Source organism: Chiloscyllium plagiosum, unplaced genomic scaffold, assembly GCF_037043375.1.
Source record: "Chiloscyllium plagiosum isolate Xiang-an unplaced genomic scaffold, Cpla_swu_hap1 HiC_scaffold_33, whole genome shotgun sequence".
In the NCBI taxonomy this organism is placed as follows: domain Eukaryota; kingdom Metazoa; phylum Chordata; class Chondrichthyes; order Orectolobiformes; family Hemiscylliidae; genus Chiloscyllium; species Chiloscyllium plagiosum.
In genome coordinates this window covers 49,302,995-49,375,083 of record NW_028270171.1, presented here as the reverse complement: position 1 = coordinate 49,375,083, position 72,089 = coordinate 49,302,995, and positions in this window count along the sequence as shown.

Below are 72,089 nucleotides of genomic sequence, written 5' to 3'. Positions count from 1 at the left end.
TCCTCCAATCAATATGCAGACCGTTCTGTGATGACACATGCCTATTAATCATGATTTGGCTGCCATGCCGTTAATGAATTGTGTGTTTTTTTTAAATAATAAAGCAAACTGCTGTTCACTGTTACGCGATTCCATCCCAACATTGGCTGAACAGCAAAATTCAAGCTCGTGATCCTCTACCTGCAAAATGTACACTCAGTGTGTTCAGCTTAAATAGGGATGCAATCCGCTCTGCAAGCCTTGAATCTGAGCCTCACACTGGGATTTGTAGTCTAGGTTTCGAAGAAATACCATTTCAAACTGGGGGAGAATTTCGGGGAGAACTGGAATTCCACGGCAACATCACGTGGTCAGTCAGCCACAAAAGCATCTGGTGAAGAGCATCGTGAAAGCTACAGCGCTGTAATCAGTGGCTGTAGAGTTGAAGTGTTATATGTAAAGTACTATTTCATTGCAATATATGTTTTAAAGATTAACTTAGACTGTGCTAGTGTGTGTTAGAACACCTTACATTTTTGTTTTTTACTGATATTTCAGGGTTCGCCCCTTAACCCCTTCTTCCCCTTATCGTTCCAAATCTTGGAGCAGTTTGATAATGGTGCAACATAAATAACGGGGGCTATGGGGTTAAGGGGCGATCCCTGAAATAACCAGATATAAGACACAATTCTACAACTGAAATGCCTTGCTCTTTTCAATCAGTTGGGGGAACCTCCATATGTGGTTGAACACATGATCAGCTGAGAGTGACGCCATTCCCACAGTTTCTCTGGCTCTATCATTTCTGTTCGATGATGCAACATTGCAGTGGGAATCTTCATACATTTCCACCTTTTCTCTCAAACGAGAAATACTCTAACTCTGAGGAACCGATCCTACAGCTGTGACTGTCCCATCTCCCTCGCTTCTCCCCTTATTCCGTCCCCTTCTTCTCAGAACAAAGATTGACCTTCTCGTGCCCTCACTTTCTGCTGCATTGAAATCCACATTCCTAAAATCATCCTCCACCACTTCCACCACCTCCAGCAGGACAGCACCATCAAACACATCTTTCCCTGCCGTCTACTGTCAGCATTGCACAGGGACCATTCCCTCTGTAACAGCCTCCATCATCCCCGAACACTTCCCCACTCCTCCCATGGCAACTTCCCTTGCAATTGCAGACACTGCAACACTTGCCCATTCACCTCTTCCATCTCACTGTCCAAGGCCCCAATCACACCTTCCAGGTGAAACAGGATTTCACTTATACTTTTTCCAAACAGTCTCTTATCATTCCTGCTCGAATGCAGTCTCCTTTACACTGGGGGGAACCAAATAGAGATTACTTTGAGGAACACTCCCACTGTCTGTGGGAATGACCCTGACACTCTCACTGCTTCCCATTTCAATAACCTACCTTGCTCTCATGCTACCATTTCAGTACTGGGCTGCTGCAATGTTCCAATGAAGCACAACCCAAGCTCAATTTACAGAACCCTCACTTTACACTTTTGCATGTTACAGCCTGCAGGGGTTAATATATAATTCCATAACTTCAGAGCCTGATCTTATTATGGCAGTTCTCCATTTTTCATACATTCTCCCTCTTGGCCTCCCTTTTACCTTGTGTGGTTATGGCTTCTTTATCTTGCACTCAATGGAGAGAACCCATTTCCCCCATTCACATCTTAATTTAAAGCCATGTCACGTCATCTTCTCGTTCACCACTCCTCAAAGCTCGTTTATAAATTGCAATGCTCTCATTTTCCCATCACCCACTCCTGAACTCCGTCAAGGGATTTAAAAGCTCAGTTTGCAATCCATTTCAGTTCTGCAGAAGTGTCACACTGGACATAAAACGCTAACTCTGTTTCTTTGTCTCTGGAGATGCTGCCACACCTGCTGAATTTCTCAGAAATGAATGGGCACAGAACAAATTTTCAATTAAACGAATGACTCTGGGTACTGGAAATAAAAATACAGATATTGCTGGATAAATTAGGAGCATTCTGGAAGGGTCACTGCACCCAAAACATTAACTCTGCTTTCGCTCCACAAGATGCTGCCAGACCTGCTTAGTTTCTTCAGCAATTTCTATATTTGAACAAGTTCAACAGGCGTGTGTCAAAGCGGCTCAAACGTCTCGTCGAATACGGAGCAAAAAAACACAAGGTGCACACATTCTTTGGTTCTGAAAATGCATAAGGGTGGCACCACTGAGACGACAGACCTCTTAATCATAGTCAGGGAGAGAAACAGAAGGGAACACATTCACTTCAAAGTCAGATGATGGCATTACAGGAATGGATACGATTCAGATAAATACGTTAAAGGCTTGAGTAATGTAACAAATTGGAGGCGTGACGCCAAGGAGAACCCTGAGCAGAATGAGAATATGAAAATGAAAGTGTTACCACATCAGAAATCAGGTTAGGTCACTAAGTACAGGGTTGTTGGGTGAATGGGTCTTGGTGTGAACAGGGGGATAGTAGGTGAATTGAATTGCACATATTGGAGCTCAAACTGGGCATTCATGTGGTACTGCAGAATCACAGCAGCAAGAGAACTGTATTCAATCACAATAAGTAACTTTTTCCCCAGGACAACGCTGAGTCTACCATTACCATCAAGCCAATCTATGGTTCAGTGACGAGTGTGGATGAACACGCCAGGGTCGAATCATTTGTACCGAATCCTGATGGCAACCCATTAAAGGCACCGCACTCGACTGGTTACATTCCAAACAGCAGAACTAACATCTGATACAGAGGGCGAAATGATCCCGAGACTAGCCGATCATATCTAAGCTCCGCAGTCTTGCCACATCCCAACATAAATGTCGATGGACAATTAAACAACTCACTGGAGGAGAGGACTCCACAAATATCCCCATCCCACTTAACAGAATAGCCCTTACATTAGTGTAAAAGACAAGGATCTTCACCGTCCTCAGCCAGAAGTGCTGAGTTGATGATCCACCTCACTCGCGCCATGATGCTCACAGTACCACAGATGCCAGTCTTCAACCGATTTGATTCGCTGTACGTGACATGCAGAAACAACAGAACATATTAGATACAACAAAGGCAATGGGCCCTGACACCATTGGACTGAATACTTGTGCTGCACAACAAGCCGTGTCCCTGGGAAAGGTGTTTCGTTCCAGCTCCAACTCTGACATCTCCCTGGCAATGTGGAAAATTACTCAACTATGTTTTGTCCCTAAGAGAGGATTAATTACAATCTGACCAATTACCACACCATCAGTCCCATCACAAAAGCCAAATTGGTGGGAGTTCTTTTTGACAGAGCTGGCAACTAGCACAGAAATAACCCGCTCAGTGTGGTTTCCGGTTGGTCCCCATGTGGAGATGGTGCTATTGTGAAAATGTCACTGGATTACTAATCCAGACAAGGCCAATGCTCTGGCAGTTGGTGGAGGTTTAAAACAATTAATAAAATATCGAGATCTAAAATCTGGTGTCTGTAATAGTGACCTTGAAGCAAAACTCGATTGGAAACATCAATTTCCTTCCCCAATGTGCATTCAGGAAGTGAATCTCCAGTGTTTTCCTGGTCTGGCCTAAAAGTGACTCCAGACGTACAGAAGTGTTATAAATTATTCAATGGTCTCTGAATCGGCCAAGCAAGACACTCAATTATATGAAACTGCTCCAAGGTCTTAAAGGATAAAACCGGACAGAACACCCGGCCCCAGCCTCAGTATCAGAACGAGAAATACAGTCCTGTTGCATCTTGGAGAGAACTTGAATTCTGCTTCGGCATCATGCGGTCAGTCAGCTCGCGCGCTTTCTGGTGAAGAGCTTGGTGAAAGGCAGACTGCTGTAGTCAGTGACTGTAGTGTTAATTTGTTACATTTACTGTACTAATTCATTACAATACATGGTTTAAAGATTTGTGCAGACTGTGTTATCATTTGTGTTAGGCTGACTATTACTGATTTTTGATTTTTGATTTTTACTGATATTATCGAAGGTTCGCCGCTTACCCTCTTTTTCGAATTGGTCCCCTTATTTATATTGCACTGTTTTCTATAATACAGTATTCCACAGGAATGCAGCTGCCGCATAATTGGAGAAATACCTGTAATGATCGCTGATCCTCTATCTCCATACCGTACTCCTGCTCTATTCCCATTCCTTTAGTGTCTAGAAATCCTTATTTATATTCAACGCCTCGGCTTCCACAGTCTAATGTGGTCGAAAATTCCCCAGGTTCACTGGTCTTTGAGTTCAAACATTTATTCTCATCTCAATGCACTTTGGCCCTAATGATGTGGGCCCTTGTTTTAGCCATCCTAGCCAGGGGAATTATCATCCTTGCTTTCATACTGTCTCGTCCTGTCGGAGATGCACATAGTTCAGCGATTTTGCTAAACCCTATGGAACACAGACCCAGTCAACTCAACTCTGCTCCCACAACAAGCCTGTCATCCCAGAGATCAGTCTGGGCACTCTTCGGTGCACTCCATCAGTGTCAGTTTTGCCCTTTATGAGGTAAAGAGACCAAAACGGCACACAATATTGCATAATATTCGAGATTTGGTCTCACCAAGGCCTTGCACGGCTGTAGTAAGACACACTTACTCCTGGACTCAAATCCCTTTGAAATGAAGGTCAACACACCATATGTTTTCAACAATACTGTGTATTCCCCCAGACCGCTGAGCCTGCTCTACCCTTAGTGGCAACATTACAGCAGGCTGGTAATGTGTTGCTGCTGCTGTACAGGAAGTTAGTGAATCACATCTGGAGTAATGTGCTTAGCTTTCATCTCCTCATTGAGGAAACGACATTGGAATTAACTCAGAGATTATTACCTCAAATGATTTCTGCAACAAAGGTTTCTACACTATAGAATCCCTATAGTGTAGAAAAAGGCCATTTGACTCATCGACTCCACACTGATACGGTGAAAACCATCCCATACAAACTCCAATCCCCCCAGCACAATCTCCATGACTAATCCAGTTAACCTGCATAATTTGGGACTGCGGGAGGAAACTGGAGTACCAGATGGGACTATATGCAGGGACAGGGAGAATGTGCAAACTCCACACAGATAGTGACCGAGACTGAAATTTGACCCAGATATCTGGTGCTGGGAGACAGCAATGCTAACCACTGAACTACCTCTGTGGGCAATACAGCCTGCCTGCACAATTCAACCCCCGAAACGTGGCATAACAGCAGGGAGATTACATACATCTCCAAACCTGTCATTGAGCAACAGGAGAAGAACATTGAGATCTTGAGCGGTTTGGTCAGGAATAGTCTCAGGACATGGAAGCCATCGAGCTTATAATGTAGGAACACCAGGCGGACATTCAGTCCATCAAGTGTGTAAAGCAGGAACAGAATGATTCCAATCAGCCACCCATGGCTCTTACACAACAATTAGAGTAGATCTTTTACAGCCTTGTGCCTGTCACACAGGAATTGTGAAAGGGAACGTAGAGGTTATAGAAAGGGAATAACTTCGAATAACCAAATTCACCCGGGAATGGAAAGTTATGAGTAAACGATTGGGACTGAAGGCAAATTGTTTATTTCTGTTGTTAAGAAATTAACAGGAGACTTTGAAAGTAAAAGCACAATCCACCACAATCGACATGATTTTTATTAAGGGTAAATTATGTTTGAATAATTTGTCTAACATTTTTTTTTTTAAAAATGCGATAAACAAGGTTAACAAAGGGGATCCGAATGATGTATTATATGTGGACTTTCAGAAGGCAAAGCATAAAGGACCTGACAAAAAGTTAATATCAAAAACAAGAGCACATGGGGTTAGGAAAATTTATTTGCTTGGAGAAAATATTGCGAACCAATAAAAAACGATTCCATGGAAGTGTTGGCTTTGGACTGGGTTGGACAAGGTCAAACATCACACGGCACCAGGTTATAGTACAACGGGTTTATTTAGAAACACAAGCTTCCATAGCGCTGCTCCTTCATCAGGTGTTAGAGAGAGAAGACCTTAGACACAGAATTTATGAGGAAAGATCAAAGGGTTGTACAACTCATGTGCATGAATTGAACACATTGAAGATGGCTCCTAAATCATTAATCGGTTAGAATCGAGATGAAGGTTTTGATTGATTAATGTGCAATCCCGAGAATTTATTTCAAGTCACTGCCTGGAGACACCTTCAGGTATTATCGATGTAAAGGAGGTGACCCGTCCGGTCAGGCAATATATTTTACGGTGAGGTCTTGTTTGGAGTCTATCTATGTCTTCACCTGGAGTCAGTCTGGGTTTATGTCCAAAGTAGGAGTTTATAAAATACCGCATTGACTGACTGTATACAAATTGTATATTTTTTGACAAAATATAATGTATCTGCAAATACAAATCGGCAAATGCAAATTGAGCCCAGAGATTTATGTGTGTGCGTGTGTTTGTGTTTACGCCGATGTGTGTCGTTGAGAGTGAGGTGGAGTGTCTGCGTGAGAGGGAGAGAGACAGGGTGTGCCTGCGTGTGAGAGAGGGGAGTGTGTGCGTGTGCATGTGAGAGAGGGGGAGTGTGTTTGTGTGGGGGGAGGAGAGGGAGAGAGTGCATGGGTGTACTTAAGGGGGAGAGTGAAAAGATGCATGTAACCTTGTTAAAACACAGACAGATTTGGCAGATCCACTTCCCATCACACATTCACATCATGGTTTCAGAGCATCCCCTCTCTGTAGCCTTTGCTCCATTTGTTGTGCATGTTACAGACCCAGATGCTGTCACTACACTCCCGTTGCTCATTCCAGAGTTGGGTCACCAAATCCTCAGGTCTCCCTGAATGTCTGAGGCAGCTCATAGCACAACCTCCAGCGAACCATCTGCAGCACCTCCAATAAATCTTCAGTAACAGGAGTCAGTCAGAAGCCCACAGCTACAAGTTAGACGCCTGTTCCTTTACAATAATACCCGAGGGGCTTCCTCATGTTACTGACCACACGATCACCTGAGAGGGACAAACAGGCATTCAGTGGACAGGCACAGACCAACTTTCAAAGGCATGTCTCAAAGCTGCTGGACTCCACTGCACAACATGGAACAACAGCCAGCCACATACCATTTCATTGTTTCTGAGCTTCACAATACCAACACTCCATACATTCGGGAGCCACACAACAACACCAGGGAAAGGTATAGAAAATCAAACAATGAATTAACTGATAACATGTTATGAAAATATGGATAAGGAGACAGGGAATTGAGAGTAATTGGAGAAGTGAGAAAATGGTGGGTCCAATCACAAGAATGGAAGCATTCATTATAGCCAGCTTATTGCAAAATTATTGCCAGATCAGTTGAAATGGTTAGTTACATCAAATTTTGAATCTGCCTCACAGACCCATCGCAGACACCCATAAATTGGGACAAGGTACCAACCAGAATGGAGAGTTGTGCCGACCATGCAAGTGGACTGCTCTATAAACTCGAATACCTGCCCGGCTTGGGGAGCCTTGCAAATCTTTGCAAGTATATTGCTACTATACCTGAACTGCATAAAAGTCTTGCACAGGAAGATTTGCAACCCATGCAGTGAGTGACAAATGTATGGTTCTGTGTCTCCACTACACCAGGATAAGGCGAGAGATTGTGTGTGTGTGCGCGTGTATGTGTGTGTGTGTGTGTTGTGTGTGTGTGTGTGTGTGTGTCTGTGTGTGTGTGTATTGGCGACAGTAGATATGACAATTGTTGTTTGAGAGAGAACAGACATGGAGGAAATCAGATTAAATGTGAACTGACAGGAATTTGTGTAATTAACAGAAGGAGACGGAGAACAGTGTCATAGACAGTGGTGAGGACGTGCTTGTGAATATTAAAGGAAAGGCATTGCCAGACCCGAAAACAATATAAATCAATCCGTCCAGGAGCGATGGGATTTTGGTCTGCGTTTAGATACAAGCCATGGAGTATCAGACTCAAATTTGCTTTGGCAGGTTTGAAGCTAGTAGAGTCAGCAGCAGATTATTGGCTTCATTAAGACTATATTTCATCGCTCAAAGTTAAAATAGCAGATGGGATGAACCAGTGAAGTATTTTCTGCAGGTGTTGACAGTTAAAATTAGAAATGGTCCGGATATGGCGTCTGTAATCAGCTCGTGGCAAAAAGGATCACCATAGTTATGACTCATCTGTTTCAGCCTCAGTTATTGACCAGGGGTGAGATGGAGTCAGAGGAAGGAAATGGAATTTGTATCCAGATTGGAGATTATAGTGACCTTCAAGCTTTCAACATTTAAATAGCAAGGGCAGTGATACAATGAAACCTGGTTCATAGCTGATACTGAGAAGTTCGCCCCACAAGGCGCAGTGTCAGAACGAAAGAAGGGAAAGAATGAAACAAGTTCACTGTTGTTGTTCGTGGTGGTTTGGAGAGTGAATGTTTACAGAGCAGACTAATTGAAAAGAACAGTAAGACAGTCGCACATGGTTAATGCAAATAATAAATGGAAAGTGAAACTTAACAGGGACACCAACAATAGCCAGGATAGGATAATAAAAAATATTGAATAATGTAAAGTGCATATCTGATCGGCAGTGATAATGGCCACCAATAATATGTACACAGAATTGAAACATAACCTGATAAACTCCTGTTCATTGTTGGAACATTCCAGTTTATTGTTTTCAGATTCTGATCTCTCCTCTCCTTCTCTCTGGAGCTGCTGATTCCTGTTAGTGCTGTCCGTGTTGCTCCCACTCATACCATGGGATAACATATTGAACAGAGTCCATTTATTATTAAAAGATGGAAACCCTCCACTGGAATAATTATAATCCACGGAGACTGACATTACTCACAAACACTAAACAAACAGATTCAGTAAACCAATTCCATACAGCATGCTACATATCACAATGATAGGCAAAATCAACTCAGTTTGAAAGGAATAGATAAGGTTTGCTGAGTGATCGATTATAAATCTTTCAATCTTTTTAATCTTTCTTCCCTGTATGTGGGAGTATTGCCGGAACACTGCTGGATTGTATATGCTTTGCCCTGTTTCTTTAGGGGACAGTGATAAAATAACACACCGGCTGCAAAAGATGTCTGGTGGGGAAGATTCTAGATACCATTCTGTAATGCCGCTCCGAGCTTGAAATGCCCTGTTATCAAGTCCTTGCATAACCATGAGATATCATTCAGAGTATTGAAACTGCTGCTCAGAAACTGGCAAAAATAGGAGGCAGTCATGCAACTGCTCGATACTGGGACACAGGAACGGGAGGCAATCATTCCACTGCTCGAATCTGGGGCACACGAACAGGAGGCAGTCACTCAGCTGTTCGATACTGGGACAAAGGAAAGGAGGCCGTCACTCAACTGCTCGAGAATGGGACACAGGAACAGGAGGCAGTCATTCAACTGTACGATACTGGGACACAGGAAGAGATGGATGTCAATCAACTGGTCGATACTGGGACACAGGAACAGGAGGGAGTCACTCAACTGGTCGATACTGGGACACAGGAACAGGAGTCAGTCACTCAACTGCTAGGACACTGGGAAACAGGAACAGGAGGCACTATTTCAACTGCACGAGACTGGGACACAGGTACAGGAGGAAGTCATTCAACTGCTCAACATCTAGATACAGGAATAGGAGGCAGTCATTCTCGAGATTGGGACACAGGGACAGGACGGAGTAATTCAATTTCTCAAGACATGGATATAGGAACAGGAGGGAGTCACTCAACTGAACGATACTGTAACAAAGGAACAGGAGGCAGTCACTCAACTGCACGATAGTGGGACACAGGAATAGGAGGCATTCACTCAACTACACGTTACTGGGACACAGGAACTGAAGGCAGTCACTCACCTGCATGGTACTGGGACACAGGAACAGGAGGCAGACATTCAATTGTTCGAGACTGGGACACAGGAACAGGAGGGAGTCACTCAACTTCTTGATACTGGGACACAGGAACAGGAGGCAGTCACTCAACTGCTCGAGATTGGGGCACAGGAACAGGAGGCAGTCACTCAACTGCTCGAGACTGAAACACAGGAACAGGAGGCAGTTATTCAACTGCTCGTGACTGAGACACAGGAAAAAGGAGGGAGTCATTCAACTGTTCGATACTGAGACACAGGAACAGGAGGCAGTATTTCAACTGCTCGATACTGGGACACAGGAACGGGTGGCAATCATTCAAATGCTCGATACTGGGACACAGGAAAAGGAGGCAGTCACCCAACTGCTCGATACTGGGGCACAGAAACAGGAGGTTGTCATTGAACTGCTCGACACTGGGACACAGGAACAGGAGGCAGTCACTCAACTGCTCGAGAATGGGACACAGGGACAGGAGGCAGTCATTCAACTGTACGATACTGTGACACAGTAACAGGAGGCAGAAATTCAACTGCTCGAGACTGGGACACAGGAACAGGATGCAGACACCCAACGGCTCGAGACTGCGACACAGGAACAGGAGGCAGTCACTCAACTGCTCCATACTGGGACACAGAAACAGGAGGAAGTCACTCAATAGCTCGAAATTGGACACAGGAACAGGAGGCAGTCACTCAACTGATCGTGACTGTGACACAGAAAAAAGGAGGGAGTCATTCAACTGCTCGATACTGAGACTCAGGAACAGGAGGCAGTCACTCAACTGCACGATAGTGGGACACAGGAATAGGAGGCAGTCACTCAACTACACGATACTGGGACACAGGAACAGGAGGAGTCACTCAACTGGTCGATACTGGGACACAGGAACAGGAGGCAGTCACTCAACTGCTGCAAGACTGGGAAACAGGAACAGGAGGCACTATTTCAACTGCACGAGACTGGGACACAGGTACAGGAGGCAGCCATTCAACTTCTCGAGATTGGGACACAGGGACAGGACGGAGTAATTCAACTGCTCAAGACAGGGACACAGGTACAGGAGGGAGTCACTCAACTGAACGATACTGGGACACAGGAACAGGAGCCAGTCACTCAACTGCACAGCACTGGGACACAGGAACAGGAGACAGCCATTCAACTGCTCGAGATTGGGACACAGGAACAAGAGGCAGTCACTCAACTGCTCCAGACTGGGACACAGGAACATGAGGGAGTCATGCAACTGCTCGATACTGAGACACAGGAACAGGGTGCAGTCATTCAATGCTCAATACGGGGACACAGCAAAGGAGGCAGTCACTCAACTGCTCGAGACAGGGACACAGGAACAGGAGGCAGTCATTCAATTGCTCGAGATTGGGACACAGGAACAGGAAGCAGTCACTCAGCTGCTCGTGACTGGGACACGGGTAGAGGAGGGATTCATTCAACTACTCGATACTGGGACACGGAAACAGGAGGCAGACACTCAGCTGCTCGTGACTGGGACACAGGTAGAGGAGGGATTCATTCATCTACTCGATACTGGGACACAGAAACAGGAGGCAGTATTTCAACTGCTCGATACCGGGACACAGGAACGGGTGACAATCATTCAACTGCTCGATACTGGGACACAGGAAAAGGAGGCAGTCACTCAACTGCTCGGTACTGGGGCACAGAAACAGGAGGCAGTCATTCAACTGCTCGAAACTGGGGCACAGGAACACGAGGCAGTCATTCAACTGCACGATACTGGGACACAGGAACAGGAGGCAGTCACTCAACAATCGATACTGTGACACAGTAACTGGAGGCAGAGATTCAACTGCTCGAGACTGGGACACAGCAACAGAAGGCAGTCACTCAACTGCTCCAGACTGGGGCAGCGAAACAGGAGGAAGTCACTCAACTGGTCGTTACTGGGACACAGAAACAGGAGGCAGTCACTGAACTCCTCGGTACTGAGACTCAGGAACAGGAGGCAGTCACTCAACTGCCCGAGATTGGGACACATGTAGAGAAGGGATTCATTCAACTACTCGATACTGGGACACAGGAACAGGAGGCAGTATTTCAACTGCACAATACTGGGACACACAAAAATGAGGGAGTCACTCAACTGCTCGAGAATGGGACACAGGAACAGGAGGCAGTCACTCAACTGCTCCAGACTGGGAAACAGAAACAGGACGAAGTCACTCAAATGGTCGATACTGGGACACAGAAACAGGAGGGAGACACTCAACCGCTCGATACTGGGACACAGGAACAGAAGGCAGTCACTCAACTGCTCGAGACTGGGACACAGAAACAGGAGGGAGACACTCAACTGCCGAGAATGGGACACAGGAACAGGAGGCAGCCACTCTACTGTCCGATACTGTGACACCGTAACAGGAGGCAGAAATTCAACTGCTCGAGACTGGGACACAGCAACAGGAGGCAGTCACTCAACTGCTCCAGACTGGGACACAGAAACAGGAGGGAGGCACTCAACTGCTCGAAACTGGGACACAGGAACTGAGGCAGTCATTCAACTGCTCGAAACTGGGACACAGGAACAGGAGGCAGTCACTCAACTGCTCCAGACTGGGACACAGAAACAGGAGGGAGGCACTCAACTGCTCGATACTGGGACACAGGAACAGGAGGCAGTCATTCAACTGCTCGAAACTGGGACACAGGAACAGGAGGCAGTCATTCAACTGCTCGAAACTGGGACACAGGAACTGAGGCCGTCAATCAACTGCTCGAGATTGGGTCACAGGAACAGGAGGCAGTCACTCTACTGTACGATACTGTGACACCGTAACAGGAGGCAGAAATTCAACTGCTCGATACTGGGACACAGGAACAGGAGGCAGTCATTCAACTGCTCGAGATTGGGATACAGGAACAGGAGGGTGTCACTCAGCTGCTCGAGACTGGGATACAGGGAGAGGAGGGATTCATTTAACTGCTCGATACTTGGTCACAAGAACAGGAGGCAGTCATTCAACTGTTCGAGACTGGGGCACAGGAACAGGAGGGTGTCACTCAGCTGCTCGATACTGGGACACAGGAACAGGAGGGAGTCACTCAACTGTTCGAGACTCGGGCACAGGAACAGGAGGGTGTCACTCGGCTGCTCGATACTGGGACACAGGAACAGGAGGGAGTCACTCAACTGTTCGAGACTCGAGCACAGGAACAGGAGGGTGTCACTCGGCTGCTCGATACTGGGGCACAGGAACAGGAGGCAGCCATTCAACTGCTCGAGACTGGGACACAAGAACAGGAAGCAGTCACTCAACTGCTCGAGAATGGGACACAGGAACAGGAGGCAGTCATTCCACTGTACGATACTGTGACACAGTAACAGGAGGCAGAAATTCAACTGCTCGAGAGTGGGACACAGCAACAGGAGGAAGTCACTCAAATGGTCGATACTGGGACACAGAAACAAGAGGGATTCACTCAACTTCTCCAGACTGGGATACAGGAACAGGAGGCAGTCACTCAACTGCTCGAGACAGGCACGGGGGAATTCAAGGGGCGAGTGAGACCCCAGGGTCCTGTTACGCAGGAACACAAGGAGATGACTCACTCCCTATCAGTATGGGTCACTGGGAGTGAAGCTGAATTGTCTTGTTCCTGACAGAAATATCTGAATACGTTGCATGAGCATGCCATGCAATCCTGCTCCAAGATTCTCTAAGACCACGGCTGATCTGATTGTGAATTCTTCATTCCGCTCTCTGTAGACCCTGCTCCATTCATTGTTCTTGTTGCAGACCCAGATGCTCTAACTGCAGCCCCCATAACCCTTCCAGAGTAGGTCACCAAAGCCTCTGGTCTTGAATGCCCCACAGCAGTTTAAAGCACAACCTCCAGGAAACCGTCCTCAACATTTCCACGAATGTACCAAAACTAGAATTAATTCAAATGATTTTCAAATGCATGTAGGAAGCCTGGTCTGAATCAGTAACAGTTGAGGGGTTTCCTCATGTAACTGAGCACACGATCAGCAGTGAGTGGTAAACACAGGCGTTCAATGGATAGGCACAGAGCAAGTTACAAAGTTCTGCCTGAAAACTCCTCAAACCCCACTATCCAACATGGAGCACAGGACAGGATACTGGGAAGTTAAATAAAATGCAAGCTATGCATTTTTCGAACATTGTTTCTCAGCTTCTTAATGTTGGAAGATGATGCTCTCGGGTAAGCAACATTCAAGATAAGAGGAAGATATGGGACAGTTATTCACATTAAAACTGAACAATTAAAGCTGGATGTCAGGGTTTAAATACCAACAGTTTAAATAGCAACAAATGGGAGGGATTTGGGAAATAGACAGAGAGAGTGAGACTCAGATGCAGTGTTACGGGAGGATGTGTTCACAGGTTTCAGAATGCTGAAGTGATGACACTTCGATAGCATCTCACAACATAAACTGGTATTTCCGGGAATGAATAATTAATGGGATATTGGAGTGTGGTCAGACAGAGTCATGGAGTCTTGGAGATATGCAGCACGGAAACAGACCTTTCAGTCCAACTCGTCCAAATTAAACAAGTCCTATTTGCCAACATTTGGCCCATATCAATGTAAGCCCTGCCTCTTCATGTACCCATTCAAATGTCTTTTAAATGTTGTAAGTGTAACAGCCTCCACCACCTGCACCGGCAGCTCATTCCACGCATGCACCACCCTCTATTGGAAAAAGTTGCTCCTTAGGTCATTTTTAAATCTTACTCCTGTCACCGGAAATCCATGCCCTCTAGTTTTGGGGAAAAGACCTTGACGATTCATCCTATACATGCCCCTCATGCTCCAGAAAAAATCACCCCAACCTACTCACCCTCTCCCTATAGCTCAAATCCTGGCAACATCCTTGTAAATCTTTTCTGACTCCCTTCAAGATTCACAATATCTTTCCGATAGGAGGGAAACGAGAATTGAATGCAGTACTGCAAAAGTGGCCAAACTAGGTGCTCTACAGCAGCAACGTGACCTCCCAATTCATGCAGTCAAAGCACTGGCCAGTAAAGGCAAGCATCCAAATGCCTTCTTCACTATCCTACCTACCTGCGATTCGACTTTCAATGAACTATGAACCTGGATTCTAAGGTCTCATTGATAAGGAACACCCCGCAGGTCCTTATCTTTAAGTGTATACGTCCTTTCCTGATTTGCATTTCCAAAATGCAGCACCTCACATTTATCTAACTTAAACACCATTTGCCACGCCTCAACCTATCAGCCCACCTGATCAGGATCCCATTTTACTCTGAGGTAAACCTTCTTTGCTGTCCACTCAACCATCAATTTTGGTGTCATCTGCAAACTTACCAACTATCGCTGCTATGTTCGCATCCAAATGAGTAGTGGACCCAGCACTGATCTTTGTAGAACACCATTGGTCACAGACCTCCTGTTGGAAAAGCAACCCTTCACCACCACCCTCTGTCTCCTACCACCGATCCAATTTTGTATCCACATTGCTAGTTCTCCCTGTATTCCATGTGAACTAAACTTGTTAACGAGTCTGCCATGTGGAAGGTTGTCAAATGTCTGACTGAAGTCCATATCGACAAGGTGCACCTCTCAGCCTCAATGAATCTTCTTAGTCACTTCTTCAGAAAAACTCAGTCAATTTAGTGAGACACCATTCCCCATGTTTCAAGCCATGTTGCCTGTCCCTTATCAGTCCTTGCCATTCAGAATACATGCAAACCTTGTGCCTCATAATCCTCACCAACAATTTGACCTACACTGACGTCAGCCTCACCGGCTTTTCCTTACCATCCTTCTCAAATGGTTTGAGTAATTGCACCAAGTTAGCAGATCTTCTATCTTGCGGTACCTCACCTGCGACAATTGATAATACAAATATCCAGCAATCACTTCCCTAGCTCCACAGAGTTCTAGGGTACACCTGATCAGGTCCTGTGGATTTTCCCACCTTTACAGGCTTTACGAAGTCCACATCTCCTCCTCTGTAATGCAGACACTTTACATGTTACCACTGATTATTTCCAAAGTTCTCTGGCTTCCATATCCTTCTGCACATTCAAAATGCTTGTTAAGTGTCGCCTCCATCTCCTGTGGTTTCGCACATCGGCAGCTTTGCTGATCTTTATGTGGCCCAAAACTCTCCCGAGTTACTCTTTTCTCCTTAATGTGTGGGTAGAGTACAGTTGGATTCTCCTTGACCCTATTTGCCAAAACTATCTCATGTTCCCATCTTGGTCTCCTTATTTCCCGCTTGAGTATACTCCTACTGGCTTTAGACTCACTGGACATTGACTTTAAATATGGAATTAAATGGCTAATGATGATGATGAATACATTTTCGATTTTTGGAAAACAAACATCTCGTTCGCTGATGTCCTTGAAGGAATTAAATTGCCATCCTCACCTGTCCTTGGTTACATGTGACTCCAGACCGAAAATAATGTGTTTGACTCTTAACTGCCCTCTGGGCAATTAGTGACTGGCAATAAATGCAGGCCCAACCAGTGATACCCTCATCCCGTGAATGAATACTGAAAAAAAACCTCGAATCCTCCTATCTCTACCTGACATATATTTCCCTCTTGTCCGTGATAAGACCCTCAATTTCTCCAGTCTTCCAGCATTCCTTACACCTACCAGCCTTATCCTAAATCAAAACAGTGATATACTGTGTCATGTCTCTTGACATCTCATTTATGAAGGCTTCCCAATGCTCAGCCTGACCCTGACCTGCGAACAACTGTCCCAATCCAGTTTGGAAGTTCTTGCTAATCTCATCAAAATTAGCATTCCTCCAATTTAGAACATTATCTTTTAGACCCAGTTCATTCTTTTCCATCTCTATTTTAAAACTTACAGAATTATGTTTTTTTTTGTCCCAAAGTGCTTCCCCATTGATACCTCAGTCATCTGCCCTGCCTTATTTCCCAAGCGTAGGTTATGATTAGTTCGTTCTATCTGATGGAGAGTATTGGACAAGCAACTGCAGCTTTGTAACTGTGAGTGGGGTCAGCAGTGAATTAGACTCATTGGATTGAATCTAACAGTAATTCATCTCCTAGCCATTTTCACTGGGTGTGACAGAAGGATCGACTCAAAAAAGCCGAGCTAGTTTCCTGGTGCTATCTTATCGAAGTTTTCTCATTAACCCCCACCCCATAGTGTCCCTCTCATTCAATGCCAGCCCGATTCTCCCACCCATCATGGCTGAAGGTACTCACCATCGCCCAAATACGCCTGGATATTCCGTCATCCCTGACACTGGTGCCATCTTTAAAAGGCCAATGGGCACAAGTTTGAGCTTTCTCAGTTCGGAGCTGCCCTGCACAGTTTACCCCGAGTATGGCAGATAAGGGACAATTACACCATGATTTGTCGACAGGGGCACGGAGGTCCTGGTGACTGAGCTAGTACAGAGAAGGACCATTCTCTTCCCAGAGGGGGCCACACCTCCAGATCTACCGAGCATGGTCTGAGTACATCACCGAGCTCAGTGCAATATCTGCGGTCTGAAGAAGTGCCAAGCAATACAGGACAAGCATCAATAACCTTCGCCACTCTGTCAGGATAATGGTCACGGTATTCCCTCTGCTCCCTCACACTTACTGTATATCTGTTGCAGCAGCGACCCAGAACAAGGCATATGCTTCACCACTCTCACTGCTGCATGCAGCACCTTCCCCGCGTCTCTCTCTGTCTCACCCCCTCTCTCTCCCCCCATTATTTAAACCCGCCACTAATAAAACTGCATGGATACAATACTGTGGACTGACTCCCTCCAGACACCTCACCATATCTCCACGCACCTACGCCAGCACTAACAACAGGGCCAGCCACTCCAACCCTCAATCCGTCCCTCCCTCCCCTTCTCCCATTCCAGGAGAAACAGCCTGGAATATGACAGAAAGGCCAAGCCGGGTGATGGAGTGCCCAATATCCATTCCCTCAACCCCCTCACCCCCGCCATGTGGGGAGGACCCTGGTAGGAGCCGGAGAGGACCGGGATGCCTCGTGTGGAGGTTCTGAAACATCCACGTCCCACCAACCGAGTAAGGAGCAATGTTCACTGAAGGGCAATTCTCACATTAAACCCACTGGCAGCTCCGTTTCCTCTGGCACAGCTTAGAAGCCGTGGCCCTGACGCCATCTCCCTTTTGTATTGAGCTGGTACAAATAGAATCCCCACGGTTTCGGTGGGCATGAGGGTGGGCTCACAACACATCATCTCCACCACCTCCCAGGAAGCGAGCACGGAGACTCCCTCCTCCTGTAAACAGCTCAGATACTGACTAATTTGTGAGATTTACTGCTACACTTGTTCTGACATCTTCGATAATCTGTACTCATACATCCAGCACCCTCTGCTCTTGCACATCCTTTATAACGGTACAGCCTGTTTACTGTTGCCTTTCAATGTCCTTCACAGAGCATCACCTCACACTGTTCTGCTTTGATCGGCATTTCCCACACACGTAAAAATTACACCAAAATATACCTTTCCTGTTGGAGTTCCAAACCGTCCTCAACAAACTTTACAATTCTTCCAGGTTTGATATCTGCAAACATTTTAAATAGTCCTAGTCACACTCCACAAAGAAATACTGACACACACGACAGAACGACTGAAATATTGACAAGGTTACCAATTGAGCGAGAGAAATACTGACACACTCTCAGTGCCTGTATTAGTATCAATGTATAGCGAGTGCCTCTATGTGTCTGTATTCGTGTGTGTATCTGTGTGGGGCGAGTCTGGCAGTCTCTGTGGTGTTTAAAGTGATGTAATGACCCCCGACATGAGTTCTGAGTAAGGGTTACTCGATCCAAAACGTCAACGTTCATTTCTGTCCAAAGATACGACCAGAGCTGCTGGGCTTTCTGTTGTTGTCAATCTCTGTTGTACCCAATCCCCATCCCTCACCCCCCACGCCACAGTAATAGTGGTGGTAAAGTGTGTAAACCATCAGGGATTCAGTTAGGGAGGGAGAGAGGGAGGGCAGCAGCTCACAGCTCACAGCACAATCCAATCTAAATTTTGATGCACACACACGCACGCACACACGCACACACTCGGTTGGTGTGGAGAGGATTGTCATTGGACTGAAGCCCTCAGAGTGGAATATGTTCATGTGCAGAATTGTCTGCGCTCCTTCTCGAATATGGAAATGGTTTGTCACTGGGTAGTATTTCCAACACACAGTTAAAGCATATTTCCATTGGATTATATAATGAGATCCAAACAACTCCAGGTGAGCCACATTGCAAGGCGATTAGATTAGTTTTCATCCTCTTCCTGTAACTTGCAATCTTTAATGTCTCACTCTTACAAGTAACCTTACATGTGAGAAAGGATTGAAAAGACCTAAACCAGACCAGCTGAGTGTGGCATTGTATCACTTCATACAAAAGAAGGGAAGGGAGAGGAAGGGAGAATGGTTTTGACCCCGTTTCAGCGATTCACACCAAAAGCAACAAGAGTTCCCATTGCACTGAGATGCAGAGACAGAGATCCACACACGAATGCAGGAACACACGTAACAAGCACAGAGAGATAGACATGCACACAATGGTACACAGCGACATATATAGACACACAGGAATAGACAAACACGAACAGAATCATGCAGATACACACTTGGACATGTAAATGCACATAGACTCATCGAGTTATACAGAGTATTTGCAAACAGACCTAGCGGCCCGTACAGTCCATGCTGACAATTGTTCCCAAATAAACAAGCCCCATCTGCCTGCGCTTGGCCCAGATTTTTCCAAACGTTCACTTATTCTTGTACTTAATAAAATGCATTTTAAATGCTGAAACTTTACCCACAATCCATCACTTCCTCAGGAAGTTCACTTCCTAATCGAACCACATGCTGTGTAAAAACATCAATGCACGACCCTTATCAGGTGGACTCAATAACTAAGTAGGAAGCGAAGGAAGTGATTGCTGGGCCCCTGGCTGAGATGTTTTTATCATCAAAAGCCACAGGTGAGATGCTGGAAGTCATGAGTTTGAGAAAAGTTGTGCTATTAAACAAAATGGAAAGGAAGAGCTAGGGAACTATAGATTGGTGAGCCTGATATCAGTGATAGGCACGTTGGTAAAAACAATGACTGCAGATGCTGAACCAGATTCTGGATTAGTGGTGCTGGAAGAGCACAGCAGTTCAGGCAGCATCCAAGGAGCTTCGAAATCGACGTTTCAGGCAAAAGCCCTTCTGTTGAAGGGAATCATGAGGTACAGGATTTACATGTATTTGGAAAGACAAGGACTGATTAGCATCAGGGAAATGTGAGGACTGCAGATGCTGGAGATGAGAGTCTAGATTAGAGTGGTGCTGGAAAAGCACAGCAGGTCAGGCAGCATCTGAGGAGACGTAAAATCGACGTTTTGGGCAAAAGCGCTTTATCAGGTTGTCAAATGCGGTTGTGTCTAGATAATTATGTCTCACTAACTTGATTATTTTTTTGTTGAGAAGTAACGGAGAGGATTGATGAGGGCTGAATGCTGGATGTGATCTCTATGGACTTCAGTTAGGCATTCGACAAGGTTCCACATGGGAGACTGGTTGGATCACATGGAATACAGGTGGAATTAGCCAGTTGGATACAGAACTGGCTTAAAAGTAGAGGACAGAGGATTGTGGTGGAGGGTTGTTTTACAGACTGGAAGCCTGTGACCATTGGAGTGCCACAAGGATCGGTGCTGGCTCTGCTACTTTTCATCATGAATATAAATGGTTTGGATCTGAACATAGGAGGTATAGTTCGTAAGTTTGCAGATGACAGCAAAATTTGAGGTATAATGGCCAACAAATATGGTTACCTCAGACTACGACGGGATTTGATCAGATGGGCCAATGGACCGACGAGTGGCAGACAGAGTTTAATTTAGAAAAATGTGAGATGCTGCAATGGGAAAGGCAAAGCATGGTAGTTCTTCTACACTTAATGGTAAAGTCCTGGGCTGTGTTGCTGAACAATGTGACCTCAGAGTAAAGGTTTATAGTTCCTTTAAAGTGGACTTGCAGTAGATAGAATAGTGACGAAAGTATTTGGTATGTTATTGGTCAGTGCATTGTATATATGAGTTTGGAGACTGGATTACGTCCGTACAGGACATTGGTTCCACCACTTTTAGAATGCTGCATGCAATTCTGATCTCCCTGCTGTAGGAAGGATGTTGTGAAACCTGAAAGGGTTCAGAAAGGGTTTACAACGATGTTGCCAGGTTTGGAAGGTTTGAACTACAGGGAGAGGCTGAATAGGCTGAGGATGTTTTCCCTGGAGCATCGGAGGATGAGGGTTGATGTTAGACGTTATTAAAAACGTGGGTGCAATGGTTAGAGTTAATAGCCAATGTCCTTTCCCTAGGGTAATGCTGTCGAACACTCGACAACAAAGGTTTAAGGTGAGGTGGGTAAGACATAAAAGGGATCCAATGGGCGACATCTTCATGTAGAGGATGGTTGTGTGTAATTAGCTGCCAGAGGAAGGTGTGGAGGCTGGCACAATTACAACATTTCAAAGGCATCTGGATGGGCAGATGAATGGGAAGGGTACAGATGGAAATGGGCCAAATGCTGGCAAATGGGAAGAGATTAATTTTGACTATCTGGTCTGCATGGACGGGTTGGACCAAAGGGTCTGATTCCATGCTATACAGCTCTATGAGGCTATGTCTCTTTAGAAACGTGCTCCTCTTATCTTAAATCAATCCCGCATACACCTCATGATATTATAAACTTATATAAGGTTACCTCTCAGCCTTCTACGCTACAGTAGATAATATCTGAGACTATCGAGCCTATCCTTTTAACACAAACACTCCATTCCCAGCAACATCCTGATAAATCTCTTCTGAACTCTCCCGAACTTGATAATATCCAAAACAGCAGTGCAATGATCTATAAGCTCAGACTAGATAACTGTCCAGCACGGAGATCTTTGCCGAACGCAGCAGTGCATTGATCTATAAACTTGGCCTAGATATCTGTCCAGCACGCGGAGCTGTTCAGACCACAGCAGTGCATTGATGTATAAACACGGACTAGATATCTGTCCAGCTCGGGGTGCTGTGCAGACCACAGCAGTGCATTGATCAATAAACCCGGACTAGATATCTGTCCAGCACGTGGAACGCTGCAGACCTCAGCAGCGCATTGTTGTATCAAAACGGACTGGATATCTGTCCAGCTCGGAACGCTATGCAGACCACAGCAGTGCATTGATCTATAAACACGGACTCAATATCTGTACAGATTGGGGAGCTCTGCCGACAGTAGTAGTGCATTGATATATAAACTCGACCAAGAACTCTGTCCTGCACGGACAGCAGTGCAGACCACAGCAGAGAATTGATCTGTAAACCCAGAACAGGTGACAGTCCTGCACGGGCAGCTGTGCAGACTGCGCCCGTGCATTGATGTATAAACTCAGACTAGATATCTGTCCAGCACGGGAAGCTGTGCAGAACGCAGCAGTGCATTGATCTATAAACACCGGCTAGATATCTGCCCAGCACGGGGATCAGTGCAGACCACACCCATGCATTGATCCATTACCCCAGACTAGATATCTGTAAAACATGGGGAACTGTGCAGGCCACATCAATGCATTGATCGAAAAAACTGGACTAGATATCTGTCCAGCTCTGGGGTCAGTGCAGACCCCTACCGTGCATTGATCTATAACCCCGGACAAGACATCTGTCCAGCACGGGGAGCTGTGCAGACCACAGCAGTGCATTGATCGAGAAACCCGGATTGTATATCTCTTCTGCACGGGGTGCTGTGCAGACCACCTCAGGGCATTGATCTATAATCCCGGACGAGATATCTGTCCAGCACTGGGAGCTGTGCAGACCACAGAAGTGCATTAATCTATAACCCCGAACTAGATATCTGTCCAGCAAGGGGAGCTGTGCAGACCACAGAAGTGCATTAATCTATAACTCCGGACTAGATATCTGTCCAGCACCGGGAGCTGTGCAGACCACAGCAGTGCATTGATCGATATCCACGGACGAGATATCTGTCCAGCAAGGGGAGCTGTGCAGACCACAGCAGTGCATTGATCTTTAACCCTGGACTTGTTATCTATCCAGCACGGGGAGCTGGGCGGACCACACCCGTGCATTGATTTATCTGCCCGGTCTAGATATCTGGCCAGCACGTGGAGCTGTGCAGACCACACCCGTGTATTAATCTATAACCCACGGACTAGATATGTGTCCAGCACGGGGAGCTGTGCAGACCACAGCATTGCACTGATCTGTAACCCCGGACTAGTTATCTATCCAGCACGGGGAGTTGTGCAGACCACACCCATGCATTGATCTATCAACCCGGACTGGACATCTGTCCAGCACAGGGAGCTGAGCAGACCCTACCCGTGCATTGATCTATAAAACCGGACTGAATATCTGTCCAGGGCAGGGAACTGTGCAGACCACACCCTTGCAGTGATCTATAACTCCGGACAAGACATCTGTCCAGCACGGGACGCTGTGTAGACCACACTCCTGCATTGATCTATTAACACGGATTACATATCTGTCCAGACCAGGAACTGTGCAGAACACAGAATTGCATTTATCTATAAACCCAGACTACATATCTGTCCAGCACAGATGGCTGTGCAGACCACAGTAGTGCATTGATCTATATCCCCGTCTACATATCAGTCCAGCACGGGGAGCTGTGCAGATCACAGCACGGCATTGTTCTGTAACCCCGACGAGATAACTGTCCTGCTTCGGGAGCTGTGCAGACCACTTCCGTGCATTCATCTGTAAACCCCGTTTCGACATCTGTCCAGCACGGGGAGCTGTGCAGCCCACAGCAGCGCATTGATCTATAAAGCCGGAGTAGATATCTGCCCTTCACGGGCAGCTGTGCAGACCACAGCAGTGGATTGATGTACAAAGCTGGTCTAGATATCTATCCAACACGGGGAGCTATGCAGACCACACCTTTGTATTGATCTATAAACCCGGTCGAGATATCTGTCCAGCGCAGGGAGCTTTGCAGACCACAGCCGTGCATTGACCTATAACCCCGGAGTAGAAATCTGTCCAGCATGGGTGCTGTGCAGACCACAGAAGTGCATTGATCTGTAACCCCAGACCTGATATCTGTCCAGCACGGGGATTTGTGCAGAACACAGCAGTGCATTGATCTAAAACCCCGGACTAGATATCTGTCCAGCACTGGGATCTGCGCAGACCACAGCAGTGCATTGATCTATAAACTCGGACAAGATATCTGTCCAGCACGGGAAGCTGTGCAGACCACACCCCTGCATTGATCTATAAAACTGGATTACATATTTGTGCAGCACGTGGAGCGGTGCATGCCACAGCAGAGCATTGATCTATACTCCCAGACTAGATATCTGTCCAGCACGGGGAGCTGTGCAGACCACAGCAGTGCATTGGACTATAACCCTAGACGAGATATCTGTCCAGCACGGGGACCTGTGCAGACGACACCCGTGCATTCATCTCTAAACCCGGACTAGATATCTGTTCAGCACGGGGTGCTGTGCAGACCACCGCAGGGCATTGATCTATAATCCCAGACGAGATATCTGTCCAGCACGGGGAGCTGTGCAGACAACAGAAGTGCATTAATCTATAACCCCGGACAAGATATTTGTCCAGCACGGGGAGCTGTACAGACCACAGCATTGCACTGATCTGTAACCCCGGACTAGTTATCTATCCAGCGCGGGGTGCTGTGCAGACCACACCCATGCAATGATCTATCAAACTGGACGAGACATCTGTGCAGCACAGGGAGCTGAGCAGACCCCACCCGTGCATTGATCTATAAAACCGGACTGAATATCTGTCCAGGCCAGGGAGCTGTGCAGACCGCACCCTTGCAGTGATCTATAACTCCGGACAAGACATCTGTCCAGCACGGGACGCTGTGCAGACCACAGCCCTGCATTGATCTATTAACCCGGATTACATATCTGTCCAGCACAGGAACTGTGCTGAACACAGAATTGCACTGATCTATAAACCCAGACTGCATATCTGTCCAGCACAGGGAGCTGTGCAGACCACAGCAGTGCATTGAACTATAACCACGGACTAGAAATCTGTTCAGCACGAGTAGTTGTGTGGACGACACCAGTGCATTGTTCTATAAACCCGGACGAGTTATCTGTCCAGCTCGAGGATCTGTGCAGACCACCGCAGAGCATTGATCTATAAATTCGGACTAGATATCTGTCCAGCACGGGGAGCTGTGCAGACCACAGCAGTGCATTGAACTATAACCCTGGACTAGATATCTGTCCAGCAAGGGGAGCTGTGCAGACGACACCCGTGCATTCATCTATAAACCGGGACTAGATATCTGTTCAGCACGGGATGCTGTGCAGACCACCGCAGGGCATTCATCTCTAAACCCGGACGAGATATCTGTCCAGCACGGGGAGCTGTGCATAACACAGCAGTGCATTGATCTGTAACCCCGGACTAGATATCTGTCCAGCACGGGGAGCTGTGCAGACCAGACCCGTGCATTGATCTACAACCCCGGACTCGATATCTGTCCAGCACGGGGAGCTGTGAAGACCACAGCATTGCACTGATCTGTAACCCCGGACGAGTTATCTATCCAGCACGGGGAGCTGTGCAGAACACACCCATGCATTGATCTATCAACCCGGACGAGACATCTGTTCAGCACACGAAGCTGAGCAGACCCCACCCGTGCATTGATCTATAAAACCGGACTGAATATCTGTCCAGGGCAGGGAACTGTGCAGACCACACCCTTGCAGTGATCTATAACTCCGGGCAAGACATCTGTCCAGCACAGGACGCTGTGCAGTCCACACTCCTGCATTGATCTATTAACCCGGATTACGTATCTGTCCAGCACAGGAACTGTGCAGAACACAGAATTGCACTGATCTATAAACCCAGACTACATATCTGTCCAGCACAGGGAGCTGTGCATACCACAGCAGTGCATTTATCTATAACCCCGTACTAGAAATCTGTTCAGCACGAGTAGTTGTGCGGACGACACCCGTGCATTTTTCGATAAACCCGGACGAGATATCTGTCCAGCACGGGGAGCTGTGCAGACCACACACGTGCATTGATCCATTACCCCAGAAGAGATATCTGTAAAGCATGGGGACCTGTGCAGGCCACATCAGTGCATTGATCTATAAAACTGGACTAGATATCTGTCCAGCTCGGGGGTCAGTGCAGACCCCACCCGTGCATTCATCTATAACCCCGGACAAGGTATTTGTCCAGTACGGGGAGCTGTGCAGAGCACAGCAGTGCATTGATCTATATCCCTGGACTAGATATCTGTCCAGCTCGGGGAGCTGTGCAGATCATAGCAGTGTATCGATCGATAATCACGGACTAGATATCTGTCCAGCACGGGTAGTTGTGCAGACCACACCCGTGCATTGATCTATAAACCCGGACTAGATATCTGTGCAGAACAGGGAGGTGTGCAGACCCCACCCGTGCATTGATCTATAAAACCGGACAGAATATCTGTCCAAGACAGGCAGCTGTGCAGCCCACACCATTGCAATGATCAATAAACACGGACTCGACCTCTGTCCAGCACGGGGAGCTGTGCAGACCACACCCGTGCATTGACCTATAAACCCGGACGAGATATCTGTCCAGCACAGGGAGTTGTGCAGACCCCACCCGTGCATTGATCTATAAAACCGGACTGAATATCTATCCAGCACGGAGATCTGTGCAGACCACAGCAGTGCATTGATCTATAATCTCGGACGAGATATCTTTCCAGCACGGGGAGCGGTGCATACCACAGCAGTGCATTGATCTATACTCCCGGAGTAGACACCTGTCCAGCATCGGGAGCCGTGCAGACCAGTTCCGTTCTTTCATCTGTAAACCCGAACTAGATATCTGACCAGTACGGGGTGCTCTGCAGCCCACAGCAGTGCATTTATCTATAACGCTGGACTAGATATCTGTCCAGCACGGTGAGTTGTGCAGACAACAGCAGTGCATTGATCTATAACCCCGGACTAGATATCTGTCCAGCAGAGGGAGTTGTGCAGACCACAGCAGTGCATTGATCTGTTATCCCAGACTAGATATCTGTAAAGCATGGGGAGCTGTGTTTGCCACATCAGTGCATTGACCTATAAAACTGGACTAGATATCTGTCCAGCTCGGGGGTCAGTGCAGACCCCACCCGTGCATTGATCGAAAACCCCGGACAAGATATCTGTCCAGCACGGGGAGTTGTTCACAGCAAAGCAGTGCATTGAATTATAACCCTGGACGAGATAACTGTACAGCACGGGGAGCTGTGCAGACGACAGCCGTGCATTGATCTATAAACACCGACTCGATGTCTGTTCAGCACGGGGTGCTGTGCAGACCACCGCAGGGCATTGATCTAAAATCCCGGACGACATATCTGTCCAGCACGGGGAGCTGAGCAGAACACAGCAGTGCATTGATCTGTAACCCCGGACTTGTTATCTATACAGCACGGGGCGTTGTGCTGACCACACCCGTGCATTGATCTATCAATCCGGACTAGATATCTGTCCTACCCATGGAGCTGTGCAGACCAGACCCGTGCATTAATCTATAACCCCCGACTAGATATCTGTCCAGCACGGGGTGCTATGCAGTCCACAGAATTGCACTGATCTGTAACCCCGGACTAGTTTTGTCTCCAGCACGGGGTGCGTGCAGACCACACCCATGCATTGATCTATCAACCCGGACTAGACATCTGTCCAGCACAGGGAGCCCAGCAGACCCCACCCGTGCATTGATCTATAAAACCGGACTGAATATCTGTCCAGCCCGGGGATCTGTGCAGACCACACCTTTGCAGTGATCTATAACTCCGGCACAGACATCAGTCCAGCACGGGGAGCTGTGCAGACCACAGCAGCGCATTGATCTATAAACCCGGACGAGATATCTGGCCTCCACGGGCAGCTGTGCAAACCACAGCAGTGCATTGATGTACAAACCCGGTCTAGATATCTATCCAGCACGTGGAGCAGTGCAGACCACACCTTTGTATTGATCTATAAACCCGGGTGAGATATCTGTCCCGCGCAGGGAGCTTTGCAGACCACAGGCGTGCATTGACCTATAACCACGGACTAGAAATCTGTCCAGCACGGCGAGCTGTGCAGACCACAGCAGTGCATTGATCTATAAACACGGAATAGATATTTGTCCAGCACAGGAAGCTGTGCAGACCACAGCAGTGCATTGATCTATATCCGTGGACTCGATATCTGTCCAGCTCCGGGAGCTGTGCAGACCACAGCAGTGCATTGATCTATAATCCCGGACTAGATATCTGTCCAGCACGTGTAGTTGTGCAGACCACACCCGTGCATTGACCTTAAAACCCGGACTAGATATCCGTGCAGCACAGGGAGCTGTGCAGACCCCACCCTTGCATTGCCCTATAAAACCGGACAGAATATCTGTCCAAGACAGGCAGCTGTGCAGCCCACACACTTGCAGTAATCTATAAACACGGACGAGACCTCTGCCCAGCACGGGGAGCTGTGCAGACCACACCCGTGCATTTATCTATAAAACCGGACTGATTATCTGTCCAGCATGGGGAGCGGTGCATGCCACAGCAGTGCATTGATCTATACTCCCGGACTAGACATCTGTCCAGCATAGGGAGCCGTGCAGACCTGACCCGTTCATTCATCTGTAAATCCGAACGAGATATCTGACCAGTACGGGGAGCTCTGCAGCCCACAGCAGTGCATTTATCTATAACCCCGGAATAGATATCTGCCCAGCACGGGGAGCTGTGCAGACTACACCCGTGCATTGATCTATCAACCCGGACTAGATATCTGTCCGGCACGGAGAGCTGTGCAGAACACAGCAGTGCATTGATCTATAATCCCAAACTTGATATCTGCCCAGCACGGGGAGCTGTGTCGATCACAGCAGTGCATTGATATGTAACCCCGGACTTGTTATCTAATCAGCACGGCGAACTGTGCAGACCACACCCGTGCATTGATCTATAAACTCGAACTAGATATCTGTCCAGCACGGGGAGCTGTGCAAAATACAGCAGTGCATTGATCGATAAACACGGACTAGATATCTATCCTGCACGGGGAGCTGTGCAGACCACAGCAGTGCATTGATTCATAACCCCGGACTCGACATCTGTCCAGCACGGGGAGCTGTGTAGACCACACCCCTGCAGTGATCTATAAACCCAGATTACATATCTGTTCAGCACGGCGACCTGTGCAGACCACAGCAGTGCATTGATCTATAAACCCGGAATAGATATTTGTCGAGCAGAGGGAGCTGTGCAGAGCACAGCAGTGCATTGATCTATATCCCTGGACGAAATATCTGTCCAGCTCGGGGAGCTGTGCAGACCACTGCAGTGTATTGATCTATAATCACGGACTAGATATCTGTCCAGCACGGGCAGTTGTACAGACCACACCCGTGCATTGACCTATAAACCCGGACTAGATATCTGTGCAGAACAGGGAGCTGTGCAGACCCCACCCGTGCATTGATCTATAAAACCGGACAGAATATCTGTCCAAGACAGGCAGCTGTGCAGCCCACACCATTGCAATGATCAATAAACACGGACTAGACCTCTGTCCAGCACGGGGAGTTGTGCAGACCACACCCGTGCATTGATCTATAAAACTGGACTGAATATCTGTCCAGCACGCTGATCTGTGCAGACCACAGCAGTGCATTGATCTATAAAATCGGATGAGATGTCTGTCCAGCAGGGGGAGCGGTGCATACCACAACAGTGCATTGATCTATACTCCCGGACTAGACACCTGTCCAGCAAAGGGAGCCGTGCAGACCAGACCAGTTCATTCATCTGTAAACCCGAACTAGATATCTGACCAGTACGCGGAGCTCTGCAGCCCACAGCAGTGCATTTATCTATAACGCTGGACTAGATATCTGTCCAGCACGGTGAGTTGTGCAGACCACAGCAGTGCATTGATCTATAACCCCGGACTAGATATCTGTCCAGCATGGGTGCTGTGCAGACCACAGAAGTGCATTGATCTGTAACCCCAGACCTGATATCTGTCCAGCACGGGGATTTGTGCAGAACACAGCAGTGCATTGATCTAAAACCCCGGACTAGATATCTGTCCAGCACTGGGATCTGCGCAGACCACAGCAGTGCATTGATCTATAAACTCGGACAAGATATGTGTCCAGCACGGGAAGCTGTGCAGACCACACCCCTGCATTGATCTATAAAACTGGATTACATATTTGTGCAGCACGTGGAGCGGTGCATGCCAGAGCAGAGCATTGATCTATACTCCCAGACTAGATATCTGTCCGGCACGGGGAGCTGTGCATACCACAGCAATGCATTGGACTATAACCCTAGACGAGATATCTGTCCAGCACGGGGAGCTGTGCAGACGACACCCGTGCATTCATCTCTAAACCACGGACTAGATATCTGTTCAGCACGGGGTGCTATGCAGACCACCGCAGGGCATTGATCTATAATCCCAGACGGGATATCTGTCCAGCACGGGGAGCTGTGCAGACCACAGAAGTGCATTAATCTATAACCCCGGACAAGATATTTGTCCAGCACGGGGAGCTGTGCAGACCACAGCATTGCACTGATCTGTAACCCCGGACTAGTTATCTATCCAGCGCGGGGTGCTGTGCAGACCACACCCATGCATTGATCTATCAAACCGGACGAGACATCTGTGCAGCACAGGGAGCTGAGCAGACCCCACCCGTGCATTGATCTGTAAAACCGGACTGAATATCTGTCCAGGCCAGGGAGCTGTGCAGACCGCACCCTTGCAGTGATCTATAACTCCGGACAAGACATCTGTCCAGCACCGGACGCTGTGCAGACCACAGCCCTGCATTGATCTATTAACCCGGATTACATATCTGTCCAGCACAGGAACTGTGCTGAACACAGAATTGCACTGATCTATAAACCCAGACTGCATATCTGTCCAGCACAGGGAGCTGTGCAGACCACAGCAGTGCATTGATCTATAACCACGGACTAGAAATCTGTTCAGCACGAGTAGTTGTGTGGACGACACCAGTGCATTGTTCTATAAACCCGGACGAGTTATCTGTCCAGCTCGAGGATCTGTGCAGACCACCGCAGAGCATTGATCTATAAATTCGGACTAGATATCTGTCCAGCACGGGGAGCTGTGCAGACGACACCCGTGCATTCATCTATAAACCGGGACTAGATATCTGTCCAGCACGGGGAGCTGTGCAGACCACAGCAGTGCATTGAACTATAACCCTGGACTAGATATCTGTCCAGCAAGGGGAGCTGTGCAGACGACACCCGTGCATTCATCTATAAACCGGGACTAGATATCTGTCCAGCACGGGGAGCTGTGCATAACACAGCAGTGCATTGATCTGTAACCCCGGACTAGATATCTGTCCAGCGCGGGGAGCTGTGCAGACCAGACCCGTGCATTGATCTACAACTCCGGACTCGATATCTGTCCAGCACGGGGAGCTATGAAGACAACAGCATTGCACTGATCTGTAACCCCGGACGAGTTATCTATCCAGCACGGGGAGCTGTGCAGAACACACCCATGCATTGATCTATCAACCCGGACGAGACATCTGTTCAGCACACGAAGCTGAGCAGACCCCACCCGTGCATTGATCTATAAAACCGGACTGAATATCTGTCCAGGGCAGGGAACTGTGCAGACCACACCCTTGCAGTGATCTATAACTCCGGGCAAGACATCTGTCCAGCACAGGACGCTGTGCAGTCCACACTCCTGCATTGATCTATTAACCCGGATTACGTATCTGTCCAGCACAGGAACTGTGCAGAACACAGAATTGCACTGATCTATAAACCCAGACTACATATCTGTCCAGCACAGGGAGCTGTGCATACCACAGCAGTGCATTTATCTATAACCCCGTACTAGAAATCTGTTCAGCACGAGTAGTTGTGCGGACGACACCCGTGCATTTTTCGATAAACCCGGACGAGATATCTGTCCAGCACGGGGACCTGTGCAGGCCACATCAGTGCATTGATCTATAAAACTGGACTAGATATCTGTCCAGCTCGGGGGTCAGTGCAGACCCCACCCGTGCATTCATCTATAACCCCGGACAAGGTATTTGTCCAGTACGGGGAGCTGTGCAGAGCACAGCAGTGCATTGATCTATATCCCTGGGCTAGATATCTGTCCAGCTCGGGGAGCTGTGCAGATCACAGCAGTGTATCGATCGATAATCACGGACTAGATATCTGTCCAGCACGGGTAGTTGTGCAGACCACACCCGTGCATTGATCTATAAACCCGGACTAGATATCTGTGCAGAACAGGGAGCTGTGCAGACCACACCCGTGCATTGACCTATAAAACTGGACTGAATATCTGTCCAGCACGCTGATCTGTGCAGACCACAGCAGTGCATTGATCTATAAAATCGGATGAGATGTCTGTCCAGCAGGGGGAGCGGTGCATACCACAACAGTGCATTGATCTATACTCCCGGACTAGACACCTGTCCAGCAAAGGGAGCCGTGCAGACCAGACCAGTTCATTCATCTGTAAACCCGAACTAGATATCTGACCAGTACGCGGAGCTCTGCAGCCCACAGCAGTGCATTTATCTATAACGCTGGACTAGATATCTGTCCAGCACGGTGAGTTGTGCAGACCACAGCAGTGCATTGATCTATAACCCCGGACTAGATATCTGTCCAGCATGGGTGCTGTGCAGACCACAGAAGTGCATTGATCTGTAACCCCAGACCTGATATCTGTCCAGCACGGGGATTTGTGCAGAACACAGCAGTGCATTGATCTAAAACCCCGGACTAGATATCTGTCCAGCACTGGGATCTGCGCAGACCACAGCAGTGCATTGATCTATAAACTCGGACAAGATATCTGTCCAGCACGGGAAGCTGTGCAGACCACACCCCTGCATTGATCTATAAAACTGGATTACATATTTGTGCAGCACGTGGAGCGGTGCATGCCACAGCAGAGCATTGATCTATACTCCCAGACTAGATATCTGTCCAGCACGGGGAGCTGTGCAGACCACAGCAGTGCATTGGACTATAACCCTAGACGAGATATCTGTTCAGCACGGGGTGCTGTGCAGACCACCGCAGGGCATTGATCTATAATCCCAGACGAGATATCTGTCCAGCACGGGGAGCTGTGCAGACGACACCCGTGCATTCATCTCTAAACCACGGACTAGATATCTGTTCAGCACGGGGTGCTGTGCAGACCACCGCAGGGCATTGATCTATAATCCCAGACGAGATATCTGTCCAGCACGGGGAGCTGTGCAGACCACAGAAGTGCATTAATCTATAACCCCGGACAAGATATTTGTCCAGCACGGGGAGCTGTGCAGACCACAGCATTGCACTGATCTGTAACCCCGGACTAGTTATCTATCCAGCGCGGGGTGCTGTGCAGACCACACCCATGCATTGATCTATCAAACCGGACGAGACATCTGTGCAGCACAGGGAGCTGAGCAGACCCCACCCGTGCATTGATCTGTAAAACCGGACTGAATATCTGTCCAGACCAGGGAGCTGTGCAGACCGCACCATTGCAGTGATCTATAACTCCGGACAAGACATCTGTCCAGCACGGGACGCTGTGCAGACCACAGCCCTGCATTGATCTATTAACCCGGATTACATATCTGTCCAGCACAGGAACTGTGCTGAACACAGAATTGCACTGATCTATAAACCCAGACTGCATATCTGTCCAGCACAGGGAGCTGTGCAGACCACAGCAGTGCATTGATCTATAACCACGGACTAGAAATCTGTTCAGCACGAGTAGTTGTGTGGACGACACCAGTGCATTGTTCTATAAACCCGGACGAGTTATCTGTCCAGCTCGAGGATCTGTGCAGACCACCGCAGAGCATTGATCTATAAATTCGGACTAGATATCTGTCCAGCACGGGGAGCTGTGCAGACCACAGCAGTGCATTGAACTATAACCCTGGACTAGATATCTGTCCAGCAAGGGGAGCTGTGCAGACGACACCCGTGCATTCATCTATAAACCGGGACTAGATATCTGTTCAGCACGGGGTGATGTGCAGACCACCGCAGGGCATTCATCTCTAAACCCGGACGAGATATCTGTCCAGCACGGGGAGCTGTGCATAACACAGCAGTGCATTGATCTGTAACCCCGGACTAGATATCTGTCCAGCACGGGGAGCTGTGCAGACCAGACCCGTGCATTGATCTACAACCCCGGACTCGATATCTGTCCAGCACGGGGAGCTATGAAGACAACAGCATTGCACTGATCTGTAACCCCGGACGAGTTATCTATCCAGCACGGGGAGCTGTGCAGAACACACCTATGCATTGATCTATCAACCCGGACGAGACATCTGTTCAGCACACGAAGCTGAGCAGACCCCACCCGTGCATTGATCTATAAAACCGGACTGAATATCTGTCCAGGGCAGGGAACTGTGCAGACCACACCCTTGCAGTGATCTATAACTCCGGGCAAGACATCTGTCCAGCACAGGACGCTGTGCAGTCCACACTCCTGCATTGATCTATTAACCCGGATTACGTATCTGTCCAGCACAGGAACTGTGCAGAACACAGAATTGCACTGATCTATAAACCCAGACTACATATCTGTCCAGCACAGGGAGCTGTGCATACCACAGCAGTGCATTTATCTATAACCCCGTACTAGAAATCTGTTCAGCACGAGTAGTTGTGCGGACGACACCCGTGCATTTTTCGATAAACCCGGACGAGATATCTGTCCAGCACGGGGAGCTGTGCAGACCACACACGTGCATTGATCCATTACCCCAGAAGAGATATCTGTAAAGCATGGGGACCTGTGCAGGCCACATCAGTGCATTGATCTATAAAACTGGACTAGATATCTGTCCAGCTCGGGGGTCAGTGCAGACCCCACCCGTGCATTCATCTATAACCCCGGACAAGGTATTTGTCCAGTACGGGGAGCTGTGCAGAGCACAGCAGTGCATTGATCTATATCCCTGGACTAGATATCTGTCCAGCTCGGGGTGCTGTGCAGATCACAGCAGTGTATCGATCGATAATCACGGACTAGATATCTGTCCAGCACAGGTAGTTGTGCAGACCACACCATTGCAATTTTCTATAAAGACGGACTAGATATCTGTGCAGAACAGGGAGCTGTGCAGACCACACCCGTGCATTGACCTATAAAACTGGACTGAATATCTGTCCAGCACGCTGATCTGTGCAGACCACAGCAGTGCATTGATCTATAAAATCGGATGAGATGTCTGTCCAGCAGGGGGAGCGGTGCATACCACAACAGTGCATTGATCTATACTCCCGGACTAGACACCTGTCCAGCAAAGGGAGCCGTGCAGACCAGACCAGTTCATTCATCTGTAAACCCGAACTAGATATCTGACCAGTACGCGGAGCTCTGCAGCCCACAGCAGTGCATTTATCTATAACGCTGGACTAGATATCTGTCCAGCACGGTGAGTTGTGCAGACCACAGCAGTGCATTGATCTATAACCCCGGACTAGATATCTGTCCAGCATGGGTGCTGTGCAGACCACAGAAGTGCATTGATCTGTAACCCCAGACCTGATATCTGTCCAGCACGGGGATTTGTGCAGAACACAGCAGTGCATTGATCTAAAACCCCGGACTAGATATCTGTCCAGCACTGGGATCTGCGCAGACCACAGCAGTGCATTGATCTATAAACTCGGACAAGATATCTGTCCAGCACGGGAAGCTGTGCAGACCACACCCCTGCATTGATCTATAAAACTGGATTACATATTTGTGCAGCACGTGGAGCGGTGCATGCCACAGCAGAGCATTGATCTATACTCCCAGACTAGATATCTGTCCAGCACGGGGAACGGTGCAGACCACAGCAGTGCATTGGACTATAACCCTAGACGAGATATCTGTCCAGCACGGGGAGCTGTGCAGACGACACCCGTGAATTCATCTCTAAACCACGGACTAGATATCTGTTCAGCACGGGGTGCTGTGCAGACCACCGCAGGGCATTGATCTATAATCCCAGACGAGATATCTGTCCAGCACGGGGAGCTGTGCAGACGACACCCGTGCATTCATCTCTAAACCACGGACTAGATATCTGTTCAGCACGGGGTGCTGTGCAGACCACCGCAGGGCATTGATCTATAATCCCAGACGAGATATCTGTCCAGCACGGGGAGCTGTGCAGACCACAGAAGTGCATTAATCTATAACCCCGGACAAGATATTTGTCCAGCACGGGGAGCTGTGCAGACCACAGCATTGCACTGATCTGTAACCCCGGACTAGTTATCTATCCAGCGCGGGGTGCTGTGCAGACCACACCCATGCATTGATCTATCAAACCGGACGAGACATCTGTGCAGCACAGGGAGCTGAGCAGACCCCACCCGTGCATTGATCTATAAAACCGGACTGAATATCTGTCCAGACCAGGGAGCTGTGCAGACCGCACCATTGCAGTGATCTATAACTCCGGACAAGACATCTGTCCAGCACGGGACGCTGTGCAGACCACAGCCCTGCATTGATCTATTAACCCGGATTACATATCTGTCCAGCACAGGAACTGTGCTGAACACAGAATTGCACTGATCTATAAACCCAGACTGCATATCTGTCCAGCACAGGGAGCTGTGCAGACCACAGCAGTGCATTGATCTATAACCACGGACTAGAAATCTGTTCAGCACGAGTAGTTGTGTGGACGACACCAGTGCATTGTTCTATAAACCCGGACGAGTTATCTGTCCAGCTCGAGGATCTGTGCAGACCACCGCAGAGCATTGATCTATAAATTCGGACTAGATATCTGTCCAGCACGGGGAGCTGTGCAGACCACAGCAGTGCATTGAACTATAACCCTGGACTAGATATCTGTCCAGCAAGGGGAGCTGTGCAGACGACACCCGTGCATTCATCTATAAACCGGGACTAGATATCTGTTCAGCACGGGGTGATGTGCAGACCACCGCAGGGCATTCATCTCTAAACCCGGACGAGATATCTGTCCAGCACGGGGAGCTGTGCATAACACAGCAGTGCATTGATCTGTAACCCCGGACTAGATATCTGTCCAGCACGGGGAGCTGTGCAGACCAGACCCGTGCATTGATCTACAACCCCGGACTCGATATCTGTCCAGCACGGGGAGCTATGAAGACAACAGCATTGCACTGATCTGTAACCCCGGACGAGTTATCTATCCAGCACGGGGAGCTGTGCAGAACACACCCATGCATTGATCTATCAACCCGGACGAGACATCTGTTCAGCACACGAAGCTGAGCAGACCCCACCCGTGCATTGATCTATAAAACCGGACTGAATATCTGTCCAGGGCAGGGAACTGTGCAGACCACACCCTTGCAGTGATCTATAACTCCGGGCAAGACATCTGTCCAGCACAGGACGCTGTGCAGTCCACACTCCTGCATTGATCTATTAACCCGGATTACGTATCTGTCCAGCACAGGAACTGTGCAGAACACAGAATTGCACTGATCTATAAACCCAGACTACATATCTGTCCAGCACAGGGAGCTGTGCATACCACAGCAGTGCATTTATCTATAACCCCGTACTAGAAATCTGTTCAGCACGAGTAGTTGTGCGGACGACACCCGTGCATTTTTCGATAAACCCGGACGAGATATCTGTCCAGCACGGGGAGCTGTGCAGACCACACACGTGCATTGATCCATTACCCCAGAAGAGATATCTGTAAAGCATGGGGACCTGTGCAGGCCACATCAGTGCATTGATCTATAAAACTGGACTAGATATCTGTCCAGCTCGGGGGTCAGTGCAGACCCCACCCGTGCATTCATCTATAACCCCGGACAAGGTATTTGTCCAGTACGGGGAGCTGTGCAGAGCACAGCAGTGCATTGATCTATATCCCTGGACTAGATATCTGTCCAGCTCGGGGAGCTGTGCAGATCACAGCAGTGTATCGATCGATAATCACGGACTAGATATCTGTCCAGCACGGTTAGTTGTGCAGACCACACCCGTGCATTGATCTATAAACCCGGACTAGATATCTGTGCAGAACAGGGAGCTGTGCAGACCCCACCCGTGCATTGACCTATAAAACTGGACTGAATATCTGTCCAGCACGCTGATCTGTGCAGACCACAGCAGTGCATTGATCTATAAAATCGGATGAGATGTCTGTCCAGCAGGGGGAGCGGTGCATACCACAACAGTGCATTGATCTATACTCCCGGACTAGACACCTGTCCAGCAAAGGGAGCCGTGCAGACCAGACCAGTTCATTCATCTGTAAACCCGAACTAGATATCTGACCAGTTCGCGGAGCTCTGCAGCCCACAGCAGTGCATTTATCTATAACGCTGGACTAGATATCTGTCCAGCACGGTGAGTTGTGCAGACCACAGCAGTGCATTGATCTATAACCCCGGACTAGATATCTGTCCAGCATGGGTGCTGTGCAGACCACAGAAGTGCATTGATCTGTAACCCCAGACCTGATATCTGTCCAGCACGGGGATTTGTGCAGAACACAGCAGTGCATTGATCTAAAACCCCGGACTAGATATCTGTCCAGCACTGGGATCTGCGCAGACCACAGCAGTGCATTGATCTATAAACTCGGACAAGATATCTGTCCAGCACGGGAAGCTGTGCAGACCACACCCCTGCATTGATCTATAAAACTGGATTACATATTTGTGCAGCACGTGGAGCGGTGCATTCCACAGCAGAGCATTGATCTATACTCCCAGACTAGATATCTGTCCAGCACGGGGAGCTGTGCAGACCACAGCAGTGCATTGGACTATAACCCTAGACGAGATATCTGTCCAGCACGGGGACCTGTGCAGACGACACCCGTGCATTCATCTCTAAACCACGGACTAGATATCTGTTCAGCACGGGGTGCTGTGCAGACCACCGCAGGGCATTGATCTATAATCCCAGACGAGATATCTGTCCAGCACGGGGAGCTGTGCAGACCACAGAAGTGCATTAATCTATAACCCCGGACAAGATATTTGTCCAGCACGGGGAGCTGTGCAGACCACAGCATTGCACTGATCTGTAACCCCGGACTAGTTATCTATCCAGCGCGGGGTGCTGTGCAGACCACACCCATGCATTGATCTATCAAACCGGACGAGACATCTGTGCAGCACAGGGAGCTGAGCAGACCCCACCCGTGCATTGATCTATAAAACCGGACTGAATATCTGTCCAGACCAGGGAGCTGTGCAGACCGCACCATTGCAGTGATCTATAACTCCGGACAAGACATCTGTCCAGCACGGGACGCTGTGCAGACCACAGCCCTGCATTGATCTATTAACCCGGATTACATATCTGTCCAGCACAGGAACTGTGCTGAACACAGAATTGCACTGATCTATAAACCCAGACTGCATATCTGTCCAGCACAGGGAGCTGTGCAGACCACAGCAGTGCATTGATCTATAACCACGGACTAGAAATCTGTTCAGCACGAGTAGTTGTATGGACGACACCAGTGCATTGTTCTATAAACCCGGACGAGTTATCTGTCCAGCTCGAGGATCTGTGCAGACCACCGCAGAGCATTGATCTATAAATTCGGACTAGATATCTGTCCAGCACGGGGAGCTGTGCAGACCACAGCAGTGCATTGAACTATAACCCTGGACTAGATATCTGTCCAGCAAGGGGAGCTGTGCAGACGACACCCGTGCATTCATCTATAAACCGGGACTAGATATCTGTTCAGCACGGGGTGATGTGCAGACCACCGCAGGGCATTCATCTCTAAACCCGGACGAGATATCTGTCCAGCACGGGGAGCTGTGCATAACACAGCAGTGCATTGATCTGTAACCCCGGACTAGATATCTGTCCAGCACGGGGAGCTGTGCAGACCAGACCCGTGCATTGATCTACAACCCCGGACTCGATATCTGTCCAGCACGGGGAGCTATGAAGACAACAGCATTGCACTGATCTGTAACCCCGGACGAGTTATCTATCCAGCACGGGGAGCTGTGCAGAACACACCCATGCATTGATCTATCAACCCGGACGAGACATCTGTTCAGCACACGAAGCTGAGCAGACCCCACCCGTGCATTGATCTATAAAACCGGACTGAATATCTGTCCAGGGCAGGGAACTGTGCAGACCACACCCTTGCAGTGATCTATAACTCCGGGCAAGACATCTGTCCAGCACAGGACGCTGTGCAGTCCACACTCCTGCATTGATCTATTAACCCGGATTACGTATCTGTCCAGCACAGGAACTGTGCAGAACACAGAATTGCACTGATCTATAAACCCAGACTACATATCTGTCCAGCACAGGGAGCTGTGCATACCACAGCAGTGCATTTATCTATAACCCCGTACTAGAAATCTGTTCAGCACGAGTAGTTGTGCGGACGACACCCGTGCATTTTTCGATAAACCCGGACGAGATATCTGTCCAGCACGGGGAGCTGTGCAGACCACACACGTGCATTGATCCATTACCCCAGAAGAGATATCTGTAAAGCATGGGGACCTGTGCAGGCCACATCAGTGCATTGATCTATAAAACTGGACTAGATATCTGTCCAGCTCGGGGGTCAGTGCAGACCCCACCCGTGCATTCATCTATAACCCCGGACAAGGTATTTGTCCAGTACGGGGAGCTGTGCAGAGCACAGCAGTGCATTGATCTATATCCCTGGACTAGATATCTGTCCAGCTCGGGGAGCTGTGCAGATCACAGCAGTGTATCGATCGATAATCACGGACTAGATATCTGTCCAGCACGGTTAGTTGTGCAGACCACACCCGTGCATTGATCTATAAACCCGGACTAGATATCTGTGCAGAACAGGGAGCTGTGCAGACCCCACCCGTGCATTGACCTATAAAACTGGACTGAATATCTGTCCAGCACGCTGATCTGTGCAGACCACAGCAGTGCATTGATCTATAAAATCGGATGAGATGTCTGTCCAGCAGGGGGAGCGGTGCATACCACAACAGTGCATTGATCTATACTCCCGGACTAGACACCTGTCCAGCAAAGGGAGCCGTGCAGACCAGACCAGTTCATTCATCTGTAAACCCGAACTAGATATCTGACCAGTTCGCGGAGCTCTGCAGCCCACAGCAGTGCATTTATCTATAACGCTGGACTAGATATCTGTCCAGCACGGTGAGTTGTGCAGACCACAGCAGTGCATTGATCTATAACCCCGGACTAGATATCTGTCCAGCATGGGTGCTGTGCAGACCACAGAAGTGCATTGATCTGTAACCCCAGACCTGATATCTGTCCAGCACGGGGATTTGTGCAGAACACAGCAGTGCATTGATCTAAAACCCCGGACTAGATATCTGTCCAGCACTGGGATCTGCGCAGACCACAGCAGTGCATTGATCTATAAACTCGGACAAGATATCTGTCCAGCACGGGAAGCTGTGCAGACCACACCCCTGCATTGATCTATAAAACTGGATTACATATTTGTGCAGCACGTGGAGCGGTGCATTCCACAGCAGAGCATTGATCTATACTCCCAGACTAGATATCTGTCCAGCACGGGGAGCTGTGCAGACCACAGCAGTGCATTGGACTATAACCCTAGACGAGATATCTGTCCAGCACGGGGTGCTGTGCAGACGACACCCGTGAATTCATTTCTAAACCACGGACTAGATATCTGTTCAGCACGGGGTGCTGTGCAGACCACCGCAGGGCATTGATCTATAATCCCAGACGAGATATCTGTCCAGCACGGGGAGCTGTGCAGACCACAGAAGTGCATTAATCTATAACCCCGGACAAGATATTTGTCCAGCACGGGGAGCTGTGCAGACCACAGCATTGCACTGATCTGTAACCCCGGACTAGTTATCTATCCAGCGCGGGGTGCTGTGCAGACCACACCCATGCATTGATCTATCAAACCGGACGAGACATCTGTGCAGCACAGGGAGCTGAGCAGACCCCACCCGTGCATTGATCTGTAAAACCGGACTGAATATCTGTCCAGGCCAGGGAGCTGTGCAGACCGCACCCTTGCAGTGATCTATAACTCCGGACAAGACATCTGTCCAGCACGGGACGCTGTGCAGACCACAGCCCTGCATTGATCTATTAACCCGGATTACATATCTGTCCAGCACAGGAACTGTGCTGAACACAGAATTGCACTGATCTATAAACCCAGACTGCATATCTGTCCAGCACAGGGAGCTGTGCAGACCACAGCAGTGCATTGATCTATAACCACGGACTAGAAATCTGTTCAGCACGAGTAGTTGTGTGGACGACACCAGTGCATTGTTCTATAAACCCGGACGAGTTATCTGTCCAGCTCGAGGATCTGTGCAGACCACCGCAGAGCATTGATCTATAAATTCGGACTAGATATCTGTCCAGCACGGGGAGCTGTGCAGACCACAGCAGTGCATTGAACTATAACCCTGGACTAGATATCTGTCCAGCAAGGGGAGCTGTGCAGACGACACCCGTGCATTCATCTATAAACCGGGACTAGATATCTGTTCAGCACGGGGTGATGTGCAGACCACCGCAGGGCATTCATCTCTAAACCCGGACGAGATATCTGTCCAGCACGGGGAGCTGTGCATAACACAGCAGTGCATTGATCTGTAACCCCGGACTAGATATCTGTCCAGCACGGGGAGCTGTGCAGACCAGACCCGTGCATTGATCTACAACCCCGGACTCGATATCTGTCCAGCACGGGGAGCTGTGAAGACCACAGCATTGCACTGATCTGTAACCCCGGACGAGTTATCTATCCAGCACGGGGAGCTGTGAAGAACACACCCATGCATTGATCTATCAACCCGGACGAGACATCTGTTCAGCACACGAAGCTGAGCAGACCCCACCCGTGCATTGATCTATAAAACCGGACTGAATATCTGTCCAGGGCAGAGAACTGTGCAGACCACACCCTTGCAGTGATCTATAACTCCGGGCAAGACATCTGTCCAGCACAGGACGCTGTGCAGTCCACACTCCTGCATTGATCTATTAACCCGGATTACGTATCTGTCCAGCACAGGAACTGTGCAGAACACAGAATTGCACTGATCTATAAACCCAGACTACATATCTGTCCAGCACAGGGAGCTGTGCATACCACAGCGGTGCATTTATCTATAACCCCGTACTAGAAATCTGTTCAGCACGAGTAGTTGTGCGGACGACACCCGTGCATTTTTCGATAAACCCGGACGAGATATCTGTCCAGCACGGGGAGCTGTGCAGACCACACACGTGCATTGATCCATTACCCCAGAAGAGATATCTGTAAAGCATGGGGACCTATGCAGGCCACATCAGTGCATTGATCTATAAAACTGGACTAGATATCTGTCCAGCTCGGGGGTCAGTGCAGACCCCACCCGTGCATTCATCTATAACCCCGGACAAGGTATTTGTCCAGTACGGGGAGCTGTGCACAGCACAGCAGTGCATTGATCTATATCCCTGGACTAGATATCTGTCCAGCTCGGGGAGCTGTGCAGATCACAGCAGTGTATCGATCAATAATCACGGACTAGATATCTGTCCAGCACGGGTAGTTGTGCAGACCACACCCGTGCATTGATCTATAAACCCGGACTAGATATCTGTGCAGAACAGGGAGCTGTGCAGACCCCACCCGTGCATTGATCTATAAAACCGGACAGAATATCTGTCCAAGACAGGCAGCTGTGCAGCCCACACCATTGCAATGATCAATAAACACGGACTCGACCTCTGTCCAGCACGGGGAGCTGTGCAGACCACACCCGTGCATTGACCTATAAACCCGGACGAGATATCTGTCCAGCACAGGGAGTTGTGCAGACCCCACCCGTGCATTGATCTATAAAACCGGACTGAATATCTATCCAGCACGGAGATCTGTGCAGACCACAGCAGTGCATTGATCTATAATCTCGGACGAGATATCTTTCCAGCACGGGGAGCGGTGCATACCACAGCAGTGCATTGATCTATACTCCCGGAGTAGACACCTGTCCAGCATCGGGAGCCGTGCAGACCAGTTCCGTTCTTTCATCTGTAAACCCGAACTAGATATCTGACCAGTACGGGGTGCTCTGCAGCCCACAGCAGTGCATTTATCTATAACGCTGGACTAGATATCTGTCCAGCACGGTGAGTTGTGCAGACAACAGCAGTGCATTGATCTATAAATTCGGACTAGATATCTGTCCAGCACGGGGATCAGTGCAGACCACACCCGTGCATTGATCCATTATCCCAGACTAGATATCTGTAAAGCATGAGGAGCTGTGTTTGCCACATCAGTGCATTGACCTATAAAACTGGACTAGATATCTGTCCAGCTCGGGTGTCAGTGCAGACCCCACCCGTGCATTGATCGAAAACCCCGGACAAGATATCTGTCCAGCACGGGCAGTTGTTCACAGCAAAGCAGTGCATTGAATTATAACCCTGGACGAGATAACTGTACAGCACGGGGAGCTGTGCAGACGACAGCCGTGCATTGATCTATAACCCCGGACTAGATATCTGTCCAGCAGGGGAAGCTGTGCAGACCACAGCAGTGCATTGATCTATAACCCCGGACCAGATATCTGTCCAGCACGGGGAGCTTTGCAGACCACAGCAGTGCATTGAACTATAACCCCGGACTAGAAATCTGTTCAGCACGAGTAGTTGTGCGGAAGACACCCGTGTATTGTCCTATAAACCCGGACGAGATATCTGTCCAGCACGAGGATCTGTGCAGACCACTGCAGAGCATTGATCTATAAATTCGGACTAGATATCTGTCCAGCACGGGGATCAGTGCAGACCACACCCGTGCATTGATCCATTATCCCAGACTAGATATCTGTAAATGATGGGGAGCTGTGCAGGCCACATCAGTGCATTGGTCTATAAATCTGGACTAGATATCTGTCTAGCTCGGGGGTCAGTGCAGACCCCACCCGTGCATTGATCGAAAACCCCGGTCAAGATATCTGTCCAGCACGGGGAGCTGTGCAGAACACAGCTTTACATTAATCTATAAACCCAGTCAAGATATCTGTCCAGCACGGAGAGCTGTTCAGACCAAAGCAGTGCATTAACCTGTAACCCTGGACGAGATATCTGTCCAGCACGGGGAGCTGTGCAGACGACACCCGTGCATTGATCTATAAACCCCGAACAAGATATCTGTTCAGCACGGGGTGCTGTGCAGACTCCCGCAGGGCATTGATCTATAATCCCGGACGAGATATCTGACCTGCACAGGGAGCTGTGCAGACCACAGAAGTGCATTAATCCATTACCCCGGTCTAGATATCTGTCCAGCAAAGGTAGCTGTGCAGACTACAGCAGTGTATTGATCTGTAACCCCGGACCTGTTGTCTATCCAGCACGGGGAGCTGTGCAGACCACACCCGTGCATTGATCTATCAATCCGGACTAGATATCTGTCCTACACATGGAGCTGTGCGGACCAGACCCGTGCATTGATCTATAACCCCGTACTAGATATCTGTCCAGCACGGGGTGCTATGCAGACCACAGAAGTGCATAGATCTGTAACCCCAGACCTGATATCTGTCCAGCATGGGGATTTGTGCAGACCTCAGCATTGCACTGATCTGGAACCCCGGACTAGTTGTCTATCCAGCACGGGGTGCTGTGCAGACCACACCCATGCATTGATCTATCAACCCGGACTAGACATCTGTCCAGCACAGGGAGCTGAGCAGACCACACCTTTGCAGTGATCTATAACTCCGGCACAGACATCTGTCCAGCACGGGGAGCTATGCAGACCCCATCCCTGCATTGATCTATGAACCCGGAATACATATCTGTCCAGCACAGGAACTGTGCAGACCACAGCAGCGCATTGATCTATAAACCCGGACGAGATATCTGGCCTCCACGGGCATTGATCTATATTCTCGTCTACATATCAGTCCAGCACGGGGAGCTGTGCAGACCACAGCAGCGCATTGATCTATAAACCCGGACGAGATATCTGGCCTCCACGGGCAGCTGTGCAGACCACAGCAGTGCATTGATGTACAAACCCGGTCTAGATATCTATCCAGCACGGGGAGCTGTGCAGACCACACCTTTGTATTGATCTATAAACCCGGGCGAGATATCTGTCCCGCGCAGGGAGCTTTGCAGACCACAGGCGTGCATTGACCTATAACCCCGGACGAGAAATCTGTCCAGCACGGCGAGCTGTGCAGACCACAGCAGTGCATTGATCTATAAACCCGGAATAGATATTTGTTCAGCACAGGGAGCTGTGCAGAACACAGCAGTGCAATGATCTATAATCCCGAACTTGATATCTACCCAGCACGGGGAGCTGTGTCGATCACAGCAGTGCATTGATCGATATCCCCGGACCTGATATGTCCAGCACGGGGATCTGTGCCGACCACAGCATTGCATTGATATGTAACCCCGGACTTGGTATCAATTCAGCACGGGGAGCTGTGCAGACCACACCCGTGCATTGATCTATAAACTCGAACTAGATATCTGTCCAGCACGGGGAGCTGTGCAGACCACAGCAATGCAGTGATCTGTAACCCCGGACTAGTTATCTATCAAGCACGGGGAGCTGTGCAGACCACACCCGTGCATTGATCCATAACCCCGGACTAGACATCTGTCCAGCACGGGGAGCTATGCAGACTCCACCCTTGCAGTGATCTATAACCCCGGACTTGACACCTGTCCAGCACAGGGAGCTGTGCAGACCACACTCCTGCATTGATCTAAAAACCCGGATTACATATCTGTCCAGCACGGGGTCTGTGAAAACCACAGCAGTGCATTGATCTATAAACCCTGACGAGATATCTGTCCAGCACGGGAACTGTGCAGAACACAGCATTGCATTGATCTATAAACCCGGACAACATATCTGTCCAGCACAGGAAGCTGTGCACACCAAAGCAGTGGATGGATCTATATCCACGTCTACATATCAGTCCAGCACGGGGAGCTGTGCAGACCACAGCAGGGCTTTGATCTATAACCAAGGACGAGATATCTGCCCAGCACGGGGAGCTGTGCAGACGACGCCCGAGCATTGATCGATAACCCCGGGCTAGATATCTGTCCGGCACGGGGAGCTGTGCAGGCCACACCTGTGCATTGATCTATAAACCCGGACTAGATATCTGTCCAGCACGGGGAGCTGTGCAGACCACACCCCTGCATTGATCTATAACCCGGACAAGACAACTGTCCGGCACGGGGAGCTGTGCAGGCCACACCTATGCATTGATCTATAACCCCGAACAAGATATCTGTCCAGCACCGGGTGCTGAGCAGACCACAGCGGTGGATTGATCTGTAACCCCGTTCGAGATATCTATCCAGCAGGGGGAACTGTGCAGACCACACCCGTGCATTCATCTATCAGCCCGGGGAGGTCTGCAGACCACAACCGTGCATTGATCGATAACCACGGACCTGGTATCTGTCCAGCACGGGAGCTTTGCAGACCACACCCGTGCACTGATCTATAAAAACCGACTGGATATCTGTCAAGCACGGGGAGCTGTGCAGACCACACCCGTGCATTGATCTATAACCCCGGACTAGATACCGCTGCGGCACGGGGTGCTGTGCAGGCCACACCTACGCATTGATCTATAACCCCGGACTAGATATCTGTCCGGCACGGGGAGCTGTGCAGACCACACACGGGCAGTGATGTATAACCCCAGACGAGGCATCTGTCCAGCACGGGGACCTGTGCAGGCCACACCTGTGCATTGATCTATAACCCCGAACAAGATATCTCGTTGTGCTGGAAATGTCTGAGTCGTATTATTTGTAGAATTGTTCTGATAATTAACAGCAAAGTCTCTTCACACAAGATCTGACATCCATGGATAGTCCCTAAATTTGAATTGTTCAATAAGCCATTGATCACCCATTTATTTGGTTCACTTTTATGACTAAGTATAATGAACACGATGCACAAATGAGAGTAAGGGGTTTTGAAATGAGTCAGGTTACCACACCCAAGGACTAATTATTGTTAAGTGTTCTCTGTATTGAAAAATAAATCTGCTGAAAAATGCTTTATGTTGCTTGCCATCATCATTTCACTCACGCTGTTTGTTTTCTAATTTGTTTTTGGATTTCACCCCTCCACATTTCTCTCACCGCTCAGCTTTCTGTTGCATTGAGTTCCCACGGTCTGATATAAGCTTTTCTGTTCTCGCTCTGTGTTTATGGACATCCAGTGAGCTCTGGCTTCATCCGCAAGACCATTTTTGCTTTGTGAGAACAGATTTTCTGGGAACAAATTTAATCTCTTCTCAGAATGCCTGCCACTGCTCTGATTCTGATTGATCTTCTCGTTCTTGTTTCCTTTTCCCTTGAATAAAATCTCAGTTCAGCAGGAAAAAATTAGGCAAGTCCATACTAAGATTTCATTTCTTGTTCTCCATTTGTCCCTTACAATCTTCAAGTTCGAATCAAATTAAATTGATCACTATTCCCTAAATACTGTCCTTTACGTTCCAGATGGCAGTGGTAATTAGCGTAAGAAATTCCATGGCACTCAGACCTGTTGCTGAGTGACGGTAGTTGAGGGAGAGAGTGATTGTGAATGGGTACCATTCAAGTCAGCTGCATAGTCATTCATCGTTCAAACTGTTTGAGTACTGTTGGAGCTGAACTCATTCAGACAAGTGGAGATTATTCCATCATATTCCTGACTTGAACCTCAGAGATCATGTGCAGAGTTTAGCACGACAGGAGAAAAGTTACCAGGTGCAAGATTCATAACTTTTGATCTAATGTTCCTACCATCGCAGTTGGCTCATCTTGGATAAACCTGCGAATGCTGGTGTCAATTGACTCAAAAATTGCAAAATCTTTGGATGTTGAATGGCGAAGATGAGATGCTTTATGGTAGTCAATGTCTAATATTTGGGTGGCACAAATTTTACTTGTCACTTGTTAGCCCAAGCCTGACTGTTGTCCAAGTCTTGCTGCATTTGACTGATTTTGTGATCTGAGGAATTGAAAAACATAAGCTCATGAGCAAACGTATGTTTATCTGAATGACTGAAGGAACGACCTTGCAGATTTCTGTTTTTGCAAACTGCCTGCTGCGATTTTTCTCCTGTATGGTCGTGAGTTTAGAAGGTGCTGGTGCAGCGAATCTTGTGGATTGTGTGCATTGCTACCACTGAGGGAATTTCTGTTCGTGAAAATAAGAACAAATAAATCTGCTGTTTTTGTCCTGGGTTATTCCTGGGATGCAATCTATCAAAGGCTTTGGAGAGTCAGCAGCTGAATAACTTACTGCCGAACTCCTGGCTATTGATCTACTCTTGAAGAAGTGTTATAAATATAGCGATGCCAGGGTAATTTGTGATCATGTTCAGACAACGGATACTGATTAATACTACGTCAGACATCAGTGATGGTAATGTTTTTGAAAATCAAAAAGCCCTGACAAGCCTTCCTTTCCCTGAAAACGACTCCAGCACCGGCCCCCTTCATATCCTGTAACGATGTCCAGGAACAGCATCGACTCCTTATCCGTGTAAACCCATTCAACGACACACCTATCCCCAACCCTGTAACATTCTCCAGCACCTACACCAACTCCTATCCATGTCACACTCTCCAGCACGTACACCCAGTCAATACCTCGTAACACTATCATGCACATACACACAAAACCTCTTCCTGTGACCTTCTCAAACACCGGCCTCCCCATCCCTGTAACATATTCCAGCACCTACATCCCTCCTTATCCCGTTAACATATTCAACCACTACACCCACTCCTTATTCTTGTAACATTGTCCAGCAGCTTCACCTGCTCCCCATCGCTATAAAGATTGTCCAGCAACTACACCCACTCTTTATCTTCGTAACATTCTCCAGCACCCACACCGTCCACTATCCCTGCTGCATGCTCCAGAAACTATACCCCGCACAATTCCTGTAGCATTCTCCAGCACACACACCCACTCGTTTTAACTGCAATGATCTCCAGCAGCTGCACACTTTCCCTATTATTATAATATTCTCAAGCACCTACACCGAATCCCTGTCATGGTCGCACTGTCCAAAACCTACACCCACGCCCTGTTCCTGTGACATTCTTCAGCATTTCCACACACTCAATATTCCTGTAACATTCTCGAGCACCTGCACCGGCTCACTATCTTTCCAACCTTCTCATACATCTACACACCTCCCAATCCCTGCAATATTCTCTAGCACCTAAAAACCTCCAAATCCCTGTAACAACCCGAGCCTCTACAACCATGCCAATATTCTTATACTATTGCCCCAGAACCTTCACTGGCGCCCTGTACCTGTAACATTCTCCAGCGGTTACACCCACCCCTTACCCTGATATTATTGTCATGAACTAACGACCGTTCCTATCACTGTAACATTCTCCAGAGCATAACCTGCTCCCCGTCTCTGTAACATTCTCCTGCATCTACAATCATCCCTATCCCTGTAAACATTCTCGAGCACCTGCTGCACTCTGCATCCCTGTAGTTATGTCCAGCACGGACAAATGCTCCCACATACAGAAACATTCTCCAGCCCTTTCGCACCCCTGTATTCCTGTAACATTCTCCAGCACCGACACCCATTCCCTATCCATGTCTTATTCTGCAGCACCTTCACCCTTCCATATCACAGTACGATTCTCCAGCACTTATACCCACTCCCCATCCCTGTACTATTCTGCATTCCCGACACCCTCTCCCAGTCCCTGTAACATTCTCAGGCACAACACCCACTCCCTTTCCAGTCACATTCTCCAGCACCTGCACCCACTGTAACCATGAGGCGTTCTTCCTCATTCCTGAATAAGGGCTTGTGCCCTAAACTTCGATTCTCCTGCTCCTTGGATGCTGCATGACCTGCTGCGCTTTTCCAGCAACACATTTTTCAGCTCTAATCTCCAGCATCTGCAGTCCTCAATTTCTCATAGATTCCTCAGCACCACGACCAACTCCCTATCCCTGTAACATTCTGCAGTAACTGCACACACTCCCTATCCTTGTAACATTCTCAAGCACAAACACGAACTCTCTATCACTGTAAACTTCTCATCTACTGATACAACTAATCCTTGTAAAATTCTCGAACACCTATAAACCGCCATATCTCTATAGCTTCGTCAGCTTCTACTCCCTCTCATTCTTCCAGCTACATTGTCCAGAACCTACAACTCCTACCTTCCCTGGAGCATTCTCCAGAACCTATACCCATCCACGTACCATTCTCCAGAAACTGCACGTTTCTATATCGCTGTAGTGTTCCCCAGCACCTGCACCCTCACACTATTCCTGTAACATTCTCCAACCCGTTCAGAACTCCCCATCTCTGCCACACTCTCCAATACCTACACCCAAACCCTGTCACTGTAATCTTCTGCAGCCGCTACGCCGACTCACTATTTCTGGAACGTTCTCCAGCACCTGTAACCTAATCCCTACCTTTGTAAACTTCTCTCGCAACAACACACACTCTCTATCCCTGTAGCATTCTCCAACACCTTCACCCATTCCATATTTCTGTAAGATTCTCAAGTACCCACAATGACCAGCTGTTCCTCTCCTTTGCTCTAGCACCGAAAGCTACTCCCGACCCCTGCAAAATTCTCCAACAACTGCACCCAGGAGCAATCCTTGTACCATTCTCAAGCATCATCACCCACTCCTTACTCCTGGAACAATCTTACGCCCCTGCATCTGACCGCAATCTTTGCAACCACCTCATCCACCTGCACTCTTCCATATCCCTGTTACATTGTCTAACACCTACATCACTCCATATTCCTTCAATGTCTCCAGCACCTAAACAGATGTCCTCGTCCTGTAACATTGCCAGGACCTTCACACACGTCCTATCTCTCCAACCTTTTTCCAGCAACTGCACTCACTCCCTCTTCCTGTAACATTTCGAAGAACCATTTCCCCAGTCCCTATCCCGGTAATGCTGTGCAGCACCTGTGCTAACACCACATCCATGTCACATTCTCCAGCACGGATAATCACAGCCTATTCATGTTATTCTGTCCAGCGTCGACGCACCCCGTATTCTACACATAATCATTCTATGGCATCTACACCGCTCCCTATCCTTGAAACATTGTCCAGTACCCACAACCACTCCCTATCCTTGTAACCTTCTCCAACCACGACACCCTCCCTCTTCCAGTCACATTCTCTCGAACCTGCAACTCTCCAATTCCCTGTAACATTCTGCAGCAACTACACCCCTCCCCATTCCTTCAACTTCCCCAGGACTTCCACCACGCCCTATCCATGCAACATCTCCAGGCCCTATAAGCGTGCAAAATTCCTCGTATCTTTTTACACACCCTCACCCATTTCTTCTCCCTAAAACATTCTGCAACAGCAACAAACGTCCCTATCCCTCGTGCAGTCTCCAGCAACAACCCTAGCACTATCTCTGTAAAATTATCCTGGACGTACACACACTCCCTATTCCTGCAATACAGGGAGACTGATTCCGCCCCACCCATGTAACTATATCAAACACCTCCTCACATGCCAGATCACTGTCACGTTTTCCAGAACCTACAAATCTCCCTATCGCTGTACCGACACACACCCCTTGTCCATTTTACATTGTCCAGCATCCATTAAACTTCCTAGCCATGTAACATTCTCCAGCACCTCCACCCCTTGATATCCGTGCAACCTTCTCCAGCCCCGTGAATTCACATTATCCCGGTCACTTACTTCAAAACCTGTGCACATCCCCACCTGCACCATTCAATATTCATGCTCGATCTCCAACCGTACCACTCACTATTGGTATAACATTGTCTGTCTGGCACACTTACATACTCCCTGTCACTGTGACACTCTCTGGCATCGACACTTCCCTATACCTGGAATATTCACCAGCACCTAAACTATTATGTGTACATTTAACATCTCCAAACTCTAACTCACTCTACATTTCTATAAAAATCTGGCATACCTATACCTCCCTCTATCCGTGTAACAACGCCCAGCCCCTACACCACTCTATGGAAAATTCTCCAGCACCTACACTGCTACCTATTGCTGTAGCATTATCCAATGCCTACGCCCAATTCCTATACCTATAACTTTCGCCAGCCCCTACACTAATCCCTATACCTGTAAAACTTTCCACCACAAAAACCCAATCTGTGGCCATGTTACATTTTCCTGCACCGACACTCCTCCATTTCAATGTAACGTTGTTGAGCACCTACATCCACTCCCTATCACTGTAACATTCTCCAGCATGAACACCAACTCCTTTCCATGTCACAATATCCACAACCTGCACACTTCACTATCCCTGATACATTTTCCAACACCTCTACCCACTCTCTGTACCTGAAACATTCTCAGGTACCGACACCCACTCTCCGCCCATGTCACATTCCTCAACACCTGCACCCAATCTCTACTCCAGAAATATTCTCGAGTACCAACGCCCGCTCTCTGTTCATGTCGCACTCTCCAGCACCTGAACCTCTCCCCATCCTGTAACATTTTTCAGCGCCTATAACCACTCTTAATTCCTGAACCGTCTCCAGCACCTGAACCCACTGCCTATCGCTGGAACGTTCTCCAGCACCCACAGCCACTCACTATGCCTGTCACATTGTGAAGCACCTGCACCAATTCACTACCATAAAAATATTCTCCTGCACGTACGCCAACTCGCGAGACCTGTAACACTCTCTAGCAATTACAATCAATCCGTATTCGTGCAGCATGCTCCAGCGACTACACGAGTCCCAATCCCTGGAATATTCTGAAAAACCTGCACCCACTCCATAGCCCTGTAGTCTTCTGTAGCACCCAAACACACTGACTCTCCCTGTCAGTTTCTCAAACATTTACACCGCTCAATATCCTGGTAATATTCCCTTGAAAGTATACACCTCCCTTTAACTGAAGACATTGTTTAGCACTGATATACAGTCCTTCTCCATGTTACTTTGTTCAGCACCTATGGCTCTTTCTATCCCTCTCATTGTCTCGAGAAACTACAACACAACCTCCCCCTGAAAACCTCTCCAGCACCTACATATCTCTCCAGCCCTGTAGTTCTCTCTACATCCACACGCTCCCTATTCCTGCAACAGTCGCCACTCACTTTGCACATCTATATCACTGTCACATTCTCCAAAGACTCCAACCATTCCCTCCCCCATATCATTCCATAGCCATGACGCGCTCCATTTTCCTCTAACATTCACCAGCAACTACATCCCTCCCTCAGCCTGTAAATCTCGCCAGCGTCCACATGGCTCCCCATCCCTGCGAATTTCTTCAGCAACAAAGCCCTCCCGTTCCCGGTTACATTCTCCAGCACATACACAACTCTCCATCACTGTAATGTTCTCCAGGCCCTATACCTAATCCATATCAGGTGATATACTCTAGCGTCTTCACTCCTCCATATCACTGTAACCGTCTCCAGCCCCTACCATCCCTCGTTAACCCTGCAACATTCTTCATCACCTAAGCTCCTCCTGCAGCACCTCCAGCACACTATATCCCTGTAACCTTCTCCAGAGCGTATTCCCCACGAATCCTTGTAACATTCTACAGCCCCTACACCTCCTCAAAATCTTGCGACATTCTCCAGCACCTAACCCCTCCACATCCCTAAAACATTCACCGTTATCTACCCCCTCCCTGTCCCTGTAACATTCTTCTGCACTGGCACACCACCCTACCTCTGTAACATTCTCCTGCACCTAAAGCAACTCCGTAATCCCTGAAGCATTCACCAGCAATAATGTTCCTTCATAACCCTTTAAAATTCTCCAGCAACTGCAACCATTACCTTTCCCCGTAACATTCTCCAGCACGTCCATCCAGCCCTTTCCCTATAACATTCTCCATGGCCTAAAACCCCTGCTATCCTTGTAACATCTCGAATACTGCAACAAATCCCTATCCCAGTAACTTGTCCAGCACCTTGAAACAATCCATGTCCCTGCAGCATTTTTCAGCAACTACCCTCACCCCCAATCCGTGTAACCTTCTCCAGCATGTACAGCCCAACATTTCCCTGTCACATTCTCCAGCACCGAATTCTCTTCATGTCCCTATAACAGTTTCCTTCACTACTTCCACTCCCTATCCATCTCGCATTCTCCAGTACCTACAAATCTCGGTATTACTTTATCATTATCCAGCATCCACACCCACACCGTATTCAAGTATCCTTCCCCTGCAACTGGGCCCACTGTCTGTCTCTGCAGCATCCTCTGGAAAACATGCCAACTCTCTCTCCTTGTACAATTCTCCAGCACCTAAACACACTCCCTATCCCTGTGATTTGCACCAGCATGGACACATCTCCCATTCCCTGTAACGTTCTCCAGCCCCAACAATTACTGACTCTCCGTGACATTCTCCAACAACTTCACTCCATCCGTAAAGTGTAACTTTATCCAGTTTCTAAAGCCCTCGCTATCCTGTAAGCATCTCCAACAACTATTCCCCCACAACTCGCTGTGACCTTCTCCAGCCCCTACCGCCCATACTACTCCTGAAACATTCTGCGGCACCTACACCCAATGCCTATCTCGAGATATTCTTCAGTCCCTTAACATCCACCCTATCCTACGAACTCCCCAGCACCTACACCCTCGCAATCCATGTGAGCTTCTCCAGCTGTGTCAACTCTCGCGAGCCCTGGAACATTGTAGAGCAAATGCACCCACTCCTTATATCCAAGTTTACTAGCCCCTATATGCACTCCATATTCCTGTAAACTTGTTCAGCCCTGGAACGCACTCCCTATACCTGGGAATTTACAATCACGCCCACGTTTTCGTACTCCTGTAACATTCTCCAGCTCCTAAGCACACTCTCAATCACAAAAACAATCTCCAGCATTTACACGCTCTTGCTGTCCATGAAAGATTTTCCAGCACCTTCTCGCATCCCTGTCTCCTTAACATTCTCCAGCAAGAACAACCCTCCTTATTGCTGTTTACTTCGCCAGCACATGCACTCCTCACTATCCCGGTTATGTTTTCCAGCATGTGTATTTCAGTAACATTCTCCAGCGTCAAAAATCCTCACTTGCTCTATTACATCCTCCACCACCTGCATCTTCCCTGTCCCTGTAACATTCTTACAAGCCTAAACCCGTCCTCATCCCTGTGACATTCTCAATGGCCCAAATCCCTCCCAATGCCTTTACCATTTCAAGCCGGACCCCCCACACTCAATATCCCTGCCACACTCTGTAGCACCGAAACACGTCCGTATTATTTTAATATTCTCCAGCACATACACACCGCCCTAGTCATGTAACAGTCCCCACTCCCTGTACTCGTAAAATTCTCCAGCACCTATGCCCCTTCCTATCCCGGTAACAATCACCAGCACCTACATCCGCTGCCTATTCCTGTCAGCCTGTCCAACCCGACATATCTCATCCTCTATCCGTGATCATTCTCTGACACCTGAGCGGCTCTCAATGCCAAAAACATTCTCCAGCACTTCCACTCACTCCCTATCGTTGTAACCTCCTCCAGCCACGACAATCCTCCCTCTTCTGGTCAGACTCTCCAGCTTCTGAACCTCTCCCAGTCGTTGGAACATTCTGCAGCACCAACAAACGTCCCTATCCCTCTAATGTTATCCAGCAACAACTAACCTCACATTACGTGTAAAATTGTGAAGCACCAAGACGCATTCACGAACCCTGTCTCGTTTTCCCGCACTGCACATCTGCCTATCGCTGCATTGTTCTCCAGAACGTACACACATTGCCTATCCTTCTCCATTTTCCAGCACCAACATCAATCCCTATCCATGGAACAGAATCGAGAACCAACATCTCTCGATTCCCGTTTATCATTCACCAACAACTGTACCGTTCTCTGTACCTGTAACCTTCTCCAGCCCCGCCACCTCACCTTGTCCGATAACGTTCGGTGACTCCTAAACCCTCCCCGATCCCTCATAACTTCTGCAGCACCTGTACCACAAGTTTTTCCTGTAAAACCCCAAACTGTACAACAACTTCCTATTGCTGTACATTCTCTCGCTCCTTCACTTGCTCCATCTCGCTGTGACATTGTCCACCATCTACACCCCGTCTACAACTGTAACATTCACCAGCATCTACACCACACTGTATCCATTTAACATCACTGAACCCTACACACACTCCAAATTCCTGCGAAATTCTGCCACACCAAAGGTCTCCATATTCATGCTACATCGTGCAGCACCGAAACCAGACCGTATCCTTGTACTGTTCTCCATCACCTTCACTGCTGCTTATCTCTGTAATATTCACCACACAGACACCCACGCCATATTCCTGTAACATTTTCTGGCAGGTACATGCACTCCACTTTCCTGTAACATTCTACTGCATCTACCCACACTACCGATCACTGGAACATTCTCCAGCGCCTACAGCCACTTCTTATTCCTGTAATTCGTTCCAACCCCTACATATCCGATCCTCTATCCATGATCATTATCTCGCACATGTAACACTTACTCTGTCTGAAACATTCTCCAGAATCTACACCCTCTCCCAATCCTAGTAACCTTCCCCAGCCACGACAGCCTTCCTCTGTCTGTCACATTCTCCAGCACCTGCACTTCTCCCACTCACTGTGACATTCTGCAGCACCTCCACCCCGCCCATTCCTGTAACCTTCTCGAGCACTTACACCTAACCCTTTTCCTGTAACATTTTCCAACACCTGCTTCCCTCCCTTTTCATGTAACACCTCCCGCCCCTCCAGCGACCCACTATCCCTGTTAATTTGTTACGCACCTTCACCCAATGCCTCTCCCAGTATCATTCTGCTGCACCAACATGCGTCCCACTGCCTCTAACATTCTGCAGCAACACCGCCCATCTCTGTAACATTGTCCAGAACGGACACACATTCCCTTTCCCTGTAACATTCTCCTGCACCTACTACCATTCCCGATCCCTGCTACTTTTTCCAGGATCTACACATCACCTTATCACGGTATCATTCTCCAGAACCTGCACACATTCCTATCACTTTTACATTCTCCAACAGCTTCATCTCTCCTTTTCCATGTAACATTATTCAGCGACTTCATCTCTCCACATCCCTGTTGCATTCTCCAGCACCTCTACTCCTTGTTATAACAGGAACATTCGCCAGCCCCGCTTCCTCACCTTATTCCGGTTGCGTTCTCCAACACGTAATCCACCCTTATCTCTGTAAACAACTAGCCCATCTGCATCACTCACCATTCCTGTAAGATCAGCAAATTGTACAACTACTGCCGATTGCTTTAACACTGTCTAGCACCTTCACCGACCCCCTGCCTGTAGCTTTCTCCAGCCTCGATACGCCCTCTATAACTGCAACTTTCATCAGCACCTACGCCACAACGTTAACATTTGACATCTCCAAACCATACAGTCATTCTATATTCTGCCGCAAAACTCTTCCACAACTAAATCTCTCTCTATCTTTGTAACATTGCACAGCACGTTCACCACTCCATATTCTTGGAGAAAAATGTTCCAGCTACTACACTGCTGCCTATTAGATTAGATTACAGTGTGGAAACAGGCCCTTCGGCCCAACAAGTCCACTTCGACCCGCCGAAGCGAAACCCACCCATACCCCTACATTTACCCCTTACCTAACACTACAGGCAATTTAGTATGGGCAATTCACCTGACCCTGCACATTTTTTGGATGGTGGGAGGAAACCCACGCAGACACGGGGAGAACGTGCAAACTCCACACAGTCAGTCGCCTGGGCGGGAATTGAACCCGGGTCTCTGGCGCTGTGAGGCAGCAGTGCTAACCACTGTGCCACCGTGCCGCCCAACAAACGTCCCTATATTGCTGTAACACTCTCCATACCTACTACTACTTATTCATACAACATTCTCAAAAACATTCATCCACTCCCTATGCCTATAACATTCTCCAACCACTGCACAAATTACCAATCCCTGCAACGTTCTCTCGCACCCAAACACGCTGCCGTGTCTGTGATATTCTCCAGCACATGCAGCCACTCCCTATGCCTGCAATCCTCTCCAGCTCCGTCACAACCCACCCCCTATTTGTGAAACTTTCTCCAGAACCTCAACCGATCCCTTTACCCGTGACATTCTCCAGGAGCTTCACCCACTCACTGTTGCTGTAACATTCTCCAGCGCCACAACCTTTTCCTTTCCATGTGACATTCTACAGCACCAACAACTTTCCATATCCCTGTAATATTCTCCAGAACAATCTCCCCTCACTATCACTGTAACATTCGCCAGCCCCTCCATCTCTCCCTTCCCGTCACATTCTACAACACCAACACATCTCCCGATCCCTGTTATCTTCTCCACCACCTACATCACACCCTTCCCTATCTTGTAATATTCTGCGAAACCTACTCAGCTCCCTGTACTCTTCTCCACGTGCACCCTTCCCTATCCGTTCAACATTCTCCAGCGCCTTATCTCCTCCCTATCATTCCAAATTTCAATTCTGTACAACCACTGCCTATTCCTGTAACATTGTCCAGCACGTTCACCCATTGCCTATCCCTGTAACATTCTACAGCACCTGCACTCCTCTTTAACCCTGTAAGACTCTCCAGCTCCTATACACCTCCATATCAAAAGTAATGTCTCCAGACCCTACACTAACTCCTTTATCCCGCAAAATTGTCCAACACCTTCACCCCTCACTGTCCCGATAACCTTTCTCACCACCTTCACCCCTCCCTAACCTGCCACTTTATCACAGACATACACTTATGCCCCATCCCTGTGCCCCCTATCCATCGCCGACACTCCTCCCTTTCCCTGTCACATTCTGAACATCCAGCACTCTTTCTCTGTTCCGTAACATTCTCTCGCACCGACACCTCTTGGTTTCACTGTAACCTTTTCCATCAAATACACGCCTCCATATCCCTGTAAAACTTCTATCATTTATGTCCGCTCCCTTTTCCTGTAACGTTGTCCAGCACCATTACGCACTCCCTGTCCCTGTGACAATATCCTGCAAATCTAGTAACTCCTCATATTTTTGCCCTTGTCTAGAACGTACACCTCACCACTTCTCTGTCACATTCTGCATCACCGACATCTTTCACGATCCATGCAACATTCTCCCGCACCTACTCCCACCCCGTATCCCTGTAACATTCTCCAGAATTAACACTGAACCCTGTCCCTCTAACATTCTCCAGAATTACGCACCTCACTGACCCTGTCACCTTCGCCAGCCACAATACCACTCCCTATCCACGGTCACTTTATCCAACTCCTCCAGCCTTCCCGATCCCTGTATACTTCTCTACCAGTCTCTATAAGAGTAAGATCTCCAAACCGTACAAACATTCATTACTGATGTAAATTGTCCAGAGCCTTCACCCACTCCCTGTCACAATAACATGCTCCAAAACCTACACCCGTCTCGGTCCCTGGACACGTCTACACCACCTGCACCATTCTCGATCCCTGCAGCTTTTTCCGGGACCTCCGTATTCCTGTGACTCTCTGAAGCACCTACACTCCTCCCTATCACAATAATATTCTTCAGCACCTACACCACACTCTGTTATCGTAACCTTCTCCAGCCCTTCACCCACTGCTTGTCCATGTAACGTCATCGAACAACTAATTGCCTCCCTACCCCATTAAATTCCCAACCAGTACAACTACTCGCTTATCCTGTAACATTGTCCATCTCGTTTACCCACTCCGTATTCCTGTAACATTTGCCAGCACCTACTCCCATGCCTATTCCAGTAACATTCACCAGAAAATGCACAATACTCAATCCATGTAACTAGTCCAAATCCATGTTCCTTTAACATTCTCCAGCACCAATACCAGTCCCCATTACTTTGACATTCTACAGCACCTTCACTTGTCCTTATAGCTTCAATCGTCTCATGTTCCTACACACCAATTTATTCCTGTAAAATTCTCCAAAAATACTCCATTAATTATTGGTATAACGTTCTGGAAAACCTACACGTCCTCCCTATCCTGTGACATTCTCCATCACTTGCAATCATCCCTATCTCCAGAAACTTATCCAGACCCTAAATCTCTCGTTTTTTCGGTAACCTTCTCCAGCACTGCAACACAGTCCCTATTCGTGTAACATTCTCCATCCCTTATATGCATTCCCTATGTCTTTAACACTCTACAGCTCTGGAACACCTACACATACCTCCAACAGTCACCAACACCTATAAACGATCCGATCCCTGTAACATCTCCAGCCTCTTCGCACAATCCCTATCCCGTAAAATGTGTCCAGGACTTTCACGGAAATCTTGTCCCTGTACAATTTGTCATCAACTGCAGCAACTCCCAATCCCTGTCACATTGTTCCAGAAATACACACCACGACTTCCCTGTTAAATTATCCAGAACCGACAGCACTCCCTATCCGTGCAATATTACTCAGAACCTACTTCCGAACATGTGAGGACAGGAATAGGAGGATAGAGCAGATGATTGCACGCCTGAGAAGCTGGTGCATGCGAGAAGGATTCACATTTTTGGTTCATTGGGATCTCTTTTGGGGTAGAAGTGAACTGTACAAGAAGGATGGAATGCACCTAAATTGGAAGAGGTCTAATATACTGGCAGGGAAATTCGGGAGACCTGCTCGGGAGGATTTACACGAGTAAGGATGGGGGGTGGTGGGGTGAGAGTGGATCCAGGGAGATAGTGAGGAAAGGGATCAATCTGAGACTGTTGAGAACAGAAGTGAATCAAAGAGTCAGGGCAGGCAGGGATAAGTTAAGATTAATAAATTAAATTGCACTTGTGTCAATGCAAGGGACTGAACGGGAAAGGCAGATGAACTCAGTTTATGGTTAAGAACATTTGACTGGGATATCACAGCAATTACAGAAACATAGCTCAGGAATGGGCAAGACTTGCAGCTTAATGTCCCAGGATACAAATGCAACAGGAAGTATCGAAGATGATGCAAGTGAGGGAGTGGAGAGGCGTTTTTGATGAGAGATCACATTACAGTTGTGCTGTGGTAGGATATTCCTGGAAATACATTCAAGGGATGGCTGGAAAATGGGAAGCTGTCAGGAACGAGATAACAAGAATACTGAAAAAGTATATTCATGTTACGGTGAAAGGAAAGGTTGGTAGGTATAAGGAATGCTGCATCAGTAAATAAATTGATAGTTTAGTTCAGAAAAAGAAGGAAGTATATGTAAGGTTTAGACAGGATAGATCAAGCGAATCCTTAGAAGAATTTAAACGCAGTAGGAGTATCCTTAAGAGGGAAATTAGGAGGGCGAAAAGGGTACATGACTTAGCTTTGGCAAATAGAATAAAGGAGCATTCAAAGGGATTTTACAAATATATTAACGACAAAAAGGCAACTAGGGAGAGAATAGAGACGCTCAAAGATCAGCAAGGCGGCCATTGTGTGCCGCCTCAGAAAATGGGGAGATACTAAACGAGTACTTTGCTTCAGCATTTATGTTGGTAAAGGGTATGGAAAATGTACAATGTAGGAGAATAAATTGTGACACCTTGCAATATGTCCAAATTACAGAGGAGGGAGTGCTGGATGTCTTGAATCGCAAAACGGTGGATAAATCCGCAGGACCAGATCAGGTGTACCCGAGACCCTGTGGGAAGGTAGAAAAGTCATTGCTGGGTGTCTTGCTGAGATATGTGTATCATCAATAGTCTCAGGTGAGGTGCTGGAAGACGGGAGGTTGGCTAACGTGGTGCCAGTGTTTAAGAAGTGTGGTAAGGACTATCCAGAGAACTATAGGCCAGTGAACCTAACGTCGATGGTGGGCAAGAATCCTGAGGGACATGATGTACATGTATTTCGAAAGGCAAGGACTGATTAGGAATAGTCAACATTGGCTTTGTGCGTGAGGAATCATGTCTAACAAACTTGATTTAACTTTTTGAAGAAGTAATAAAGAGATTGATGAGGTCAGAGCGGTAGATGTGATCGAGATGGACTTCAGCAAGGCGTATGAAAATGACCGTCTGGGAGGCTAGTTAGCAAGGTGACATCTCACGGCACACAGGGATAACTAGACACTTGGATACATAACTGGTCAAAGATAGAAGAGAGAAGGTTGTGGTGGACGGTATCAGACTGGAGACATTTGACCAATGGAGTGCCGCAAGGATCGGTGCTGGGTCCTACCTTTTGTCATTTACATAAATAATTTGGATGCAAGCAGAAGAGGAACAGTTACTGTGTTTGAGGATGACACAACAATTGGAGGTGGACAGCGAAGAAAGTTACCTCAGGTTACAACAGGATGTTGACCAGATGGGCCAATGGGCTGAGAAGTGGCAGATGGAGTTTAATTCAGACAAATGCGAGGCGCTAGATTTTGGGAAAGGAAATCTTAGCAGGATTTATACACTTCATAGTAAGGTCCGAGTGAATGTTACTGAACAAAGCGACCTTGGAGTTATGTTCTTTACGCCTTGAAAGTGGAATCACAGTTAGATAGGATAATGAAGAAGGCGTTTGGATGGCTTTCTTTTATTGGACAGACTGCTGATTCCAGGAGTTCGGTGGTCATGTTGCGGCTGTACAGGATATTGGTTAGGCCACTGTTGGAATATTGCACGCAATTCTGTTCTCCTTCACATCGGAAATATGTTGTGAAATTTGAAAGGGTTCAGAAAAGATATAGAAGGTTGTTGCCAGGGTTGGAGGATTTTAGCTATAGGGAGGGGTTGAACAGGCTCGGGCTGCTTTCCCTGGAGCGTCGGAAGTTGAGGGGTGACCTTATCGAGGTTCATAAAATCATGAGGGGCATGGATAGGTTAAATAGACAAAATCTTTTCCCTGATGTTGTGGAGTCCCGAACTAGAGGGCATAGCATTAGGGTGAGAGGGGAAAGATATAAACGAGAGGGCAACGTTTTCACACAGAGGGTGGTACGTGTATGGAATGAGCTGCCAGAGGGAGTGTTGGACGCTGGTACGATTGCAACATTTAAAAGGCATTTGGAAGGGTATATGAATAGGAAGGGCTTGGAGGGATATGGGCAGGATTCAGGGAGTTGGGACAATGTTGGGTTGGGATACCGGGTCGGAATGGACGGATTGGACTGAAGGATCTGTTTCCATGCTGTACATCTCTATGACCCTGTGACTCAATCCCCTGTCCCTGTCACTGCAGTTCAACACCGACACCATTCCCTGTCCCTGTAACATTATCCACCACTAACACCCCTCAAAATCACTGTAACATTTTACAGTATCTACACACCTCCCTATTCTGATCACGTTCTCCAGGTCCTCCTCCCCTTCCGATCCCTGTAAACTTTTTCAACAACTGTACCAACCCGTATTCCTGTAAGACCGCCCAACTGTACACCTATTCCTTATTACTTTAACATTTTCCAGCTCCTTCAAATACTCACCGTCTCTGAAACATTCTCCAACACCTACCCTCGCTCAATCCCTGTAAACCTCTTCATCACCTGTCCCACTCTATGCCTGCACCCTTTTCCAGCACCTACACACGTTGCTATCTCAGTAACATACTGCAGCATCTACACACCTCACTGCCGAAATAATATTCTTCAGCACATACACCACTTCCTATTACTGTAACATTCACCAGTATCTGGAGATCTTTACTTGCCCTGTAAAACTCTCCAGCACCTGCTCCGCTCCATATCCTCATATCATTCCGTCAGGGCCCACCATATCACTATTACGTCTCCACACACTTATCCCAACACTGCCAACCACTGCCTCTCCGGGTAACATCCTCGAGAAACTAACCCCCTTCCTCCCCCAGTAAAATCTCCAACCAGTACGCCGACAACCTTTTCCTGTAAAATTGTCCAGCACCTTCATCCCTGCACCTACTCCCTGTCCCGTGACAGTCTAAAGCGTCTACACCCCCCTCCATACCTGTAAAGTTCTCCAGCACCTAATTCCATCCCTGCACCTGTCACACTCTCTAACACCCTCACCCTCAATAGCCCTGCAATCTTCTCCAACACTTGCTTACCTCCCTATCTCTGTTACATTCTCCAGCAGTTGCACCCATTTCCGATTCCTGTAACATTCGCCAGACCCGACACACACGCTATCCAAGTAACATTCTGTTGCGCCTATACAAACTGCCTATCCGAGTAACATATACCGTCTCCAACAGAACTCCCCATGCCTGTAACTACCTGTATCATCGGCTCTGCTCTCTATCCCTGTATCATTCTCCCTATCCTTGTCACATTTTCCAACACCTACACTTACTCTCTGTCCCTGTCACATTCTCCATCGCCTACACACACACTCCCATTCTCTGTTACCTTCTCCACCACCTACCCCGCTAAGGATCCCTGTAATATTTGGCAGTACCTTTACCCTTCCCTCTACCTGTGATATTCTCCAGCCCCTATAAGCTTCTCTACACCTGTAACCTACTATAACACCTGCACAACTCTCTATCCTGTTCTTCACCTCCCACATACCTCCCTTTCCCTAAACATTTCTGCAGCATTTACGCCCTAACTGTCCCTGTAACATTTTCAAGCATCTACACCCACTCCCTATTCCTGTAACATTCCCCAAAACCTACACTCATCACTTTCGCTGTGACATTCTCCCGAACCTCCAAACCTCCCTATCCCTGTAACATTCCCCTAAAGCCCTCTGAACCATTGTAGTGTTTTCGAGCACCGGCACCCACGCCCTATCCCTGCAAGACTCTTTGGCACCGACACTCACACCCTGTCTCAGCAACATTCTCCAGAACTGGCATCCACTTCCCATCCATGCCGTTATTCTCCAGCACCTACACACCTTCCTATCCCTGCAACATTCTCGAGAACCTACGCCCACTCAATATTGCTGTAACATTCTCCAGCACCTACGCACACTCCCTATCGCTATAAAATTCTCCAGCACGGAATTGCACGCTCTATCCCTGTACCTTTCTGCAGCACCGACACTCACTTCTTCCTGTAACATTTTCCGGCATTTATCCCCACCCGCTATTCCCAGAATATTTCCCAAAACCTACAACACTCACTTTCTCTGTGACATTCTCCAGGATCTCCAACCGTCCCTAACATTGTAACGTTCTCCAGCACCTACAACCCTCTGCATTCGTATAGTATTCTCCAGCAACTGCACTCACTCCCTGCCCTTGTATGATTCTCCAGCAATGACACTCACACGCTATCCCTGCAACAATCTCCAACACTGAAAACCACTCCTCATCCCTTTGTTATTCTCCAGCACCTACACACCTTCATATCGCTGCAACATTCTTCAGCACTGACTCCTAAACCCTGTCGGTTTTCTCTAGCCTCGAGACCCTTTCATTTCCTTGCAACTTTCGACAGCACCTACACACACTCCCGGTCGCTGTAACATTCTCTAGTACCGACACAGACTCATTATCCCATAAATATTCTCCAGCAGCTTAACTCCACTCTCTCTGAAATATTTTCCCGCACCCACACCCAGTCGTGACACTCGTAACGTTCTCCAGCAACTACCGCACTCCCTATCCCTGTATCTTCCTCTAGAAACTTTACCCTTCGTGATCTCTGTAACTTTCTCCAGAACCTACAACCTTTCCTACCCGTGATACGTCCTCCATTCCTGGACTCATACCTGTCCGTTAACATTCGCAAGGATCATCTCCACTCTCTATCAGTTTAAACCGTCCTTATTAAACTTGCCCACCCCTTATTGCTGTAACACTTCCCAGCCTAAAAACCATCACTATCTGGGAAAGATTCTCCAGCACCTACACCTCTACGTTTTTCTGTAACGTGCTACACTACCTAAACTCCTTCATATCCCTGTAAAATTGTCCAGAAACTACTCTCAAGCCCTATCCCATTCAGAGTCTCCAGAACCTACGCCCTTCCCTATCCTTGATACCTCCTCAAGCACCTGCACTTCTCCCTACCCCTGAAACATTTTTAAGAACGAACTCCAATCTGTATTCCTTTAAACCCGTCCATCTCGTCCCACTCCCTATTGCTGTAACCATGTCCAGCCTCGCCAAATCTCCCTATCTGGAAAACAGATTCCTGCTTCCACAACCCTCCGTATCCCTGTAACATACTCCAGCATTCACACTCCTGACGATCACAATAATCTCCTTCAGCCCTACACCCCTCCTTATCCTTGTGACATTCTCCACCAGCTAGACCGCGATATATCGTTGCAACATTTGTCAGCACCCATACCCTCCCTCGACTTGTAACATTCTCTGGTGTATGGACAACAATTAGATTAGATTACTTTACAGTGTGGAAACAGGCCCATCGTCCCAACAAGTCCACACCGACCCGCCGAAGCGCAACCCACCCATACATTTACCCCTTACCTAACACTACGGACAATTTAGCATGGCCAATTCAACTAACCTGCACATCTTTGGACTGTGGGAGGAAACCGGAGCACCCGGAGGAAACCCACGCAGACACGTGGAGAATGTGCAAACTCCACACAGTCAGTCGCCTGAGGCGGGAATTGAACCCGGGTCTCTATCGCTGTGAGGCAGCAGTGCTAACCACTGTACCACCGTGCCGGCCACGGCACCTCCAACATTCAAATTAAACCACCTCCAAGATTCAAATGTTTCCTTGTTAGTTGATGACGCAATACTAAATGGGAATGCGGGTTCTATTTTGAGAAAGTTCAAAATTCACGTCATCTGGTTTTGAATCCTCGCATTGTGAGGTAGTAATCAACACGTGTGTCTCCAGTTCTTTATTCTCCTCTGTGGTACAGTTTGAATATGTTCACATACTATACTCTATAGCTTATTGATACCATACTAATACGTACTCAGCATAAGTACGAGATAGTTAGCCTGATTCAACTTCTTTTAAATTTGGTAGGGCCCGCTCAACCTGAGTTTGACGGCATCTCCTGTCAGTGGTTATAATACTAACACGTCATCCCCTCGAGAAAACTTCCGAGTCACGGAGCTTTCATCAGCCAGCAGCTACAGTCTACATTGTTGTCACTTCAGGTGCTCTTTACCTCGCTCACCTACTCGATTTAAGCTCTCCCTCTCCTCCAATACTGGATCTAAGTGTGAGATATCCGACTTTCGATCTGTCAATTTTTCTACCATTAATTTCAAAGAAAGTCTCAACTTCATGTTCGAATATGACCTCAACGGGAGTGAATTGAGTAGATTCGGTTGGTGCATCTCCAACGGCAAATAATACGAATGGGGGAATGCCTTTATTCCAATCATTCAGGTAATCCTGACAGCATGCTCTCAATATGGTATACAAGGTCTGATGTCACCTTAAGCTCCCCGGGATTCAGAATCATATGCACTGGATTTCAAGTGCTGTATACATAGGCGATCCATAACCCCCGTCAACGTCCCCGCAATAAAAGTTTACCCTCAGTCCGAATGACTCTCTCTCGGTAGCCCATACCGTGTGATGAAATTTAATATTTCTCGACCACCGATTTTGCCTCGATATTCAGTTATGGCTTTGCCTGTGAAAACCGGTAGACACATCCATTGTGGTTAACAAATATTCGTATCACGTTTAGTTCTCAGAAGGGGACCTACACAATCAATTATAAGCTGTGTGAAAGGTTCTCCGAATGCAGGAATTGGCCACAAAGGTGCTGGTTTTGTTACATACTGTGCCTTAATTGCCGTTTGGCATGCATGACACGTTCAGCAAAATTTAACCACATCCTTGTGCTTTTTCGGCAAATAGAAGTGTTTTCGTACCTTATCCTGAGTCTTTCGTACCCCAATGTGACCTCCAGCAGTTAGGTCGTGTGCTACCCTTCGCACTTCCTGTGTGTATTATACTGGCAGCACAACCTCGTGCACGTTGGCCCATTTCTCCTCTGCACGAGCCTGTGCTGGTCTCCATTTCCATCTTCGGTTTTAATCTTTCAGATAATAACCCTCCACAATATTCTTTGCCTCAATTTTGGAGTATGCATCCACAAATGTAACTTTTATCCTCTTGTCTTTCTGTTGCAAAACCCTTATCCTTTCACGACTACACACTTGTGTGGTTCAAGCACTTCTGGCATCATGACGTCAAACAAGGTATCCGCTAATTGTACCTCAACTCCGTCATCTTGTTGTTTACTTTTTGCTCGTACTCTGACTTATGATATTGATCTGGTCACCACAGTGTCTGTGCAAATATTTCTGATTTAACACCTCAGTTTCTTGATATTTCTTGGGCTGATCAACAGCAATGTGCTTTACTCCCACATTGGATTCTGCCAAATCATTCCCACGGACAAACTGAATTGTGGGAATTGATAGATTAGAGTGGTGCTGGAAAAGCAACGCAAGTCAGGCAGCTTCTGAGAAGCAGGAAAACCGTAGTTTTGGGCAAAAGCCCTTCATCAGGAATAGAGGCAGGTAAATCTCTCCACTCTGCAGGCATCCTGCCTCTGTTCCTGATGAAGGGCTTTTGCCCAAAACTACGGTTTTCCTGCTTCTCAGAAGCTGCCTGACTTGCGTTGCTTTTCCAGCACCACTCTAATCTAGACGCTGGTTTCCAGCATCTGTAGTCCTTGTTTTTATCTTCTGCGATTGATAGCCTGTCAATCACTGCCATTGTAACTTGCCCAATCTTAACCTGACAATAAAGCAAGATCTTCCATTGGAAACGATTAATTTGTGTCTTTTTTCTATCCCACAAATTACCGCAGTCTCGTTTGACAGATTGGGAAGAGTGCATATTCACTCATCACCTAATATCAGCGATTTTTAGATCCTGTATCTCTCAAAATTATAAACCCTCCTCCTTCTCACCCGATTCTTGGAGCGATCTGGTAGTAGCTCTATCCCTAGCCCCTGTCTAGGTTGGGAACTCTTCTGCAGCCCCTCGACTCTTCTTTTGGTCTCCTTTACTACGTTCATTAATGCCACTGGCTTAGCTTATCTGACCACATCTCTTCCCACAGTACCTTTCTTTAGCGATCAGCACTGTGACCTTAGGTGACCCACTTTACCACAGGGAAACACCTGAGCACGATACAACCATCAAAATGGTTACGTTTAAATTTATCGAACTCAACATAAGTCTTACCTGGTTCCTTCTTTATGTTTCTGAACCGCTGTATATATGCTTCTGAGATTAATTCATAAGCCCTTAAAATAACCTGATTACCTTCTCGATAATGTCTTGACCCCTGGTGTGACAGCGTGACAAATAACTTACTTATACTGCTTACAAGTTCAGTTTGAAATTGTATTACCGATAAATCCTCGGACCATTCCATCTGCTGAGACGTTTTTTTTAAATGAAATAATAAGGCTTCAGCATGTTCTTCATTGAATGTGGCAGAGTTTTAGCACATCTGTGTACATTACTCCCTTCTCTTTGAATCGAAATCCTATTAAATTAACTTGGCTGACTGAGTCGAAGTTTCTCAGTACAAATTCTCCATCTTGTTGCTCAGCTAACATTTTCTTTCCTTCTTTCTTCCTTTCATCTGTCCCTCTTTGCTCAGCTAAGAACGTTCTCTCTCTCTCCCTTTTTTCTCGCTCTCTTTTTTCTCTCTTTCTGTTTCCCTCTCCCTTTCTCTTTGCTCGCTCTTTCAGTTTCCACTCTCTCCGTTTGTTTATTTTCTAACTACATTTTTTCCTCAATCTTAATTTACGTTTTTCTACCCCACTGCGCTTTTTTATTTCTCTTACACATGTCGATGTTCGAGTAATGCCCTTTCAATTACAGCTTTCCCTTTGTCCTTCGATAAACCCAAACCTAACCTAGTTGCTCATTCTAAAAGTATGGCATATTTCTTTCCTTCTAAAATTTCTTCGCAAATTTGAAAATCACCTTCAAATCCTCATCCTCTTTCTCAATTTTAATTACCACTTCGCTCAGTTTTAATTTAATCAACTAAAAGTCAAGAAAATTAATCAAATTGTCTCACCTACGTTTTAATTAAAAATGTAGCGCACTAACCTGTCAGTGTTAAAACCTCCTGGGATTTTTTTAACATCCAGTTCTATTCAAATCTACCTAAGTTCAAATAACAAATCCAACACCCAAACCTTTAAAGTCTCGGACAAGCCCTCAAAACACCGCATTGCGTCATTGGTTTTTAATATCGTCAATATACTTTATTCAAACTTGAGTGGAGTTTGGAATTTTTTTTGTTATTTAAACTGATTGGCCTAATTTGAGTTTGCTTTTTGCTCTCCAGGCAGCCAGGTACTCTAGCTGCTGGAACAAAAATGTTACAGTCTATCTTGTTTAGAACACTTGGTGCTATCAGGTAGTTTTGTATTCTTTTAACTTTCCTGTAGGTACAGTGCACTTCTATATCTTCATACTGTGAGAAACGTAAATTATTCAGATATATATTGGGATACTGCTGGTACAAGTTCATGAGGGGCGAGTGTATCTAGATTACATAGAGGAGAGCTTACTGCTGGAACGTGTGTCCAGCCCCAGATAGCATGTACTGTTGCACCTGGGTCTTGGGAAAGAGATTGGCCAAGTGGATCCAGAATCAGTAAGGGATCGTGTTGGGACACAGGAACCATTCTTTTAGAATTTTAGGATAATGGTGGAGAATGATATGCAATAATTGAGAGTGAGAATGGCACGCAATGATGGAGAGTCATAAAAATTCGTTGACTCTGTGTGGCGTCCAATGTGGCAAGAATGAAGGTGGAAAAGTTTCACTGGAAAACCCCGTTGAGAGATTAAATTACTTACAGTATGGAAACAGGCCCTTCGGCCCAACACGTCCACTCCGACCCGCAACCCACCCAGACACATTCTTCTACATTTACCCCTTCAGCTAACACTACGGGCAATTTAGCATGGCCAATTCACCTAACCTGCACATTTTTTTTGGATTGTGGGAGGAAACCGGAGCACTCGTAGGAAACCCACGCAGACACGGGGAGAATGTGCAAACTGCACACAGAGAGTCGCCTGAGGCGGGAATTGAATCCGGGTCTCTGGCGCTGTGAGGCAGCAGAGCCCACGTGGATGGTTAGGAATGAAATAAAAAAAGAAGCTCCTTTTAGTGAGGAGCTGGCTTGGATCCAATCGAGGAATGGCCCAGCAAATGGAAACATCAGGATAAACAAACCCAATG